The 72,089-nt window shown below is 38.8% G+C and overlaps 1 long non-coding RNA gene across 2 annotated transcripts; it reads right to left on the bottom strand.

The window, feature by feature from the left end:
- Window positions 1–24,558: 24,558 nt before the first annotated feature.
- On the bottom strand, window positions 24,559–57,852 carry LOC134483003 (uncharacterized). 2 transcript variants are annotated; one of them, XR_010059790.1, is made up of 2 exons: window positions 57,730–57,852; window positions 24,559–24,819 (listed from the first exon to the last, which is right to left on the bottom strand). It is a non-coding gene; the product is annotated as an uncharacterized LOC134483003 (long non-coding RNA). The 2 variants fall into 2 exon arrangements; XR_010059791.1 differs by lacking the exon at window positions 24,559–24,819 and adding an exon at window positions 54,750–56,008 and having other exon boundaries at window positions 57,730–57,847.
- Window positions 57,853–72,089: the final 14,237 nt, after the last annotated feature.

The raw sequence follows: 72,089 nt of genomic DNA, 5'->3' as shown, positions 1-72,089 counted from the left end.
AAAATAACACTAATCGTGTTAGAGGTTAGTACTTAAACATGGGATGGGTCTTAAGTTGGACCAGTTGTTCATTACCTGTTCCCTCCATTTCTGCTCCATCCCCAATCCCTGCATTTCCTGTAGATGGGATAAAATTTTGGGTTGAAGTTTTTGTAAAAGAATTCTCTTAATTGAGGTTGCCTCCTTTCTTATGACTCTAGCTTTTGTCAAGTTTACATAAAACTAAAAACACATAAAGTCTACATAAAACAAACCCACAAGTCTAAATAAAGAAATTCAGCTATGTGCAGCTTGGGGACTATGTGTGTGTGAGGGTGGAGGACATACCATAGCTCCTTTGTGGAGGTATGAGCACATTTCTGTTTCTGGAGTCATTATGCCTTTGTTGAGATGGGTTTTGTCTTACTGTTTCTATCACTTACTTCAGTGTATCTGAAGCATATATATATATATATATATATATATATATATATATATATATATATATATATATATATGCTTTCCATCCCCAAATGCCACATCCCCTCCTGGTTCTCCCACACTCTATTTCCACTCCCCTTCATCTCTGGGAGGGCAGTACCCCCCACCACAACCTGGTGCATCAGGTATGTGTGCAGGATTAGGCTCATCTGCTTGCTCCCACTGAGGTCAAACCAGACAGCTCTCTACTACATAGGTGATGAGGTGGGGGTAGGGAGGTCTCAGACCAGCCTGTGTATTCTTGGTGGCTCAGCCTGTGGGAACTCCCTGGAGTTAGTTGACACTGTCTTTCTGTAGGGTTGCCATCCTCTTCAGAACCTTCAACCCTTCCCCTAACTCTTCCATAGTGGTCTCCAACCTTTGGTCCATGTTTGGCTATGGGCTCTGCATCTGGCTCAGTCAGCCGGCAAGCACTTTGATCAGTTAAGACATCTTGGCAGCCTGGAACTATTGCTTGTTGAATGGCTCAACTTGAAGTATAGAAGTTTTTTTTTTCCAGATAGTACTATTACATTGTGTGAAATCTTAAAGGATAAAATAGGTTTTCCTTTGTCTTTTTCTTTCTTTCTTTTTTTTTTTGATTGTTTGCTTCTTTCTGGTTGAAACAGTTTTTGTTTGCTAGTGTGAAAAATTTGTATTGTAATCCTTTATCTGGAAGCTAATTGTTTCTCCATTATCTTACAGTGTAAATAGCATTGTTGCCTCCTAGTCTCTCTCTCTCTCTCTCTCTCTCTCTCTCTCTCTCTCTCTCTCTCTCTCCCTTTGTACCTCCCTCCCTCCCCCACCTCTCCTCTATAAGATACTCAAAGAAGTTTTCTTTTCCCTCTAATTCATTCACTTCATGTGGACTGTTATCTGCTCAGAGATTTGTTACCAATAAATTTGGAATAAATTATATTTTTGTAAAATATTAAGGTGGGTATTTTAAAATATGAAAGCCTTAACACTTAAACCAATGTTATTACTGCCTAATATATATATATATATATTAGCATAACACAATATCGTGTCTTCTTATTAAAAGTAACATCCATCTCTTTACAAATATTGCACATGATAGTAAATCCCAAGTTCTGGTTTAATAATATAAAGTACTGAGACCTAACACAAATTGTATGGTTTATTCACTTTTTGCTTCATTTCTGTGGGGAGCATTAAGACCTAGATTACAATGTTATTAAGATCAAAGCGTATGTACCGGTGGGTAGGTATATACAGGGAATTATTTTAGAAGATTTTTCATTTTGTATTATTTGAACTATTTCATATAGGCACCCATTCAACTACAACTTGTACTGTTGTCATTAAAACATGTATTGGAGAACTCCTAGGAAGGTTTCCTCATTCTGGATGGCAAACCAATATTCCACATAGATTTGTGGATTGAGTCACTTTTCATAATACAGAAATACGTGGTGCTGGGTATTGTAAGCTTCCCTATTCATATTTTATCCTTGAGACACAAGAAGAGGAACATGTGAGGAGAGCTGACTTGTCCATATTATTTATTGATATGTGTGTGACTCTCTCATATTCACCAAGGGACCAAGGTATTGGGTTTATTTTTATAAATGAATTTGATAAATAATTGAACATGGACATGGTCCAGGCATTATGTTCTTGCATTTGCAGGTCATTAAGAATTCATGCCTCCATTGACCTGCCAGCTTCTACTTCTATTCCAGAGCACTGGGAGAGAGCTAAAGGAGAATTGGGCTCTATCTGAATTGTTCTTCTACTGTGTAAATGTTGACCTGGGGAAGCCTCTGGACTCATTTTCATTAGCAATCTAAACACATTTGAAAAGTGGAATAGGGACTGGGCAGAAGACACATGCTCAGCATGGGTCAGCCCCATTCTGGTTCATGGTTTACTGGCTGAGAAATAATCAGCCTCCTGAAGAAGGCCTTGATCTGCATGCACTAGGCTGATCCATGCTGTTTTCAGATTCCTAGTGATCACCAGTTAGGAGCAACTCCGTGCTGATTAATCACCTAGGAATGAGCTAGGCTGCTTGTTACCACTTTCTGCCCCTTCTCCATTTATTTTGTTCTATATTTCAGCCCACAGATTGGGTCATGTGTAGATAAGAACACAAGCTAACTTTGATAACAGTGAACCCAACCTTGCTTTTAGTTACTTAACTGATGCTTTATATTTAATTACCCAGAAACTAAAATTGAAAAGTTTAACATGTTAAAAATGGAAAGTCAGTTTTTCCACAGAGTACTCAGAAATAAATTTTCTTCGTCCTAGGGGCAGGCTACAGGCTCAGGCAGGCTGGTGCTCCTTAGGAATGAAAGCCGTTGGCATAATATCTTGAGTAATGTCTGAACATCTCATACACTTCTATAGTGCATGTTGATCTTATTCATTCCCACTGTCCTTTCACCTCTCCCACACTGCAGCTTTATCCTTCTTCTTCCTAACAATCTACACTACTGTGTGTGTGTGTGTGTGTGTGTGTGTGTTATGTATATTTCTCTCTCTCACTCTGAGTGTTTGTGGTTCATGATTGTTTTGCATGAGAATGATGGATCTTACTACTAAAACATGGGCTACTTATCAATGGTTACTTGACTAAATATTGATCTCCCCAAGCTCAGTAACTGATATTATTCTATAGCTACTTCTTTGACTTGTAAAATAGAGGAAGCCTGCAGAAGAGGATAGGATATAATATGTGCTACAAGTATGAAGAAGATCAGCATTGGGGTTACTCTGTGAGTGTCAGTATTACCCTGGACATCACTAATGGTACAGGGAGAAAGCAGTATCATATTCAGGGCTTTTCACATTATTTACTAAAAGCAGAGAAACTTACCTCACTTCCCAGATAAGAAAGAGGTCAGTCCTTTCTCTTTAGATATGTCTCTTATTCCCTCCCATGTTCTCCATAAAATTTTCAACTGATTTCTTTTTTTAAAAAAGGAATGAAATCTTTCTATATTTAATTGAATGTCAATTCTAACAATTCTCAAGTCATTTCTGTGGCCATGGGGAGTAGGTTGATGCCTTAGAAAGGAATAGTCAATAGTGACAGGGGTTAAATATTCTATCCTTCTATCTCTGCAGAAATGTTCGCTGGTCCTTTGCCTTCCATTTGCCTTTGCTACTGTCTAAGCCTGAGTATTTCCACAAATTCTCTGGTTCTATCTTTTTATTATTTTATTAGTAATCCAGGAAAGAAGATCACATTTTTCCTGTAAATATCACGTATTTTGATGGAAATTAAAGAGAGGTTTCATGTTGCTAAATTCAGCAGATCTCCTCAGGTCAATCAACAAGGCTACAGATGAAGGCACTGTGGTCAAAGGTTCAACATCATCGGGTTTGGCAATGGTGTAAAACACCAGATCAAAGTTTCTATATGAAAAAAATAGATTTGTTTATTAATTATTATGTTCTTACTTTTTCCATGTCACTGACCAATATATCTGCCAAAAAAGTGATTAGATAAGGAAAGGTTTATTTTGGCTCACAGTTTAAAGTGATAAAGTTCATCATGGACCCAAAGTAGTGGTGATGGTAGCAGAACAAGAGCCAGTTGGCCACATTCCATCCTCTCTCAGGCATTTGGAAGGAGGGAATCCTCAACACCTGCACTCCGCTTTGCTTACATCTTGGGATTCGCTTGATACCTCAAGCTCGGAGAGTGCTATAGCCTACATTCAGAATATGTCTTCCTACTTCTGTTAGCCTAATCTCGAAAACCTCTTTCACCGACATGCTGACAGACTTGTTTTCATGAAAACCATCAAGGTTATTATACATGTTTAAATATACTGCATGATGTTCAGATGAACACTTTCACTGTGAGAACATCAAGCATGCTAGCACATTTTTACCTTGTGTGTGAAAGTACAATTTATCCCAGCAGGATGATGTCATGTGATACAGTAACACCAGCTAGATCCTATCCCTAAGATCAGGTCTCTTGACTTACCCATTGGTAACTGAAAACATGAACATTTGACATGCATTTCTCTTTTCTTCCCCTTCCTTTTACCTTTTGAACTTGGGGTTCTATGCTCTACATTGCGTAACTTACTTCTTTAGATTTCCCAGAAATGTGATATCATGGAATATTTTTCTTTCTGTTGTTTGGCTTATTCCTTTCCGTACATGGTCCCCCAGGTTTATTCACACCACTGCAAATAATAAGGGCTTTCTTTTCAAGGATGAGTAACGTCATGCCAGAAACAGGAAATTGAAAAGTAAAGAGGGAAAAAAAATCAGTGTTCACACTGTTTCAACACTCTCCACCTGTCGATGGACATAGCTTTCTGTTCATGATTAATGCTTAATGTACTTCGGGACATGCTTGTTTTATCCTATTTCAACATAGCAAAAGCAGAGGTTACTAGAGCATGTGGCTAGGATAAGAGGTACTTTCTTGAGCACTTTGACTCTGGCTATCAAACCACTTGCAAAAACTAAATTTCTCCTCTTGATATGCTAAGAATTCTTTCTCTCCACAACTGCCCAGCACTTGCCATCTATTACCTTTTTCAGAGTGGCAGTTCAAGTGCCTGTGAGGAAGTAGATAACTTTATCTCTCTGGTGATCATCTCAGCCTTCCTTTATCATTCTATCTGGAGTGCTTGGGTGTGCATTTTCTTGTATGTGCACATAAGTGCAATTACATGTTAAGCCATTTCTTTAGTCACAGGATACTGAACATTTTTATGTAAACCTAATTAAAATCTGAATATCATGACTGGTAAAATGTCAATTTGGTTCTTTGCTCATTTTTAATTAGGTTATTATTATTTACTCTTGAGTGACATGGGTCCTGCATCTACTTTAGAAATTGGACCTTATCATTGGTATGACTCACAATCTTTTGACAGCAGGGAAGTTCCGTTTTCTTTCCAGTGACTGCTTGACTGTGTAGAAGGTTTCATGTTTCTTTAAACTCCTCGTTATTTTTTGTCTCCATTGGTTGTTATTTGTGTCTGATAGCCAAAAGTTTGTTGCCCTGGCCAGTGGCCAAGAGATTATTTCCCATTCCTTTTAAGAGTTCCCTGAGATTTACAGACCAAACCTGGTTCTCGCATTTTGTTTTTACAGTGACTAATTCTTTCAGGATACTAAAAGATTATTTAACTTTTTTGTGGCGTTTACTATGCACAGTACTCTAGAGAGTCAGGTTATCATTATTAACTGCGTATATCAGGTGCAGAGCCTCAGGTGGAGAAGTTTAGAGCACTTGCCCAAGGTTACAGAGTGATTTCACAGCAGGGCTGGGATGAAAACCCAAGTCCACCTGAGTCAAACCATCACTCCCTACTGGATCCTGCTGGTTCCTGGGCTGAGGTGATGCCAAGCTGCTTGCCAGTGTGCCTGGCTTCCTATTTCTTTGGCATCCTCCCCTCACCTCTCTGCATCCTTTGAGCTTCCATCAGGTCTAAGACTCCATAAAATTTTGGGCTTTCTCCCAAACAATATGGATGGGGTTAAAAGAAAAATTGAAAACACATTTCCTGCTTTCCAGGATTTTGAGTTTTAGTGGCAAAGCTCAGCGACAGACACAATAGTATTTATAAATAACAAAGGACACTACAGCTAAATGCAATAGGAGTAGCTTGGTCATATAATAAGTAAAATTCTATGTTTTCTTAAAATTAATATTAATGTTGTGAAGATACTTCCTCACTCTCACAGCACTAGTATGGGGCAGTGTAAGGAACATGTGTTCTTGATTCTGATTATTATACACAAAATGAGAAATACCTTAATGTTATGAGGCATGTACTAATTGACAGACTCTCTTGGGAGAGTGACTTCAGCACCATTAAGCAACTCAAAGTACAGCAGTTCAGGTGGACCCCCTGTTAAAGAAACTGTCACTTAGGTAAGCTAAGTGTACCATGAGAACAAGTACATAAGACACAACTAACATGTTTATCCACGCATCACTCAGGGACTCGGCATCTGTGCTGTAAACTAGTATGTTAGAATTCAAATAACTCAAAACTCTAACACAGTCTGAAAGATACTTAAAATAAAAGTGACTGTAATATAAATTTAAAGTTGAGTTAGGAAAAAAGAGAAATACTAAGTAAGCTGACATGAGCAAGGAGCAATGGCTTTCCTGACATGTTGATGTCACAAAAGCCTGTGTAAGATACAGAACGTAGAGACCAGCTTTGGTGACCCTCTTCATGTGTGTAAAAAAAGAAACAACACCAAACAAAAACAAAAAAAGCAAAACCCAAAAAATTAAAAATTAAAAAATTAAAAAAAAAACCAACACCTACAAAAAACAAAGACCTTCCCATTCATTGTAGTTGTATAACATTTCCTGACTTTAACAGGTATTCCAGCATTCTTAATCTGGTATTTGTATGATGTATTTTATATCATAATTATGTGTTGTAATCACTAAAGTATATAGAAATTTGTAAAACTTACCAGAAATAAAGAAATACTGATTTTAAAATTTGGATTTGAAGAAAAAAATAAAATGTCATCTGTAAGTGTTAAAAGTTCACATTGACAGTGTATGATAATTAACTGCATTTCTATGAAATGCCAACATTTATATGGCATTAAGAGCAATCAGTTTTAATGCTTCTATATGTGTTTAACTAATTAGTGACGTAGGCTTATGGTAGCCTGACTGTTTCTAGCAAACAGAACCGTATTCAAGTAGAAATTATGCTTATGGGGTCTCTTTAAAGTGTGTAGTGTTTGGAAATCAATTGATAGGCAAAGAACAAGAAAACAAATGAGTACTTTAGACCTAGAAACAGTAGGTCTAATGGGTAAATCTGATAATTTGTCATAAACTGGAATTTTATATCTTAAGGACTTAAAGTTAAACAACTGAATTAAGATTTGAAATATAAAATTCCCCCTAACTTCCCCTCACACCATAGTTTGAATTTAACATAACTGTGAATAATAGGTCTAAATCTAAAAATGAAATTACACTAGTGTTAGAGAGTAATGGGAGAATTATATAATAATTTATGACAGACAAAAACATGAACCCAAAGGCCCTGGGTTCGGTCCCCAGCTCTGGAAAAAAAAACATGAACCCAAAAAGAACGAAGATGGAGAAAGCACTGTACACTTTTTTTCAAAACAAAATAATTTCATGAACTAAAATAGTACTTTTCAAATCTCAAGAAGGAAGGAAGAAAAATAGAGCGAAGGATGTTTATCACTTACAGAGTATAAGTTGTGGGAGATACCACCAATGAGAAAGAATAATAAACCATAGAGAGCAACTTTTCCACATGACATTTTGCCTTTGAGAAGATGAACAAAGTCATTGTCCGTTCAACTATTTATATGAAGAGAATAAAAGAAGATTTGAATTGAGTGGACTGGGAATGAAAGCAACCACTTCATTAAGAATTCAAAGGAGGGCTGGAGAGATGGCTCAGCGGTTAAGAGCACCCGACTGCTCTTCCAGAGGTCCTGAGTTCAATTCCCAGCAACCACATGGTGGCTCACAACCATCTGTAAAGAGATCCGATGCCCTCTTCTGGTGTGTCTGAAGACAGCTACAGTGTACTTATATATAATAAATAAATAAATCTTTAAAAAAAAGAATTCAAAGGAAACTAAACAGATTAGAAGATGTTCAGTAACTAGGAGAACTCACAATTCGGATCAAATGAACCAATGTCCAAGAAAGGCCTACATCAACAACAACAACAGCAACAACAAAACAAAATATATGGGATAATTCGAAAAGATGAACATATTTGATATAACATAGGGCACTCCATATATGAAGACAAGAGAAAAGAATCCTCTAGGAACAGGGTTGGTAACAAAATGATAAGCCAGGGCATTTTGAGACTAATGATTATTTTATGATTATAAAATACACTTGAGTTGTAAATACATTCAATTGATTATATGGTTCTCAAATTATTTCTTATAAAATGACTTGATTTAAATATGACAAAATACTTGATATATATATATATATATATATATGCTGGAAATCTTGGCTCATTAGTTAAAAGCATTCATGTTCATATGGAGGATCTGAATTCAATTACTCGAATGTGCATCAGGTGACTAACCTATAACTCCAGCCCTGGGCGATCTTATGGCCTCTTCTGGTTCCTATGGACAATTTTACTCATAGGCATGCACATAGTAACATAGACACATATACAGATAAAGCATGGATAGAAATGTTTGACTACAATATAATTTGATACTCTTCTACATTACTAAAGTACATTATGAGTATAATGTGAAAAGTAATCATTCTAAGGTCTACTTCGGTCTGAGCACAGATAAATGAAGATTCTGAAAACTTGTATTCCTCATTTACACTTCTATAAGCAGTTAACACAGTCAGAACGCATGTGCAGACCTTTTTATAATCATTTATTTTCCACTAGAGTAAATGTTATTTAGGAACAATTGTTATTTAGAAATTGTATATTAGAAACTGCATAAGCACCAGAGAATATTGTATTCTGTTATACCTTTTCCCATTTGCATATGTTGATCTGATCCATAAAAGTAGCTGACTAAAGTAAATGGTTCACAGGAGCCTAGAAGAATAAACTCAAGCATTTGCTATGAAAATGCAATGCTTAAGAACAACTTTAACGCAAAATAGTTAATGCCATGAAAAGTTGGGATATGGAAAGTGCTGGAAGAAATCTATCCTAGCTATGTTCTCATCACTGTCCTCAGAGTCCTGACAGGAGAAATCCAGATAGGGTTACTTAGCTTACTGCTCTAGAAGGGTACAGGCCATCACGGTGGGGAAGACAGGACAGGAGGCAGGCTAGGCGTAGTAGCATGAGCAGGGACAGTTGGTCATGGTCCATGTTTCCACTCAGGAAGCCTAGACAGAACAGAAAGTGGTATTAGGCTTGCTGGTTTGTAAAACCACCCCACATGATCTTCTTTCCCAGGTAAGGCTTCACTACCTAATGGTTTCCCAAACATCACCACAGTCTGAGAAAAAAACTCATACACCTACAGGGGATAGTTGGCTTTCAAATCACAACAATGACCTTTGTTTTACTTTGTTTTTCTGTTTTGTTGTTTGTTTTGTTCTTGGTTTTTTTAATTTTACTAAAGGAAAGCTGTAGTTCATAAAAGATTTTTAGCATAGTTTAAGCATGGGAATTAAGCATAAAAAGGAGAAAGGAAGCAAAACAGAACAAAACAAAGCAAAACAAAACCCGTAGTAACACAAGACATGGCTGTAAGCTATAAGGGAGAGGGAGACTTGAAATTCATCTCAGTAGCATACTTTATTTAGTTTTCCTTTTGGTGCCAGGATCACATTACTTCATCTAAGTATTGGTTCAGTGCTGTAGTTTCATAAAAGTTATTTAGGAATACATGACTTAAAGTTTGTAGTAATTATTTTTAGAGAATATCTAATCTTGCCCTTAAATGTCAATATAGATCTGTGTGTGTGCATGTTTCTCTCTCTCTCTCTTTCTCTCTCTCTCTCTCTCTCTCTCTCTCTCTCTCTCTCTCTCTCTCTGTGTGTGTGTGTGTGTGTGTGTGTGTGTGTGCTTCTTTTTTTCATTCTACCAGCACAATTTCTGAGCTGTCTAAAGACAGGAACCTTTTAAGATTTGGCCATTTGCAGATGTCTTAAGATCACAGATTTGTTCAAATGTTAGAAACAAAAGGGATTTCAGTAGCCATCAAACTATCAATATAGGTGGAATGTTGTTGATGTGTCATTTCTTTTTTTAAATATGGAAAAGTGTATTGCCTGTTTGTTTTTACTGTGTTGTTCTGCATCCCAGGGATTCTCTGCTTGGTTGTAGGATGGGAATCTTAGGAAAAAAACCACTAACAAATTCCTATCCCATGAGTTTTATGACCAATTTTTTCCTAACTTTATAAAAGTATTGCTTACCAAATTCCAAGGTACACACTAGTCTTTAAAAAGTAAAGGGTGAGACTTAGCAAAGACAATAACATCCCTTTTAACACCTAAGGAATGATTTCTCCCTATATCTCGCCCTTAGAGCTTGTCAAGAGGAAGAAGACAGCTGTCCTAGCTATGGGAACAGATCACCATTTTATAACTTCCATGCTCTCCAGGGGAAAGCAAAACAACAAAGTGACAGGAAACCAAGCATGGACATAAAAATCAAATGAGCTTAATTCACTGGAATGTGGATAATTGAAAGGAGTGGCCTGAACTTGAGAGAAGAGACTGCAGCTTGTTTAGTGTAGGCCATTGTTGGCTGGGCACAGTGCTGTTATCTATGAAGCTTTATTGTGTTGGGTCTGAAGTTATTAGGGGATGGGATGAGGCCAGAGTGCCCTGCAAGGACAGCCAAATTCCCTGCGGCCTGCTGACTTTCACATCTCTTCTTAAACTGTGTATATGCATATGCATTACACAGTAGGCTGCATGGCGGATTTCACACAGCTTATAAACTGTGACTACCAGTTACAGCTTCTTAGTAGCCTGGAAATCTTATCTCTGTGATTTAAGTTCTGTCCTAGTCACAGTTTATTGAAGCTGGAGGGCATTGTTTGACATCTCTGCACACATAGGGCATTATGACACTGACTCCCCATTACATGGTAAATAAATCTTAAATATTGGGAAGGTTTAGCACACAGTAACTTTGAAGAGAAAATACTTTTTAAAAATACTTTGGATATCTGCTGAATTTTAATTATACTTGGCAAAAGGAAAAAAATCCTCCCGTATTCTGGAATTAAGATTGGGTTGTATTTTAACTAATTTGGGGAGGAAGTAACACTTATAAATTTAAAATTTGAGGAATCAGTGTTCTTCGTTTTATTTAATTTATCTATCGTTCACAAGAGTTTAGTTATAATGCCAGCACTACAATTTTCTTTACCTCACTTTAAAGGCAGTCCTGGACATATTCTATTTCCATAAATAAATTCAAGGTCCTCAGTGATTCTAATACTTCAGTCAGCAGATGCTGCCACCCACCTGGATATTCTGCATCCTAATAAACCTTTAGGAAGCTGAAAACTCTTAAGTTGAAAGCACATTAAAAACCCCTAAGTGAGACACTAAGTCCAGTGTAACTTGGGAACTCTGTCATCTTAGGAAGAGTAACAACTATGTGCCTTGACCAACCTTACAGAAACGGTATCTGAGGACAAAGTCAGAGTTCAAAACAGAAAGTACTGTTTCTCCTGAGGACAACCAAACCTTCACGAATTCACAAATTCCTAACAAGTCCAGAAACTATGCCTTTGACAGAGGGGAACAGTTACAAATAACCAGGTCAGGGGCATTGTGATCTTTTTGTTTTGTTTGTTTTGTTTTGTTTTCTTTTTTAAAATTTCTTTAATCTTTTTTTTACAGTCCAGTCTTTATCCCCTTCCCCATCTACCCTCTGACTGTTCCATATACCATACCTACCCCTCTTCCCAATCCCCAGCCCCCCAGGCTCCAAGAGAATGTACCCAACCTCACAACTCCCACCCCCACCCCACCTGTGGTTGAATTAGGGGAAAGGTAGAAGGAGCTGAGGAGGAGGTGACCCTGTACAAAGACCAGCAGTCTCAACTGACCTGCACCCCTGCGATTGCTTAGACACTAAGTCACTAACCAGGCAGCATACACAGCTGATATGAGGCCCCAAGCACATATATAGCAGAGGACAGCTGGGTCTTGACTCAGTGAAAGAAGATGCGCCTAACCCTCAAGAGACTTGAGGTCACAGGAAGTAGGTCACTGGAATCTTAAGATACATACAGTACAAATACAAACTTTTTAAGTTGCCTCATTTTATTAAGATTTTATTTTTCTTGTACGTTCAATTATATATGTATATATATATATATATTGTATGCACATACCCGTTAGGTACATATACACATGTATGTATATACATACATGTATATATTGTACATATATACATTTATGAATATTTTGTGTGTACATATATACACACATATGTATACACATATATACATATATATATATACACACACAGGCACACATGTATACACACACATTGTATGGTGGGGTAGGGAGGAAGTTATGTGAGTGCAGAAGAGGACATTGGGGCAACTGAAACCAGAGTTATAGATGATCCTGAGCCATCCTATGTGGGTACTGAGAATTAAAATTGTGTCCTTTATAAGAGCAGTGCATGTGTGTGAGTGTGGATGTGCGTGTGCTTGTGAGTGTGCATGTTTGTTTGTGTTCTTAACTACTGAGCCTTCTCTTCAGTCCACAGATCACCTTTTAAAAAGTCGAAGTATTTTGATAATAAGGACCGTTTCAATGATTCAACATGTTTCTTTAGAGACCTTAATAGGACAACTCTCAAATTTATATGGAATAATATCCAGAATAGCTAAAATAATTTTACACAATAAAAGAACTTATGATTGCATCATTATTCCTGATTTCAAGCTGTACTACAGAGCAATGTAATTAAAAACTGCAAGGTACTAGAATAAAACTAGACATGTTGATCAACAGAATTGAATTGAAGAACCAGAAGTAAATTTCTACATTTCATAATTGACAAACAAGTCAAACACTATACACTGGAAAGAAAACAAAGAATCTTCACCAAGTGGTGCTTATCTAATTGATGTGTGTACATAGAAGAGTGCAAATAGATCCATATCTATCACACTGCACAAAACTCAAGTCCAAGTGGATGAATGACTTCAACATAAAAGTGGATATGCTACATTTGATAGAAAAGTAAGTGGTGTCCCATTTGTTGAATGTTGATCTTAGAGTATGACCCATTGTTCAGGAAATGTTCCTCTGTGTCCATGTCTTCAAGGCTTTCTCTTTCTATTCTATTAATTTGAGTGTATCTGGATTTATGTGAAAGTCCTCAATTACTTGGACTTGAGCTTTGTACAAGGAGATAAGAATGGACTGATTTGCATTCTTCTACATGCTGACTGCCAGAAAGCCAGGTCAGGGAGGCAGGAATGGGTGTGTGAAGGGGGAAGGGGGATGGGATAGGACTTTTTCGAGGGAAACTGGGAAAGTGATAACATTTGAAATGTAATAAAATTCATAATCCAATACTAAATACTTCAAAAAGAAAGGAAGGAAGGAAGGAAGAGAGAGAGAGAGAGAGAGAGAGAGAGAGAGAGAGAGAGAAAGAAAGAAAGAAAGAAAGAAAGAAAGAAAGAAAGAAAGAAAGAAAGAAAGAGGGAAATAGCCTTGAACACACTGGCACAGGAGACAAGTTCTGAACACCCTCAGTTCTGATACTAGGATCAACAATTAATAAATGGAATCTCATAGCATGGAAAAGATTTGTAAGGCAGACAAGACCATCAAAGAAAATAAGGCAGACTACAAAAGCGGAATGGTTTTCACTGAGTGCTTTTATATTAATCTTATGAACATATTGCTTTAGACCTTTATTCAAACTATGTACCGGATTATTTTTTCCTAACTTGATACCAGGTAGAGTTATCTGGGAAGAGAGAATATTAACTGAGGGACTGATTCCTTTGATTGGACTATAGACAAATCTTTGGAGGAATATTCTTGATTAATGATTCGTGTAGGAGGGCCCAGCCCTTTATGGGCAGTAAGCTTCTAGGTTGTATGACTGAGCAAGTCATGACTAGCATGCCAGTTAACAGCATTCCTCCCTGGCTTCTGCTTTTGTTCCTGCTTCCAGGTTCCTACCCAGACTTGCCACCAGGATGGACTTATAAATCATAATATTAAATAACTGTTTCCTCCCCAGGTTGTTTTAGGTCATGGCATTTATCACAGTAATATATAACAGAACTTACGCTCACTTCAGTCACAATATCTCCCTTTGTCATCTATCATAAAGGAAATCCCACAAAGCCAATGCTAGGAATATTCTCTATCTCGCATCTGAAGGTTGCCTGGCCCACTGTCCATATCAGTAATCTACACAGGCACCATGTATGAATTGGAATTCTCTGACCTCAGTCTCAGAAAGCAGCTTGGGTAATGAGAAGAGATAAATGCAAATGCTGGCCAAGCCCAAAAGGCCACAAAGTGCCCTACACTGATCAACAAAACAGTAAAAGTCTGTTCGAGGGAGAGAGGTCAGTGTTCTGTTGATCTTTGCAGCCTTTGGCTTCTATCCCAAGCTTGGCTTGATAGGTAAACACTATTACTCAATATAAAATTGCCCAACCTTTCTTCAGTGTAGCCCTATAGTGTTTGACTCTATGACCTGTTCTTAAAATGACTCTTAGGGGTTGTCCACATGCTGTATGCAGAGAATATTATTTTCCTTTATTTGTTAAACTTATTTAGGTCATTAACCTTTTTCATAACCCTTTGATCTTCCCCACCACTGGCTTCAGTATCAGAGACAAAAATAATTGACCCATTGTTCAGAACCATCCTAATAAGAAATTCCATAGCTCTCTTGGAAGCGGTCTCCCTAGTTCCGTGTTAGCTACCTCGATCAAATGCTTTCTTAATGTCCTACCCCATAAAGGCAAATCCAAGCACACAAACTGCCCAACTACTGTACAAGCTTTCTGAACATTTTCTACAGCAGAGAAAATCAGACATTAAGAATCCTGAACTAAACTGCTGACCAAGCTTTCTGTATTCAAGAAGGCAATAATTTAAAAACAATGTCATCTATGGCTTTCAAGATTCCTGTCTGAAGTAGTGGCTGAACTGAAAAGAAATAAACACTGTGCAGAGCCAGTGGTAGAACTTGTGATGTCTGTAGTCTGCCAGATCAACAGCGGGAGGCCAGATAACTCTAGTTCATAGCGGATGCCTCTTTCCTTTTTAAACTCTAAAGATATGCAAAATTACTTTCAAAGTGTTCACACAAAGGAGTTAGCGAAAGCATCGTATCTTCTTAAATGTTCTGAGTCTGTCCACTGCATTCTGCATGGGCAGTGCAAGTGAAGTCCTTTGCCATTCCAGAGTGGTGCACAAATGTTTGCTCTGTAAACACATTTGTGTCTTTCTAGAGAGTTTGCACCATTGCAAGATCCAGTGCATTCATTTCACAAATTTTAAAAATGTACGAAATTCTGTCTTACCACACAGAATTATCATGTTGATCACCATTAAGCATGTTTCAAAATCACCCCAGGAATGGAGAGATAGTTTAATTAGTAATGGTTTTGCCTGCAAAAGTATCTCTGAAAACCTGAACCCATGAAAGAAAAGTTAGAGGTCATAACACATTTCTGCAGTCCTAGTGCCGAGAAGTCATAGATAGAAGGAACCCTTGAGTTTCCTAACAAGCCATCCCACTTCATATTCATGCCAATGAAAGACCTTGCCTCAAAATAGAAAGATGCATAGCACCTAAATAGCAACAGCTGAGATTGTCCTTCTGGCTCCTTGGTGAATTCCCCAAGCACACATACCTATAGCAGTTGCTGCCATCTGACCAGTTAAGGCAGAAACACTGGGGCTGCTCTTTTATAACCTTAGCTCAGAATCCAATCTGCTTCTGCAAAACATTACAATCTACCTTCCTTTGTCTGCCTACCGTGTTGACACTTTGGGTAACTTCCAAGTTGAGAAGAACTTCAAAATACTGTTCCTGTCCACCCAGCACTACCAGATGTTCCTTATCCCAAGAGAAACCAGGGTAAAGGTGTTTGTAAGTAAGGTATGTATGTTGCATGAGGCCTTTCTGTGTTTCTATAGCCATGGTGACATTGAATTTATTACACTGAATATACTACACGTAATTAGAATTCAGCTATTCTGATTTTTTATGAATTTAGCCCTCAACCAATTTGAATTTTAAAAGTCTACATTTTTACCTATTTTTTTGAGTTCCTAGATAATGACTAGACATTGGGCTCTGAGGCTCACCAAGACACTTCTTACTTACTCTGGGGTTCTATAAACCATCTGGCATTACTGAACTAGTGAGGCAGAATCTCACAGCTACCTTTAAGGGCACTTCAGGGTGGCTGATGCACTTGAGCTGTCCGTAGGCCATGAACAGCCCCATCCTTTTGTCTGGGGACAGTTTTTATGTGCCTGGCTCCATTCAGATTGCTGCTTGATAATAGCTTCAGAGATCCTAGAAATTGGCAGCTGAAGAAAGGTAGAAAGGAACCAGGAGCTTTTCACAGATCTATTATCTGCTCACCTTCATGAAGGAAGAAGGGATATCTAGCTATTTCAAAGTTACAAAAGTTCACTTTCCAATGCCAAGGTGGAGTATATGTGTACTCATTTGTTTCTCGCAAAAATAAAAAGAAAAAATAACCACAAACCTGTAGTTTAAAAGACTCTAGTGGTGTTGGGAATTTAGCTCAGTGGTAGAGCCCTTGCCTAGCAAGCGCAAGGCCCTGGGTTCGGTCCCCAGCTCCAAAAAAAAAAAAAAAAAAAAGACTCTAGTAAGAGAGGGTAATGAACTACACATGCCACAAAGGTAGAAGGAGAATGCATTGTCACAGGGAAGGAAGGTGGCATCCAGACGGAGCAGGCCTGAAATGGTTGCAAGGAATGGGTGTGTTGGAATATAGCAAGATGAGATGACATATTTATATACATTTAACACAACTTTTAAAGGGAGTGCTTAGTTCTCTGCCGAGTGCTAGTTCACCATGCTCTTCACCTCTCATGCTCTCTTACAAAGCCACATGGACCTATGAAAGGCCCTGCTTTTCCAGTTCTTTTACTTCAACTGTAGCATAGTTAGTTCGGGATTCTCTCTCACTTCTTCTCAGATGGAGAAGTGTTTTCCTTTGTTCCCATAGCCATTTTGTTAACCTTTCATACATTAAGACATATGTACACTTATAGGATCCACTTATTATGGCAATAGTCTGCAAATATGGGGCTATCCAGAGAACTAGTCACAGTGTCTGATTGTCGCTGCAGGGGTTCTTCTTCAAGAAGGTGACCTTTGACCTGGGATCTGAGGACTGAGAACAAGTCAGCTGTGCAGGAAAGACCCCATGATAATAGTCCGCAAATATGGGGCTATCCAGAGAACTAGAGTGCCTGATAATCATTGCATGGTTAATCCTATTCCAAGCAAAGATTACTTCTCTTTCCAGAAGGTGACCTTTGTCCTAGGATGTGATCACTGAGAAAGTGTCAGCTGTAGGGACAGATGGAGTCAAACACTAAGAGTGAGGTCAGAACTCTGGGGCAGCAAGTCAAGTAAGAGAGGGCGTGTGTTTCACCGCAGAGAGGAAACAGCACAGAGAGCTGTGGATGGAGGTTCCAATTGCAGGCCAGAGTCCAGCGTGCTAATCTCCCAGGATGTGCTTGAGGAAACTGCCAGAGTGCTTAAAGCTCTGGCACAGTTGGATTGAAAGGTTCTTTGAACTTCTGGCAAAAGATGGGCAGAAGCTTGAGACCAGTTAGAAGTTTGAAACAAGAGCGCAGATGAATCAAAAAGTGCCACAAACTTAGCTGGGCAGAGCTCTGGGAGCAGTGGAGATGTTTATTCCCTTCATATCAGAAACTGGCTCTAGAAACCTGGGCGATGGGTTCACTGATCTACAGTAAAACGGGTGGGTGAGTTATGTTCCCATAGAATTAGCTGTTTAGAGGAAGACTCTTTACCACTGAACTGTCTGAACTCAGCTGGACGCATTGCTAATGGTGCAATTCTATTTAGGGCACATTAGGACAGGTGTCCTTCATAATCCCTCAAATAACAACTCAGCGTGGACCACGGCACCATTAAATGCTCAGTAACTCACTTAACCAAATGCAGACTGTTCCTCTTCTGTGTGCGGCAGACAGAGGCTAATTATGCTCGTGGATGACTGCTTATTCACTGAGAAATAAATAGCAGAATGCCAGATTACAAAAACGATGGGACAGAGAGAGCTTTTCAAAATCACGCTATAAAACCAGGGACAAATTTTGTTTTGCGTTTTGTTTGGTACACAAGGCTAGTGCTAGTACAAACTCTTGTTGGCCTTATGGGTCTTTCTTTCCTCCTCCTCCACTGTGACCAGCCTATGACCATGGATGTAACCAGTCGGCCATCAACTTGCCCAGAAAGAATCAAACCTTGTTAACTTCAGTTGACCTTCATCACTTTCGAAATCACCACAGTGACAACAGCAGTTGCAGTAACTATAGCTATAAACGTCCCCCACCCCGGCCTGCCTTCCCTCCCTTTTATTTCACTCCCCTCTGATGGCAGTGAGCGCAGCGGACAAGTCTGTCATTAACTATTTGCAAATGATCGCTTACTCACTGCAGCTGTTTGCTAGCCCGATGGCCAGGCCAAGCACAACTGCTCAGATGCACCAGGCCAGCCTAGCTGGGCAGCTCCCCACACATCTGCAACTTCCCCAATTGCCTCAGGAAGAACCAGGCTACCGAACCCCGAACTAGCAGAATATGTGTGGCTTTCCACAACTGCCAGCTTCCCACATCTCCGCTTCTCCTGCTTTTAGCATCACATGGGGAGATAGGCTGACAGGTTGACAGGTGCTACACCAGTAGCCTTCCCTCCTGTAGATGCCGCTGCACGAAGGACAGAGGGTAGAGAACCCTGGCGAGCCTTCCGACTAGTCGCTGAGAAAATCAACACAACTACAACCGCTGCCTGGGTCCTCTGCATTTTAAAAGCAGCAACCTGCTTTGTGCTTCCGCTTATTAATTTTCGCCAGCTTCTAAAGGTCAATGACCTGGCAAGGCGAGATTCACAAATAACAGGTGCAGAGCTTCCACTGTCTGCCTCCATGGGACATCTCTCTGTCACTTTTATTTACTGAATCAATCCACCAGTGTCCAGCAGGAGAACAACAGCTAAATGGCCATTAATTGTGGGCTGATGTGCAGATGAAACAAACCTCCAAAGGGACTGTAAACCTTTGTTCCTTCCCTGCCTCCTGCTCTCACTGCGGGATTAGCAGTAAATCATATTGAAACTCATCCCCTTATTAAAAACTTACCCTGAGGGCCGTCTCAGGAGAGCTACACTAACCTCTCCCCATCCTTTCCCTCCTGATCCTCTCTTCCCCCCACCTGTCCCTTTTTCCCTTCCTTTCTTTGTTTCATTTTGATGAATATTTTTCATCTTTCCTTTTGTGGTTTTTCTGTCTCTATTTGTTCTCACTCATCTATGTGGGTTTATCCCCAGAGATAATGGCCTTTGATTAGTTATGTCAGGTCCGAGGCAACATTATTTCCTGTTCTCTTTTGGCCATGCATATATAGGTATGAATATACCTACAGCTGATAATAGCATGCAAGACAAAAATAAACAAAGAAAGAAAATTCTCCCCAAAAGGAATAATTCCCCCCTTTCCCCTTTTCTTTCATTATTCTCCAGTAAAGCTCTTTAACTCCTTAGAGTGCAAAAGGAGCTTAATTAAAGTGTAAAAGGGAATTTTTAAAATAAGCAATAGACAAAGAAGAAATCCAATGGAAATGTGCTTTACAGAAAGCACCAGGGAACATAATGTGACTCTGGTATTGTCTATAGGATATGCAGTCAATGCTACTGGCAGCTAGTCATTGATATGGTTTGGCTCAGGGGCCACAAAGGAGGCAGCCACCCACTTACAATTAAGACCCTCAACTGGTCTCTACAAGATTCCAGTCCATAGTAGATTGTAATAATTTTTATATTAAGTATAATCTTTTCTCCTTTGCAAATGGTACATCTTAAGGTTAATTATTCATCTACCTTTTTACATAGGTTATACTTTTCTGTTGTCTTGGGAGGACTGGATTTGGAGAAGAACTCGGTTTGATTGAATGGGACAGATGAAGTTAAATATATCATCATTTATGATCTTTCCTCAATAGGCAATGATGAAGAGGAAACGGAAAGGTGGACATAAGAAAATCTTTCATATTCTACAGCTAGCCTAAGGAAGTCTTCCTACAACCTATATGCAGAGTTGAGGACAACATTATACAAGCCATATTTGCTCTGACAGCGTCCCCACTGACTTCCTAGGAATTGTCATCATTGTGGAGTCAGGACACAGTAAGAAGTGATCTACATGGATGCAGCTACACTTACTTGCAGAATGCTTGTGAAATATTGATGACTGAGAATATTCACAGGTGAGAGTTATTTGTCATTCAAAATTCCAGGATACTAGAAAAATGGCCAGATTTTATAAAGGAATATCAGAAATATATAACGCTTCCCTCATAATATGTTTGAAATATTTTGGAGGAAAAATGATTTAGTTTTTGGAATACAATCTTTAAATCTAAATAACACATGACTCATAATCAAGTCTGGCATGCTGATGAGACTCTGGGTTTGTTAAGCTTTCATTAATTTATTCAAGAAATACAAACGCGGAGTTGGGGATTTAGCTCAGTGGTAGAGCACTTGCCTAGCAAGCGCAAGGCCCTGAGTTCGGTCTTCAGGTCTGAGAAAAATAATACAAACGCTATATGGTTTGTAGGGTTACAGCAGAAGACAGGGACTAACATGGTCTCTCCCTCCAGAAGACAGGGACTAACATGGTCTCTCCCTCCATCAATCTGAGTAGGATCTTCAAAAGTGAAACAATCTCTACAAATGCTGAAAATACCAAAGTTTCAGACAGGATAACTGGGTTTGAGCTTCTGGAGAGGAGTTTGTGGTCTCCAATATTGCTTCCCTATGTGGGCTGTGGCCTACCACAGCCTTATGGCTGTAACCACAACATTCTACTTCCCTCTCTTAGTAGTTGAATAAGGATTTTGCTTGTTATAGCCAGAAAACTACCCTGTTAGAAGCAGCATCATTTCATTCCAGCAGACCTCTTGTCCTCATGATGTTAAAAATTTGCAATCAAAAAGGTTAAGAGCTATAAAGTATGATGTTATACTAAAGTCTATGTCATGTGTCTGCTGTAAGGAGGTGAGAACAAGAAATATGCTCACGTAGTGGTTTGAGGTTTTCCACGGAGTATGAAACGCCAGCTATAGGGAAGGAACTGCAGAGCAGAGAGAAGTAGAACAGGAAAAAGAAGGAAGAAGGCGACATTCTGAAGACACAGGCGCTGTAGAGACCACATTAAAGACATCTCAGTTCATCAGAAAACATTTTAACAAGGACAGGCATGGAGGCCTTTGAGTCACTTTGGCATTCTTATAATCTCTGGATGCCATGGAAGATGGCGTCTGTGCCCTTATCATCTCAGTTACAAGATCACCCTGTGAACTTTAGTAAATCAGGTAACAACTTTAGTTCTCACGTTCCTCGTCTCCAGCATAAGACATTCTATATTAAATTTCCCCTCAGTTATTTCCATGTTACCTTTCTGATTATCTAAGTGAATGTTAAAGTTACAAAGTCAGTGTTGATCTCCATTGTTGACTAGATTTGGAGTCATCTAGTTTATTCACTTCTGGGTATTGCCTGAATGAGAGCCTCACCTTGGATGCGGGTTGGAGTTCCAGACAAAATGGGAAACAGGGAGACAGCAAGCTGAGCATGAGCGCCTACCTCACTCTACCTTCCAACAGCAGATTCAGTGTGACCAACTTCTCTTGTTCCTGACATCATGCCTCCTCCACTGGGAAGGACTGCATCTGATCACTTTCAACAACATACCCATCTTGTATTTGAGTTACTAGGTCATATATTTCATCATAATAGTGAGAAAATGAGGTGTGCACGGAACTGGGTTCAGTGGCATGACGTAGGATACAGTATCACTGACTTGATGGCTAGGGTTTCTTTTTGTTTGTTTTTCTTTCTTAAATCAATGCTGGCAAATTAAATTTCTCCATGTGGCATTAAAGAAGAACTGTAGTAAACTAGAATCCAAGTGATGGTAATTCCCACAGTAGCTTACTCATCCATACAATATCTGTAAATTTTTAAATACAATTTTACAAAAAAAGAAAAAATTACCCAGCAGTGGTTCCTTTCAGCAATTCTTTTTAGTGTTCAAATCATGTGTTTGACACTACAGATAAACTCAGACCTGCAGGGGAGTGAAAGGCTGGAGACAGAATGCCAGGTTTAAGGGTTTAGGGTAGTTCAGATGGACAACTGGGCTTTTGGAATGTCTCTTTTAAGTAGCAGAGCTGGCTTCCTTCCAGTGGTGGTTGATATTTCATCATCAGTGGGATAGTAATGAAGTTAAATATATTTCCAGCAAATATCATTATAGTGAACTAGTCATGAAGAAACCATTAGTGACTAAAAAATGAAGTATGGCAAAGAGACCCCACAGATCATATTCATGTTGATTATGATAGGTCAGAAATAAAGACATTTCCTTGTCGCTTACTGAGTAGGCCATCTTCTAATTCCTCTCTACATTTTGTGGAATTTTCCTTTAAGATGTAGAAGTTTCATTTCATTATACAGAAGCAAGGACCTGTTTTATCATCCTAAATGAAAACTAGACACCTAGAATTGTGCTTGCTGTCTCTAGTCACACTGGAAGCAGGTTGACAACTGAAGAATTCATAAGATTTCTACAAGTTAATTCGGTAGTCCATCTGTTAAATTAAATAAACTATTAATATATTCATGTACCGTGTCCGGTACTGGTTCCTGACAAGACAAAGAAAGTGTCAACCGGTACAAGCTTTACACATCACCAAGCAGCCTAGGTAAGATCGCATAGATGAGACCACTGTTCTCTGAAGACAGAAAGCAATTGACAAGTATTGTTCATGAGGAAACCTAAAATAAAGGTCCAGGATTACTGCCTGAAAACTGTGCAAATCTTAACCTTTCTTTAGGAACATCATTCAAGAGGCAAGCATTACCAAATTTTGACAGAAAGGTTTTTCTTCATAGCACTTTCTTAAAAAAAGAATTCTAGCACCATTATGGGACAGGACATGACTATTCCTTGATCCTTTGAACATTTCATGGGGCTACAATGGGAAGGAGAAGTGTTTCATGTTGGAAAAGCGTATGTCACTGTTCAAAGTAATACATAATGTATCTGTCAATTCACAGGACAAAGCTCCGCCATCTACTATAAAATTCAGACCTCAAGGGTATATCCCGTGACATGTAACCCTGGATATGTGTAACTATGGAGATTTTTTGAGGAAAAAGTGCCATGAGCTTTATTGATTTATCAGGTAACCATCTTCAGAGATGGGAAAAGAGTCATTAATTAATTAGATATTAAATAAGAAATGTACTTTTCTTCTTACAAAAGAAAGACCCTAGGCCCAGAGGAGTTGTGGGTGTGTATTTTCTGCTCACAGAGCAGTGTTTGGTTCTTTAAAAACGATTCTATCATGTTCAAGGCTTAGTTTGCTTCTCCTAAAATCACCATGGACTTTCTCTTCATACTGGCCAGACTTGTAATCCAAAGGGACTGTCCAGAATCCAGGAGAGAATGGGCATCATTTCTCCTTAGTAAATCTTACTGAAGTACTTAAGGTAGTTAGAACATGACTCTGGATTGCTCAATGGTACATATATGAAAAAAATCTCTGGATCAGGGCAGAAAAACAAAATATTCATTTTGTAAGATGTGAAATACACAGAAAAATTTTTATTTGAAAAAACATATTTTATTTTGGAGGGTATTGTTTACACCAGTAGAGAAAGCAGTGGTACACAGATTTAGGATACAGAGAATCCTGCAAAGGCAATAACATATAAAATGTTTGTTGGGGATTAGGTATGGCAAGGGGTTTACAATGCCCTTGGGAGGGAGAAGGAACCCACTCGCAGTTCCAGAAGAACGGTAACCATGCTCCTATTTTTATTTTCCTGACAATGATGATATCTGAACAGACTCCATTGTGATGGGCCTGGGCACACTTACATGTTATTAATATCAATGAAATCTTTATGTTGATTGGATTTTCATAAGAGCTCCGAAGCCTATAAAAACCTCACATAATGACAAATGTAGTTATAACAAAAACGGTTTTAGAGTGAGGCAGATTTAATCTCTAGCCACTGTGACAAACCAATCGAAACTCGAAGAGCCATGCAACCCTGAATTTTGGCCTCAATTCTAAAGCCACGTTACTCTAGATTGCTCTCTTGGTAACGTCATCCATTGTTTTCTGTCTCTGCAAGCATCCTGCCCCACTTTCTGTTCGATGGTCCCATTCGAATAAATCTTTCGAGCCATTTTCAAGTACTTGTGCTTTCAAACTTCTGTGCAGTTGTGTGCCTTTCCCCAGTGATTTCTAAAGCAGCATCCATTCACACCAGATGAAAAGGGCATTGATAAAGAAAAGTTTCCAACCAAGTCCAGCCAGGTGAAGTAATGTGTTTATTGGGGTTACATACAGGACCATGTGAGGGAAAGGCAGCTACACCATCCAGAACTCCACTTCTGTCCAAGGTCAATTTATATAATCTCTGGGGAGGGAGGGATTTGTGCTGTTCTATTGGAGCTGTCCTGAATCTTGTGAGTCTCATCTCCCTCTCGCTTTCCCTCAGTGATTAATGAAGCATCTTCTCAACCTGCAATGCCTCTAGAGGGCAAACATTTCCTTCAGATGGGCCACTATGAGAAAACATAGATATTTCCATTACAACTCTTAACAGTAGCAAAACTAGTTTTGAAGTAGCAACAACGTAGTTTTGTTTGGGGGTCACCATTATCATGAGGAACTAACTGTAGTAAAGGGTTGCCGAATTAGGAAGTTGGAGAACCATGGCAGTAAGAGGTGTCAGAGCTGGTTTTCTTTAGGTCACAGGTTCATATCCACACTGAGGACATCTCTGTACGTTACCTTCATGTGTGATGTTTTGGTTCCTGATCCTTTCTTTTTCCCACTTCCTTATCTGTTGCCTAAATCTCCCACCTATCGGGATTCCGGTCAAACAAAAATAAGTTCTGCCTCACATAGTGTTCCTGTCTCTTTTAAGTCAGTTTACCACAAAAATGTTCCCCTGGATGCCCCACTTGAATGTTTGACTAACAAGTGTTCGGTGAGCAAGTGTTAGACCACTAGGCACTGTAGGTCTTTATAGTTTAACACATCATGTAGAACCCGTTTAAGACTGATTTATTTTCTTATAACATTTTCTTACTACACAGTGGACCCCTAAGTAAAGGCTTCTACTTTATGAGTCTAAGGAACTCTCAAAGTTTCATGATTTGGTGACTCATTTGCTATCTCCCTTAATTACAAGTTATTTTAACTGGTTTATTTTTAGAGCCTTAATTCTGAGCACAGTGATCTCATCTTCCTTCTAAGAGCAAACCACTCTCTTTTTACACACTTTCACTGAGTTACTAATCATTCATTCATTCATTTGTTCATCTGTTCATTCATTTGTACATTTGTTCATTTGTGCCTTCAATGGACTGTCTTAATTTTAAGTACATAAACAAACTTTCAATCCTTTGCCTTCCTTATTACATCTTGTTTATTTCTTGTCCTCTAGACCATTTCCTTGTGATTCAAGCAAACACATTTGATTTTTTTCTTTTCATTGACAGGAAAATGAATATAAATAAGACCTTAAAAAAGATTTTTGTAGATCACATATGTGCTATGGATGATATCAGGGTGGGAAATGATATCATAATTAGTCTCTGTTTCATTTTGGCCTTGTTAAACTCATATGTTTGGAACATGTAGCTTTGAGCTATTCTACAATTAGTCTAATATACCTCTACCCTCTACAAGGTTGGCCAGTATTCTATGAATGTCTTCCAAACTGGAGGTCACACCGTGTCTGTGAAATTCACACTATGTTTACTATCTCTAGAGTTTCTTTTACACTTTTGTTGCTTTTGTTATATTCATTTAAAGAAAGCCTTTCTATCACATTCTGGTACTAGAAAGTCAGTAGAGTAAGAAATAGTAAACATGTAACAAGTTGTAAAATCTTTTACAAAAACATAACTCTTCCTAGATCAAGGACGTGAAGGTGAGATGTGAGGCCGGCTCTCCAAGCTGTCGCTGCCCTAATTTTGCATCGATTAGGATAAGGTAATGGACACTAATAATGCCTGAAAGACTCAGACATTCTTCTGGCTTTTGCTTTAACTCATACCCTTGGGTAATTAGCATGCCTCTTGGATCTTGGCCACCATTGACACATTTTCCTGTCCTGGTTGCTGTTGGTTAATCAACACTTAGAGAGTACCTGCTGTGACAGACCGTGTTCTAGCCTCAATGGAAACATTAACTAATGGTATCCATGACAAAAAACAAAACAAAACAAAACAAAACAAACAAACAAACAAAAAAACTAAGCAATGTCTATTCCAGTGTTTATTGTTAAAGAAAGCACAAGGAAGAATATGGAAGGAATACAATACTCATTTTTTTTCACTCTGTGGATTTCTTCTAAAAGTTTCTGTGGGCAAATAACAGCAGCACTATGATTTTTCATTGACTGCAAACATGCAGGATGGAATATCATAACTATAAAGAGCTCTGACAATCTGATGGTGGTTAGGAGCCTCCAACCCCAGTCCCCATCATGGGCTTTTTCAGTTTTGCTTTTCTTGTTGCCTATTTGTTTTCTCTTTACCTAAGTACAAAACAAACAAAGAAAAGTCCACGTGAGAGTAAATATTTACATTTCTGTGAAGATATCTGAGAAAGTAAAAGTGGAAGAGTTGAGATTTTCAAAACATAAATAAATATCAAGTTCAGGTTAGATCTTTCCATATGTGTCCAAAAGAATATAACTGTAGGCTATTAGAAGAAAATCACTAAATACCACAAAAGAGGGGCAGTTGTACTTATATAGGGACAAAGTGATTTGACACTCAATGATTTGCCATGTAGACTTTTGCTTTTCCCCTGGATTAGATTTCTCCCCCATCTGGAGTGTCAGTTGCTCCAGAGAGAAAAACAATGTGTACCCATTGCTTCCTTTTCTTTCTTATCTTTAATATATATTTCAGTTTTTTTCAAATTAATATATAATTACACCTTTCCCTCTTTCCTTTCCTCCTTCTCTCCGTTACATGTACACTCTCCCTCCTCCTTTTCAAGTTCATGGCCTCCTTTCCTGACTATTTACAGATATACACACACATATATATATGTGTGTGTGTGTGTGTATTCATACATATATAATATGTGTATTCATACATATATAATATATAGTATATATGAATACATCCTGTATATATAATTAATATTTAAACATTTTTCAGTCTCTATAATTTTACTTATATGTATATAATTTTAGGGCTGGCCACTTGGTATTGGACAACCAATAGTGAATTGTTGTTGTAAAGTTATAAAAAATAAAAATGCTGTCTTTTATCTCCCACTAGGTCTACACGGCAGTGCCCCAAGATAGCTTCTAGATATCTTAATTCTCACTCAGCAAAGCCTCTCACTCTCTTTGCTCCATCCCCTATCACACTGCCGAAGGCCTCTGTCTGAGCCTGGCAGCAATCTCTGTACCTCTCTAGTTCCCAAGGCAGGTTTCCACGCCAGAAACCCACATCCCAATTCCATGGTGGCCCAATGTCTCCAGCCTCCACTCACTTTCCTACACTATAACATAAAAGAGCACACAACTCAATAACCTTTGACCCAATTGATAAGATATAATTGCCCACCTAAATATACAAAGCCCTGTACGCATCCATCTCTTAAGAACATTTATAACAACCTGTAAATACACAGAGTGAAATCTTAACATCAGCTTGCATTTTCTCTCTGCCGTGACTACCCTCTCTGTCCCTCCTGTCTCTCCTCCTTTCCACTTCAGTCTCCTCCTCTTCCTTCAAACTTTTCTCCCACCCATCCTTCCTTCTGTCCAATTACAGGCCTCCTTCTATCCTGTACCTGCCCTCACCTGTATTTTACAAATTACAGAAGGTTCTGGTAAAGTCATCTGAGTTTTGAGTACAGACTAGGCAGCTGTCCTTGGGGCAGTGGAATTAGCATCAAAATGCAGATAACTCCAGGGCAAACCACAATGGTGAAGATCTTCTCTGAGTGTGATTGTTTTTCCTCTCTTCCTGTTCCTAAGATAAATTTAGCTCTCAGCCCTTATCAAAGGAACTCTTATTTTCAAAAAAAAAAAAAAAAAAAAAGAGGAAGATATTATCACAGCAAGCAACACATTAAAATCAGAAAACAAATGATCTTTTGATGCCCAGCCACAAATGATACATTTTTGGCCAAGCCCATGCACTAAAAGTAATAGACAAAGAAATGAGAATATTTTAACTAGAGGAATAACCTGTCCGCTGTGATATAATATCTTCTTGAGATGACAGAGTGGTTACAAACATAAAGTAACAATAACCTGGCTGGATAAACAAGACCTGAACAAGGATGACACCAACATACATGTTAACATAAAGGAAGAATATTAGGGTCTCTATTCTAGACTAAGAACTAAAAGTAAGTTCCTTAAGGTTTCAAGATGAGCACAATGAGGCAAGAAAGAAGACAGAGGGTGAGAACAAAGAGAGGGACAGAGTAGGATAAAGAGAGAGTGAGTGAGCAAGTGAGTGTGAGAGTGAGCGAGCGAGCGAATGTGTGAGGGAGTAAGCATAAGAGATGAAGAGAGGGGTTTTCAGGCTGTGCACTCCAACACGTGTGTCCTAAGGACCAAGGAATCAGATGGATCTTTCGTGAAATCAGAGGAGAGTAATGCCCTGCTGGCAGCCTCTGTCCTAGAAGACGACAATGACAATCAATGGGGTTTTCCTTAGAGAATGAGTGGAAGAAGAGCAGCCTTCAAATGTAGTTTTGAGGGCAGAAGATAGAAGAGGTAAAAAATGGCAGAATCCCTGAAGTTGTTTTGTTTTGTTGTTTTGTTGTTTTTTTTCTGAGTAGTAAGTCATAGCTAAAGAAAGGAAAAGCAGAAGAAACAGTATCATTATCATTAGGGATACATGGGGATTGTACAAGGTTTGTCAACTTACAACAAATGCAAATAGTATATAGAAGATGAAATGCAAAATGGTAGATAGAATCACTGAATACAGATACAGAGACTTCATCTAGCCATGGCATCCAGTAAAGGGACCTGTGAACTCCGATGCAGGATACATAGGAAAGCACAGCTGCTCAGATGCTGAACAGCCTCCTAATCTTCTGGAAGACAACTGTTGGCATCATCATCTTCACCTTTCCCATCCTCACCATCTTCCAAACAGTAACCCAACCAGTGGTACGTTGTTCGTATCTTTCAATGACTTAATGTACAACATTAATTCCTCTTTCACTATATTCTTTTCAGACTGTCAATCGCATGCTGTACATGACAGGAAAGAAAAGAGATCAAACCTATGAGCCCATCTGATGATTCTCAACAGTGTCTTAACATATATTTGTGTACTTTTCCAATAAAAGCAAACCTATCTATATCTGTTGTCCACGCATCTCCTGTTTTGTCTTCCAACCAATTGTTGAACCTTAAAACCTGTACATATTGATATGATTAGAAAAACATGGTAGAATGATAGAAGACATTGCAAAGTTTAAAATTATACTTCATTTTCATGATGCTTTGGATACTCTGCTCCCTGCAGAAATTATTTTATTTTTGCAGAAATCAATAGATATTATGTAAGCAGTCCTTATTATAATTTGAGCATTTAAGAGTATAGAATAAAGTAGCTAATTGCAATGTCACTCTACTGTAACAGAAGTGTAGAGTAGGACAGGGAAACCACTAATGACAATAAATTAATTTCCAAAAATTCCATGGAGACTTTAAAAGGGGGAGGGGTATATTTGGGGCATGGTTGAGGACCAGTGATTAATTGAACAAGAGGGATGAAATGGAAGAGCTGTACATGGGCAAAGTAAGTCTGTGCATGCTGTTGCATTGATATATGGCTACCTATCTTTTAAGAAAGGGGTCAGTGATGTGTATTCTGCAGCTATTCAACCAGTCGGTATTGTTCATTGTAGGAGAAATTATTTGGAAAGAGTATGAAACTTGTCGGAGCAATGCCCAATTACATGTTCCTTCCTCGGCATTAATTATGCACAGAACCTTTATTTTATTTTTTATCACATTGTTTTTAAAATCTTGCCTTATAATTTTAATTGAGTAAAAAAAAAAGAATGTTCATCTATGTTCTCATATATCTCTTAATATCAGTATCTAACCTTCTAATCCGCAGAAGCTGTTTTCTTCTCTGGATACTAAGGGTGACTACATGATCGCTCAGTCCAGGTGTTGGAATAATTGTGATAAATTAAATGAATACTGAATGCGCCATGGCCTCCAGCTGTGTGCCAGGCTGCCTTTCTCATAGAGGTTGAAGAAATAACCCATCCACTGTCCAATTTCCATTGCTGTAGGTCTTTCCGACAAGAATGTTTTATCAAACTTTAAAGGCAAATAAATTATCAATTTAGAAACTGATTTCTGTCTTCTGGTGGAAAAGTGATATTTTAAAGCACAATCAGGACTTTCTGCAATGGTACATAGAAGAACATTGGAGAATTTCTTTGACTTTGTTTCTTATGCTCCCTATTTAAAATATAGCCCAGTTCAAGGTATCTCAAGAAAAAGAATTCAAATTATTTTTGTTAATAGAACGATAAGTAAATGATTAAGGAACTCATGTAGATTGCATGAAGGATTGCCAGTATACTTTTTTCTCATCATGTCAATGTGTTTCTTTTCTAATATATATTTTCTCCTCTTTTTCTTATATGCTTGTTTTTCTTTTTCCATTCTGTCTTACAAATGTATATTTTTAATGACTGTCAAGACATATGAGTGAAATATTACATCAAATATCTTAGTTCAAGGCCATGCCATCTGAGGGACATTGTCTTCTCCCATAATTCAATAGTCTGAGTTAATCTATGATATACATAGGTTTCACTTCATCTTATTGAGACAATCATTTTTTTTTTTTTGGAGCTGGGGACCGAACCCAGGGCCTTGCGCTTCCTAGGCAAGCGCTCTACCACTGAGCTAAATCCCCAACCCCCTCATCTTATTTTTCTTTTCAAGAAATAGCTACTGGGGTACTTGGCAGTCCTTTTGTACACAGTCAATCATATAATGTAATTTATGGAGACATTTCTTGATGTGCTGTCACAGGGTAAATGGGTCATCAGGCTCTGATGCAAAGTTAACTGGAGAAGGGCAGAGTCCAAAAGGTAAACAAAACAAAATGAAACAAAACAAAAAAATGTAATCAATGAAGATGACGAACAGTGTCCAATAGCTAGGAAAAATGACAAGCCAAGCATCTATTCAGCACAAAATTTAGTAGTAGAGAATCATTGCATCAAAAGACCACATGAAATATTGAGAGAGGTCCTTTGAGTAGCTTATTAATTGATATGAGTATCATGGTCCTACTTGTCTCTGTTCCAGTAATAGTGTGAAAATAGATAACAAAATTTATTCACCAATGTGGCTGTTATTTGTTGAGAGGTTAATATCAAACTCATCATTTCCTATCACCGTTTATTTCTCAGTTGAGTTTATCCAGGAAAAATAGCTGAGCCCATGGGGAGTCTTTTGCTCATGATAGAATGATATTGTGATTGAGGAAGAGCAAGAAAAGAAAAATCTTATTTCGAACTGTATCCTCTCTCATTCTTCTCTTGCATTTTTCCTTTTAACCATTACTGGTACCAGTATCACCTCTGGACTCTGGACGCAATTAGGAACCAGTCTCCCAGAAAAGAAAAAAACAAAACAAAACCAATTCCAATCCCAAACCCAAGCACTAGTATGTCTGTTGCTGTCTGTGGTTGGGCCTCTGCATTTTCTCACTAAGAGCCTATCTTTGGTAAAACTAGAACAACTTAAAGGTGGACGTGTAAATAAGAACATGCTTTTGAGTTTACTCTTTACAATTCCAACCAAAAGATAGATCTGCATTTGAAATTGTATCATTGAATTGGAAGAAAATTACATACAAACTTACATTACTTTTATTTTCTGCTGATGCAATGGAAATCCTGAATAAATAAACAAACAACTTATAGGAGAAAGGATTTATACAACTCACTATCATAGGTTATAATCCTTCAGGGTAGAAAATCAAGGCATCAGAAAATGTAAACAGCCAGTCACACAAAACCTACAGTCAAAAACAGAGAGTAGTGATTTGATGCATTCATATTAAGACTCTTCTCATTTTCTCTACTCTTATATAGTACAGAATCCCCTTCCTAAGGAATGGTATCTTTTACAATAAGCTTGTTTTCATATCTCAATTCATAGCAATAATGTGTTCCCCTTAGGTACAACCACAGGCCAATCTGGGTATGACAATTCCTCATTGACATTCTCTAACAAATGACTCTAGATTGTTCCAAGTTAACAGTTAACACTTACCTTCAAAATATTTATGGGGGAAACACTACAAATGTAAAGAGTGAGTTTACTAGTGGATGTATATATTGTTATATGTCCCTGTAACTGCTGAAAAGGCTTTTTTGACAAAAAAAAAGCTTCTTTTCTAGTTGGTAGATGGACGAGATTTTGAGAGCTATTGACTGTTGTACAGAGTCCTGAAGAATGAATAAGAATTAGATCGTCATAGAGTAGGTGACCAAGTATACTAAGCAGAATGAATGACAAGAGAGAGGCAAAGAGTAGTGAGTGTCTTGAAAGGTTTGTGGCACATCAACGACAGTTAAGCTTAACTAAATGAAGATTATATTAATGGGGAGTCAAAGTTCAGTTATTGGAGCCTGTGATATTTCCGAGTTAGAAAGAACAATGCTATTATTTTCAATATCAAGGAGGATACAGGGGCAATGTGTAAGGTGAACATCGCTGGGCAGTGACCAGAAGTAGATAAAGTAAGGAAACCAGGGGAGAGATGCGTAGACAGAAATGATAAATGTTATTCAAAGAAGTAAAGAAGAACATACACGCTCATACAGCATTTCTTTTTATTTGTGAGGCCCTAAGCTAAATCAACATGGTGGACAAGGAAAAGGGAGAGAGTGACATAAAGAGAAATTGGGTTTGAATCTGATATCCTGCAAGGAGTGGTGTGTTTTACTTTAACAAGGGGAAGTCAAGGAAAGAAGGGGTTGTAGAAGAAAATTCCACATTCACTTTTAAGTAAAATGGAAAAGTATGTAAAACACTTCATTTAAGATCTCTTACAAGATGTGAGAAAAGTAGAAATGTAGTTAAAGAGTGCAGGTAATTTAATATATTTTCCTTCAGATGTGAGTTCTAGTATACGAGTGAATTGTATTTTTGTGTAGTTATGAAGCATGGAGTGAAATGGGAGTATTCATATCTAAGAAACAAACACCTTATATTCCAGGAAGATTAAGAGAAGAAAAGGGAGCCAGAGAAAAGAACTCAGAGCATTGGAGAAATGGATAAAAATTGATGATAATGATTAGAGACAGATATAAAATAGATGATAAATTGATAGAGAGTAATTGATAAATAATAAATGGCAAAAGAATATATAGATATTAGAAAACAGAATAGATAGATCATTGATAGATGATGGATGGACATATGTAGATAGATGTTAGATAGGTGGAACATAGATTAGTAATAGAAGAAAAATTATGGACATTGACAGATTGATACATGTGAAGACAATAGTTGACTGATGAAATACATAGATGGATGGAGGGAGAGAAATATGGGTAGGAGAAAAAAATGAATTAATAGATGAAATGAAAATAGGTAGATGTAAGACTGGACAAATAGATATGTGGAGTAATTGGTAGATGATAAATGGGTAGATTGATGGATAACAGACAGAGGATAAGCAGGGGGATATAGAATATGAATGGAGGATAGGTAATGAATCAATGTTGGCTATCATAGAATCAGAAAAGAATAGATGTATTTTTACATCTGTAATACCCTTCTGAAATATAACCTGTGTGAATAGAATCATAGGAGCAGAAGTTGCATAGTGAGATTGAGGAAGTTATGACCAAATAACCGCAGTGGCATTGCATCTGGACAGGAAAAACAGTGTGGAGACTGGAAAGTGCAGGGACAGAGAACATGGGATCCCCACTGCACAGGAAAGATGGTGTGGAGACAGGAAAGTCAAGGGACATAGGACATGTTGATCCACTAGCTCAATGTGGTTCCATTGATTTCATGCTCCCATTCTCTTTTACTCAAAAGTATGAGATGAGAATAACATGTGCAAACAAACCATGTATGGTGCACTATGAATGGTATTTCAAATGTTACTTAATAGCTGTATTAGTTATTAATATGACTTGTCCCAATATTTGAGGCAAAGTCATACACATTTTTAAGTCAGCTGAGCAAATTAGTTCATCTATTTTTCTTCTTTCTTTTTTTTTTTAATTTTTTTCTCCATCTTTATTAACGTGGGTATTTCTTATTTACATTTCAATTGTTACTCCCTTTCCCGGTTTCCAAGCCAACATCCCCCTCCCCTTCTAGATGGGTGTTCCCCTCCCAATCCTTCCCCCATTACTGCCCTCCCCTCAACAATCCTAAGTAAGGTCCACTGGGGGTCCAGCCTTGACAAGACCAAGGGCTTCCCCTTCAACTGGTGCTCTTATTAGACTATTCATTGCTACTATTCATTCATTAGACTATTCATATGCAGTTGGAGCCCGGGGTCAGTCCATGTATACTCTTTGGGTAGTGGCTTAGTCCCTGGAAGCTCTGGTTGGTTGGCATTGTTGTACATATGGGATCTCAAGCCCCTTCAAGCTCTTTCAGTCCTTTCTCTGATTCCTTCAACAGGGGTCCCGTTCTCAGTTCAGTGGTTTAATGCTGGCATTCGCCTATGTATTTGCTGTATTCTGGCTGTGTCTCTCAGGAGAGATCTACATCCAGTTCCTGTCTGCCTGCACTTCTTTGCTTCATCCATCTCATCTAGTTTGGTGGCTGTATATGTATGGGCCACATGTGGGGCAGGCTCTGAATGGGCGTTCCTTTTGCCTCTGTTCTAAACTTTGCCTCCCTAGTCCCTCCCAAGGGTATTCTTGTTCCCCTTTTAAGGAAGGAGTGAAGCATTTGCATTTTGGTCATCCTTCTTGAGTTTTATGTGTTCTGTGCATCTAGGGTTATTCAAGCATTTGGGCTAATATCCACTTATCAATGAGTGCATACCATGTGTGTTTTTCTGTGATTGGGTTAGCTCACTCAGGATGATATTTTCCAGTTCCATCCATTTGCCTATAAATTTCATAAAATCATTGTTTTTGATAGCGGAGTAGTATTCCATTCTGTAGATGTACCACATTTTCTGTATCCTTTCCTCTGTTGAAGGGCACCTGGGTTCTTTCCAGCTTCTGGTTATTATAAATAAGGCTGCTATGAACATAGTGGAGCACGTGTCTTTGTTATATTTTGGGGCATCTTTTGGGTATATGCCCAAGAGAAGTATAGCTGGGTCCTCAGGTAGTTTAATGTCCAGTTTTCTGAGGAACCTCCAGACTGATTTCCAGAGTGGTTGTACCAGTCTGCAATCCCACCAACAATGGAGGAGTGTTCCTCTTTCTCCACATCCTAGCCAGCATTTGCTGTCACCTGAGTTTTTGATCTTAGCCATTCTGACTGGTGTGAGGTGGAATCTCAGGGTCGTTTTGCTTTGCATTTCCCTTATGACTAAAGATGTTGAACATTTTTTTAGGTGTTTCTCAGCCATTCGGCATTCCTCAGCTATGAATTCTTTGTTTAGCTCCAAACCCCATTTTTTTAAGACCTTACATATTTAATACAGTGTGTTACCCCTGTACAAATGGAAAAAACTTAAGTTCAACATTTCAAGACCAATATGGCTGTTAATTTCTGTACAGTGCCAACTCAACACAGTAAATGGGGATACTTTTTTCCAAAGTTGACAGCACAGCTAAAGTTTCCAAAAATTCAAATTATATATCTGTATATATATTTATATTTATATAAAAAGACCAATAATAGCAGTGTGTTATGCATCAACAGCAGCAACAGCTTTTCCAGGTTCTGCAGTCATCTGAACAAAACTGTAGAGACATCCAGCACACTCCATTAAAAAAAAAAAAGTAAAAAAACAAAACCTGAGAAAACAGCACAGTTCTGTTACTCTTGTGGTACCTGGCACCATTTTTTTTTAAATTAGCTTCTCAATCATCATCTGGAAAGAAAACATTCTGAGCAACATCATTAAAAACAGCTCTGATAAAGCACGGTCACTACTACGTATCATAAAGCAGGTACAAGCTATTTTACATCCACAGAGGTATGATACAGTACTGTCCTACATCTATAATACTAGAGGATACAATTTAAAAGGCATTATTTGAGACTTGATTCTACTTTTCCAGCAGAGGGCCCAAAGGATGGTGTGACACAGCTTTGTAAAGAAACATACTCTAGACAGGATTTCCTTTCACTAGTGGCACAGTTCTAAGGATTCATTCTCTCCATGAATGTCAGCTAAAACCGTTATTAAAAAAATGAAATATCCCTAAAACAAAACCGTATAACCACCGGATTCACATGAAGATGACCTAGTGGAGACAAGCTGGACCTCACCTTACCAACAAGCTCTCAAATCTGTTATGTTTAAACAGTGAGACCTACAAGGAAGGAGATGCCAAGTAGTGCTTCAAAGCTTCGGACCACAATCAAACACAGCATCCTTTTCAACAGAAGCAGAAGCTCATCTGAATATGCTCAAGGATGCTGACATCAACATTTAATCATCTCCTCGCTCATCCAGGAAGAAGGGGAGATCAGTTACTACTGTACTTTATTATGTTCAACCAAATCACCATGTTACAAAAATAGCAAGCTGCCATAATAAAAAATAAGGCTCCTCTATCCAGCACCAGATAGCATCATTTTACTTTCAAGCCTAGAAATTGCACACTTGTATATAAACCAACCGAAGATGAGGATTGATAGTTCATCTTGGTGGATTTTTCCTTTGATGAATATGAAGTGTCCTTCCTTATCTTTTTTGATGACTTTTAATTGAAAATTGATTTTATTTGATATTAGAATGGCGACTCCAGCTTGCTTCTTCTGACCCTTTGCTTGGAAAGTTGTTTTCCAGCCTTTCACTCTGAGGTAGTGTCTGTCTTTGTCTCTGAGGTGTGTTTCCTGTAGGCAGCAGAATACAGGGTCCTCATTGCGTATCCAGTTTGTTAATCTATGTCTTTTTATTGGGGAGTTGAGGCCATTGATGTTGAGAGATATTAAGGAATAGTGATTATTGCTTCCTGTTATATTCATATTTGGATGTGAGTTTATGTTTGTGTGCTTTTCTTCTCTTTGTTTTGTTGCCAAGACGATTAGTTTCTTGCTTCTTCTAGGGTATAGCTTGCCTCCTTATGTTGGGCTTTACCCTTTATTATCCTTTGTAGTGCTGGATTTGTAGAAAGATATTGTTTAAATTTGGTTTTGTCATGGAATATCTTGGTTTCTCCATCTATGTTAATTGAGAGTTTTGCAGGATACAGTAACCTGGGCTGGCATTTGTGTTCTCTTAGGGTCTGTATGACATCTGTCCAGGATCTTCTGGCCTTCATAGTTTCTGGCGAAAAGTCTGGTGTGATTCTGATAGGTCTGCCTTTATATGTTACTTGACCTTTTTCCCTTACTGCTTTTAATATTCTTTCTTTATTTTGTGCGTTTGGTGTTTTGACAATTATGTGACGGGAGGTGTTTCTTTTCTGGTCCAATCTATTTGGAGTTCTGTAGGCTTCTTGTATGCCTATGGGTATCTCTTTTTTTAGGTTAGGGAAGTTTTCTTCTATGATTTTGTTGAAGATATTTACTGGTCCTTTGAGCTGGGAGTCTTCACTCTCTTCTATACCTATTATCCTTAGGTTTGATCTTCTCATTGAGTCCTGGATTTCCTGTATGTTTTGGACCAGTAGCTTTTTCTGCTTTACATTATCTTTGACAGTTGAGTCAATGATATCTATGGAATCTTCTGCTCCTGAGATTCTCTCTTCCATCTCCTGTATTCTGTTGGTGAAGCTTGTATCTACAGCTCCTTGTCTTTTCTTTTGATTTTCTATGCCCAGGGTTGTTTCCATGTGTTCTTTCTTGATTGCTTCTGTTTCCATTTTTAATTCCTTCAACTGTTTGATTATGTTTTCCTGGAATTCTTTCAGGCATTTTTGCGATTCCTCTCTGTAGGCTTCTACTTGTTCTCTAAGGGAGTTCTCCACGTCTTTCTTGAAGTCCTCCAGCATCATGATCAAATACGATTTTGAAACTAGATCTTGCTTTTCTGGTGTGTTTGGATATTCCATGTTTATTTTGGTGGGAGAATTGGGCTCCGATGATGCCATGTACTCTTGGTTTCTGTTGCTTGGGTTCCTTCGCTTGCCTCTCGCCATCAGATTATCTCTAGTGTTACTTTGTTCTGCTATTTCTGACAGTGGCTAGACTGTCCTATAAGCCTGTGTGTCAGGAGTGCTGTAGACCTGTTTTCCTGTTTTCTTTCAGCCAGTTATGGGGACAGAGTGTTCTGCTTTCGGGCGTGTAGTTTTTCCTCTCTACAGGTCTTCAGCTGTTCCTGTGGGCCTGTGTCTTGAGTTCACCAGGCAGGTTTCTTGCAGGGGAAAAGTTGGTCCTACCTGTGGTTCCAAGGCTCAAGTTTGCTCGTGGGGTACTGCCTAAGTCCTCTCCTCGGCGGCAGCAACCGGGAAGATCTGCGCCGCTCTTTCCGGGAGCCTCAGTGCACCAGGGTTCCAGATGGCGTTTGGTGTTTTCCTCTGGCGTCTGGACGTGCGCAGAGTGCAGTCTCTTCTGGTTTCCCAGGCGTGTCTGCCTCTCTGAAGGTTCAGCTCTCCCTCCCATGGGATTTGGGTGCGGAGAACTGTTTATCTGGTCTGTTTCCTTCAGGTTCCGGCGGTGTCTCAGGCTCAGGGGACCTGCCGCTCCTGGGCCCTCCCCTACGGGAACCCAGAGGCCTTATACAGTTGCCTCTTGGGCCAGGGATGTGGGCAGGGGTGGGCAGTGTTGGTGGTCTCCTCTGCTCTGCAGCCTCAGGAGTGCCCACCTGACCAGGCGGTGAGGTCTCTCTCCCACGGGGTTTGGGAGCAGAGAGCTGCTGCGGTCCGGGATCCGCGGGTGTGGGACTTCCGGTAAACACAGGAAGTGCCCGGTCCTAGAGGAATTTTACCTCTGTGTGTCCAGAGTTCACCAGGCAGGTTTCTTGCAGGGGAAAAGTTGGTCCTACCTGTGGTTCCAAGGCTCAAGTTTGCTCATGGGGTACTGCCTAAGTCCTCTCCGCGGCGGCAGCAACCGGGAAGATCTGCGCCGCTCTTTCCGGGAGCCTCCGTGCACCGGGGTTCCAGATGGCGTTTGGTGTTTTCCTCTGGCGTCTGGACATGCGCAGAGTGCAGTCTCTTCTGGCCTCCCAGGCGCGCCCGCCTCTCTGAAGGTTCACCTCTCCCTCCCACGGGATTTGGGTGCAGAGAACTGTTTATCTGGTCTGTTTCCTTCAGGTTCCGGCGGTGTCTCCTCATCTATTTTTCTATACACTATATTGTTAAATCCCCAGCTGCGCTCACCAAGTACTTGATAACTGCATTTCACCTGGGTCATTTCTGCTCCATCAGTCTGTCCTTAAAGGGTATTTCACTTAGCCACGTGCTCCTGGTGCATCTGCTTCAGTACCAATACAAATCTAGCATTTGTATACAAAGCACCAGAACAAAACCCATAGAGGATGTTTTAGCAATTAGTCTAATTGAATTGCAGCCTGGGCAGGGCATGGAATGCAGAACAGTAGTGAAGACAATGGTGAGAAGCTGGTAACCTTGGCAGATCCCCTATCTGCTCCTCTACCAGACATAGAGGGTATTAAACTTATATATCTTATTTACTTTGAGAAGAGGAAGGATACTATATCATTTCAAGAAAACCTGTACTTGGTAGATAGATTTCCCTTTGAGTTCATTAGCTTGAAAACAAGCATGACACTGCAGTAGTACTGTATAGCTGTTCCCATGCTCAAAGCTCTCAGCAAATATTAGCTAATAAGTTTTTCAAACATGGTAGTTTTCTAAGTATGTATTATTGTTCATATCACCATGTCAAGAACGGAGGCCAGCCAACTGTGTAACTTGTTAAGAAAGTAGAGTACATCTCTGTTCTTTAAATATCTACTTCTGTCTTGTCATTTGCTCCAGGACCATGTGTCTACCCTTTTACAAGAAGCATGAGGTATGATACAAGAAGTTAACCAGATGTTAGAAAATGTCTATACTCTAATGATGTGGCCTTGATTTACTGAGTCCCTCTCTCTTCTTCTATAACAACATAATTAGGTTCAGATAAAAAAATATCCATGTTGTGGTCCCTAAAATGGCCTTCTAAGACTCTCCCATTACTGACTAGGTCTTGCCTCCACCACTTTTACCCCAAAGTTGGGTTCAATAAAGATTCAGTGAGGTAAATTTTTCTAAGAAAGAAGCTGCATGTCCAATCTAGTAAGTCCCCTTCACTCTAGACTGCCATATCTTATATATAATCCTCAGTAAAATTTTACATAGAGCATTCAGGAGGTATTCGTGCATCTTTCGGAGCATGATTAACTGTCTTTGTAAATCTTTACAAATTGGCTACAAGTTTTCTATTCTCATGTTCCTGTAGCGATGACGAATTATAAGCAGTGAGTAGAATATAAGATGACTACAAAGTAAATAAATATTCAAAGGCACCTCTACCACTACTACCAGCAAAGCCATGCAACCACAAACACAGGGGCCACTATTCCAGCAAATTACCTCTAAGTTAACCCACAACACTCAGCACTTATGTGACTTCTCTAGCATTACAAAAAGTTGCAAGAGATAGCTCTTACTCTTATATTTTCAAGTAGCTATATTTCCCTACCATTCCTGTTATAATTTATACTTTTGGAGTTCCTCATATTGACTGAACTTCTTTGGATGATTTCATTTTGTTTGGATTTTTTGTTAATTTTTTTCTTACTTATTTCAACAACTGTTTGGTTATCTTCAGGTCTAACAAGTCTTTTTCCTCTATAAGACCATGGCTGATCAGAGTCATAAAAAAAAGAAAAAGAAAAAAAACTGAATCTCTTCTACCTGCAGCTCCAATTGGGATGGAGTGTTAGTAATTCTAACACCAATTCCCAACTCTGCTCTTCACTGAGCCAACCGTGTGCTCACATCAAAAGATGACATTCCTTGCACCTTTGAATTTTTGATACATCCCTTTGATCAGCAACCCTTTGTGGATGGTCTGTAGAGAAACACACCCATTCTGTTGGTGGACATTATCTGAGCAGGCTGATCATACCATTCTCTCATTAGCCTGATAGTTATGTGCATGTTTTTCAGTCTACAGTGCAGCCTGTGACCTTTCCTGTAATTCAGTTCTCTTTTGTTTATCCTGGAGGCATTGTAGTGTGTGTTGCTCAAGGAGACATGTTTGTGCAGACTTCGATTATATGCATCCTTGGGGTGGGGGGTTTGCCCAAAGTGTGAATGAGTGGGCAATCTACTGTGTACTGTGAAAGCTCAGTCTTTGTTTCTTATGCCCTTCGCTGGGAATTTAGTAAATAAAAAATATAGAAATATATTTATATTTAGAGAATTGCTTGGAGAAAAGACACATATGTATTAGATAATACTTGGAAATTCTTTAAAATAACTTGATACATACATGGCAATTTGAATCTGAAACCTCAATGATGTGACAGTGAACAGAGATTAGTGTATGCCGTTTTGAAGAACCATAAACAGAGGAAAATTAATCAAGATCCACAACATTTCAAATTTAGTCTATGGTCTAGACTAGTCTCAGACCGTAGACTTCCCCTCCCTGTGATTGTTCTAATTTTATAATACTCTATGTTTATTTAAGCTGAGCAGACGAGTAACTTTCAGATATTCTATTGTACTGCTGCGATACATATTTAAGTGTACTTATGAGCAAACAGGAAAATCTACTTATTTCCTAACACTAACCTGGAGGCACTGAGAGTCGCTTCTATGGCATGCTGCTCTTGTGCCAGGGACGGTAGCATGGACAAAGATTGTACAGCTGTCTCAATAGCATGGCTGTTAGTACTTCCTACTACACCGACTTAATGCCATTTAACTTTAGTATCAACTATATTCCATGGATTAGAATAAGCAGCAATAGTACAGCACTGCCTTAAGCTTGATAAGCAGTCAGGGACTCACTAAGACAAGCCACACTGCCTTAAGTGGAGTAGACTACAGGCCATAGCTTTCTGTCTCTCTGTCTCTCTGTCTCTCCATCTCTCTGTCTCTCTGTCTGCCTGTCTGCCTGTCTGCCTGTTTCTCTCTCTCTCTCTCTCTCTCTCTCTCTCTCTCTCTCTCTCTCTCTCTCTCGGAGGGGCGTTTGCTGCTGGTGGGTAAGGAAACATAGCATTTCCTATCTTTTAATCTTGAGATCAGATTGATGATAAATATCTTTTCTTTCTTTGATTTTTACAAGAGAAAAGGAACAATTCAGAGAGGGAACTTGGCATATTTACACTTCCTATGATGTGGGTAATGCGCACGGAAGCTGTGTTTGTAAGGCTGATTGACTCAGCACTGGTGACAGAGTCCAGATCAGTATTACGCTTCCTATCTGCCGTGTACACAGGTGCTGGGTTCATCTATGGAAGGGTAACACATACTTATGGGACTTGGATCTCCTTGTACTGTTCCACCCCCAAGATCTCCTCCAGGTTTCCCTTTCATAAATAAGACTTGGTCCCTCCTTTCATCTTCACATATTTTAGTTCTTCAGACATACTTCAAATTGCCCATTCTCTCTGAAGGAAGCCTCACCCAGCCTGGCTCAGGCTTTGCCTCCCTTTGAACTGCTGTCTATTATTCTCAATACCTCATGTAGACGCTGAAACTTATTATGCCAGGTTGACTTATTTATAGCTCAAGATGCAGACCTGACCTTGTTATATTTTACTTGTTTTTATTTCCATTTCTCTTTTCTCTTTCATCTTCCCCATAATTACCCAATGTTATGCTCTGCATGGCCCTATAGACGTAAAATGTATGCATCTGCTAAATTATAAAATGTTATCTGTAGATATATGAGATTTATTTTTAGTTGCATAAAATATTGCACAATACTTCATAGTATATTTCCTACCCAATACCGCACATTAAGCAATTAGAAAAATATACACTGTATCCCAACTATGAGTGAAGAAACCATATCAGCAAACTGTGATCCCCAGATTCATTTTTAAAGCTGCAGTTGAGCCAGCATGGGAGAAGAAATCAATTAATCCAAGAAGTCTCTTTCAGATGTGCAGTTCTCATCTTAAACTTCAAACAGACAAATAGTAAATAGATAACCTTTGTCTAAAAAGGTCATTGAGTTAAAACTGTCATGAAGCACTGAGCATGCTATTCTGCTATTCTTTGGAACCACTCTTAGTAATGATGAGCATCACTGCCAGCACAGAACCTTCTCCTCTGTGCTTTCATGCAGACAGGCATGTGTTTGATTATTCTTCATAGAGAGATGAGACTGTTCATTTCTGAAGAGCCCCACTCCACTTGGCTAAAACAAACACCACAGATCTGTTAATATCAGAGTGAAATTGCTTTAAGTAAATGCATTTTTCTCACCTCAGTTTGCAACAAAGAACTATCCCTATGACTTTTCTGTCCCTTAGGACCTTTTTCTCTGAATCAGCTTCTTCTCTGATTAAATAATGACTAGCCTACCATATGCATTGTACTTTCCCTGTCTACGGCAATAGGCAATGTAATGTAATCTAGTCTGGATACTTTATAATATATGTATTATGGTTACAAACTTGTGATTTTATAAAAACAATAAAATATTTTTCCTGGTAAGAATGTTGTCAGTGTTCTGTCCCCCCACTACTTTGATTACCAGGTCAGCAAGGTTAGGGGGAGAGGTCGGTGAGCCATTTATAGACATAAACAGCACCTATTATTTGTACTAATAACATAAAGTTTGTGAAATACTTAGGTATTATCCCATTCAGTACTATTTAAAATCTTACTTAATAGAGATGCACAACACTATGCTTAGAGACTGAGATTATAACCCTACCACCTGGGGTACTGACGTAGCTGTACAGGAATGGCTTGATGTGACCAGAAATCAGTCTCTTATTTGGAAATCCACTTGTTTTATCCCATTTTTAGATCAGTGTTAGGTTCAGGCTTGTTTCTGTTTAATGTTTGACTATCTCAGTGTACCACCATGAAGAAAAAAAATCAATTATTTTGATTAGAAACGAGCTATTTCTCTTGCACATGCAGACATTTTAATAAACACAAGTATCATGTTGAATAAATGAAAAGCAATCACAACTAAAAGAGTGTTAACCATTTTTTCCTGAATATCTCATTTAAATTTCATTTCTCTATCACTGTCCCCCCCCCCACACACACACACAAACGAAAAAATGGAAGCAAAACTTCTGAAAAAAAAACCCTTCATGATTCTAAGAAACATTCATCAATGGAAAAAAAAATATCACAAGTCATTTGAAGCTGGGAAAATTCTGTGTTTGACTTGTAAACATGTTGCATCTTTAGATAAACCTTGTTTTTGTAAACTATCTGAACTCTTTGTGTTTCATTTCTGAGTTCAACATGGACGACAGCAGGCTCACTCATCCAGGAGTGTGTAAACGTGAAAAGCTTCCCGCTGTCATTGCTGAGGAACGGCGTGGAGCAGAGCCGGTGGCCTCTGCCACACAGCACTGTTCATCTGTCAAACTCTTTCATTTGAAAATAATGAGCAGTGAAGAGTTTGAAAAACTAAATCTATTAAAGATATTTATGCAGGAGAGCTATCACTAAACACCTCCATTCACTCATATAATGAGATTGGCATCCTGATAAAATTCTTGTCTTGTAAGATAATGATCTTATGGCTTTTTCTGGCTCTTAAAACAAAGATAATTGGGTTAATCTCTGCAGGAAGTCCATCTGTTACCAGTAAGCCATTTTCATTGTGGATGACTTTATTTTAGAAACATGGAAAAGGGCCTTGCCACTTGCTTCTTGGTCCTGGGAATTGGAAGCATGGAAGTCAAAATCTAAAAGGTAGATGAGTGGAAAATATGACTCCCGTGGTGAGTTCCCTATGTGCAAAGAGAGATACTGGCAAGAGTTAAGCTTCATGTTTGTAGAAAGCTTTTCATTAAGAATTCAAATATGAAGTTTCTGGCACTATTCATCAGTAATAAGCATGTTTCTGAGACAAACAGAAAATTATTAATATTGTACAGTAGTGTGGTACTTTATATAGACAAAGCCATACAATTAGGAATGCAAAGTTTGCACAGGCAGCTTCAGCTTATATTGATATGTGTGTTGACTCCATCACATGCAGGGCCATGCTGTGCATGTGCGTGTCTTGATTACGTCCTGTGCAAGACTCCAATCTGCTGACTTAATTCTGCATATCTGCTGAAGGTAAATTTAAGCCTCCTCTTTTACAGTCCACATTTAGAATCTACATTGCATATTGGCTGCTTAATATTTTTAATTATATTTTTATGAAAAACGGGTCACTTAGCATTTATTTTAGATCAGAAATAGTATCTTTGGCTAGGGAGTTAACTCAGTACCCCCAAGCCCCGTGGAAACACTGACGTGGTAGTGAATACATTTGCAACTCTAGTGTGGCTAAGCCTAGACAGGAGGTGGGGGAAGGATGCTCCTTGGGAGCTCTTGGACTAGCTAGCCTGGTGTATACAGTGATCACCAACAAGAAGTCTTGCTTCCCCTGAAGATAGAGGGTAATGATTGATATTCAGGTTGGCCTCAGACCTGTAAACACGTATTTGGCATGAGTATGCCTGCATATTCATACACAAGATGGTTCTCGTAAATATATTGAACACACATGTCATGAACATGTACGTCATAAGCATGCCTATATGTCACTGATTCATATCAAATACTTACACATATGCACTTCATATATGCATACAAATACACTCAAAGATTTTTTTTTTAATGAAAGGACTACTTTAAGAATCTAAAGGTTGTCCAAGTCGATTTAGGAAAAATGTCACAGATACATCCTCATTTTCTTCCCGTGTACTTTTTCCATTCTGAATATATGTCTTTACTGATGTGTTCAATCCCACATATCTTCTGACAGCATCAAGAAAGTTCTAATCACATGTATTTTGTGTTTCAGAGAGTGACAGTCTGGTCATTCGTCATAGCATAATAGTGACCAAAGAGATCACTATGCCTCTAAACTTTGCCTCCCTATACTCTCCCAAGGGTATTCTTGTTCCCCTTTTAAAGAAGGAGTGAAGCATTCGCATTTTGGCCATCCTTCTTGAGTTTCATTTGTTCTGTGCATCTAGGATAATTCAAGCATTTGGGCTAATAGCCACTTATCAATGACTGCATACCATGTGTGTTTTTCTGTGATTGGGTTAGCTCACTCAGGATGATATTTTCCAGTTCCATCCATTTGCCTATGAATTTCATAAAGTCGTTGTTTTTGATAGCTGAGTAATATTCCATTGTGTAGATGAATCACATTTTCTGTATCCATTCCTCTGTTGAAGGACATCTGGGTTCTTTCCAGCTTCTGGCTATTATAAATAAGGCTGCTATGAACATAGTGGAGCACATGTTGGGGCATCATTTGGGTATATGCACAAGAGAGGTATACCTGGGTCCTCTGGTAGTTCAATGTCCAATTTTGAGGAACCTCCAGACTGATTTCTGGAATGGTTGTACCAGTCTGCAATCCCACCAACAAAGGAGGGGTGTTCCTCTTTCTCCACATCCTCGCCAGCACTTACTGTCACCTGCGTTTTTGATCTTAGCCGCTCTTATTGGTGTGAGGTGAAATCTCAGGGTTGTTTTGATTTGCATTTCCCTTATGACTAAAGATGTTGAACATTTCTTTAGGTGTTTCTCAGCCATTTGGCATTCCTCAGCTGTAAATTCTTTGTTTAGCTCTGAACCCCATTTTTAAATAGGGTTATTTGTCTCCATGCGGTCTCACTTCTTGAGTTCTTTGTATACTTTGGATATAAGCCCTCTATCAGTTGTAGGATTGGTGAAGATCTTTTCCTAATCTGTTGGTTGTCACTTTGTCCTAACAACAGTGTCCTTTGCCTTACAGAAGCTTTGCAGTTTTATGAGATCCCATTTGTCAATTCTTGATCTTAGAGCATAAGCCATTGGTGTTTTGTTCAGGAAATTTTCTTCAGTGTCCATGTGTTCAAGACACTTCCCCACTTTTTCTTCTATTAGTTTGAGTGTATGTGGTTTGATGTGGAGGTCCTTGATCCACTTGGACTTAAGCTTTGTACAGGGTGATAAGCATGGATTGATCTGCATTCTTCAACATATTGACCTCCAGTTGAACCAACACCATTTGCTGAAAATGCTATCTTTTTTCCATTGGATGGTTTTGGTTCCTTTGTCAAAAATCAAGTGACCATAGGTATGTGGGTTCATTTCTGGGTCTTCAATTCTATTCCATTGGTCTATCTGTCTGTCTCTCTACGAATACCATGCAGTTTTTATCACTATTGCTCTGTAATACTGCTTGAGTTCAGGGATAGTGATTCCCCCTGAAGTCCTTTTATTGTTGAGGATAGTTTTAGCTATCCTGGGTTTTTTTTTATTCCAGATGAATTTGAAAATTGTTCTGTCTAACTGTCTGAAGAACTGGATTGGTATTTTAATGGGGATTGCATTGAATCTGTAGATCACTTTTGGTAAAATGACCATTTTTACTATATTTATCCTGCCAATCCATGAGCATGGGAGATCTTTCCATGTTCTGAGGTGTTCTTCAATTTCTTTCTTCAGAGGCTTGAAGTTCTTATTGTACAGATCTTTTACTTGCTTGGTTACAAGGAAGTAAGACCACCTTAATTTAAGTGATGATAACCATGAGTTTCTCTTGGAATTATGCAATTCTACTAGGGAAGTCCTGCATAGAAATGTTAAATGAAGCTCCCTGAAAGGAATGTTGGCAGTCACAACACAAAATGTGTGTCTTTACATATAGTGCCCCCCATTATTTTTCAGAAAAATTAACAAGTTTAAAAGGGTAGTGGTCAAGTAAGCTTGATTATTTGGGCAGGAAGGAGTTAAAAGTCGAACATTGCTGGTCACTTGGATAGTTGTTTGTTATGAGTACACAGAGTCTAAAGATGGGAAAAGAATATAGTTAGAGATATCATCCAATAACTGGAATGCAGAGCACATCCAGACTATGCCTCTCTCAGTAGAACTTGAACTAAGACTTATTAGCCTTACTGAATGCTGCTTATGAGGTCAGGATTCCATATCAAAGGAATTCCATATCTAAGGTTGAAAATGAGAGTCAGAAAAAGTCTATTGACTAAGAGAACTCTCCAGAACTAAAGGACAAAAAGATCTCTGAGCTATATGCCATGCTTCCAAGAACAGGAAATACAAAATCCTAGGTGAAGTGCCAAGGCCAGAAAAATTCAGTGATATCAGAAAGGGGGTTAGGACATAGTTAGATATAACTATCACATACATGTCCAGTCTTAATTTGTGTCAGTAGAAACTAGCTTCTAAATTCAGCTTTCCCACCCCTCTTTGTGACATTGTTGGCCATTAGTTAAGCACAGATTTAATTGAAGATGTTGAGTCCACAGAAATAGATATGGGAAACAAAAGCTAGTAAAAATCTTTCCTAGAGACAGATTTTAGTGCCACAGTACTGAGGATTCTGGGGAATCAAATTTATTCTCCCCCCTAACTACACCTCCATATTTCTTCAGAGATTTAGAGCAAAGCCTGATTAATCTTTCCTAAACCATGGTTTCCTAAACCTTGGACTTGAGATGACATCATACTATTTTTTTTAATTATGCTGGTGATTCAAAGTGTACACAAAGAATCTAGGTTCATATTCTCTACCAGGAACTTTTCTCATCCTTCTTACACTGAAATTGGTCAGGAAGGCTATTACTCAGGATCCGAGGAGAGCACAGAAATCTATATTTCTGAAAAGTACTCTGTTCTGAAAACTACTGAAGGTGGACATGAATTTCATAGGTGGTACTCAGTCAGGTAAGGGATTTTAAGGTATTTATCCACAAAATAACATGCTTTCCAAATTACTTATTTGATAGAGTGCTAGCCTAGAGTGCACAGCACACTAGATTTAATCCCCAGTACTGTATAAGCTACACTTGTTGTGTGTGGAAATAAAGGCAGGAGGATCACAAGATCCTCACAGGAGGATCTTCAGTTTGAGACCAGTCTATTTCAAAAGTAACCAAAAAATGTGAAAAATAAACATGTTATCATAAAGCTGTACTCTGTAAACCTGTGATGGTAACACTAGGTATGGAGGTCATGTCCTTAGCAAAGTCTGATTTCCTTAGTTACAAAAAATTTTTCCTAATGCTGCAGTATCTTTAATACATAATGAATAAATTCTCTGTCAGACACATAGTGTAAGACTCTCAGAGAGAATCTTCCCTCAGGAGGGAGATCCTCAAGCCCCAATGACCAGTCCGAGTCCACAGGCTGCAATCTGCAAGAGGATTTTTATTGATCAGGAAGCACAGGTATCTGTGGGCGTCCCAGTCAATTCGGAAGACTGGCGTGCCTAGCAGAACCAGGGATGGGTTTTTATAGTGTATTGGAGAGCAGAAGCAGACTTACAGAAGCAGATGCATGGTTACAGGGATATGATTGGTGGAGTAAATGAGGCATACGTGTACATTACCTATTTTGGCTATAATCATAACAGTGAGTTCAGCAAAAAGTACATGGTGATCAGGTCTCCCGGGGGGTCAGGGACTTTTTCTTTTTCCCTGCCAGGTGGCCCACGGAGCAATGCCCATAATTGAGTCTTGTTTCTGCATTTTGTTTTCTTTTCTGGGCTATTTTGTCTAAATGTTGGGTCAGCTTGTCCCACAAGTCTTGTGACACATTTGAACTTCCTGAACTTTCTCATAAGGCTTATTTTAGTTCCAAGCCTGTGTATTTAAAACTTATTTTTCATTTCTATGTTTGCGGGCCTAGGGCTTGTATAATTCTCTTTCTGGAAGGGGGTCTTTCAATAGTACCTGTGTCTCCAAGCTTAGAGCTGTGTCTGCTCCACTGTAACTTACAAATGTGTGTTTTGTAGAGCCTAGATGTAGCTCTTGGAGAATGACTAGCACATACCATGTGTATGAAACACAATGGTGTCCTAAAATATATTAGTCATACTGAAAAATAAAGCCCTAATCAGTAAATATGAAAATATAACATTTCTATCTTTCTGTTTTCCCATTTCAGATATAGAAACGAATGTTAAGAAACTTGCTTATCGTTGGGGATTTAGCTCAGTGGTAGAGCACTTGCCTAGCAAGCGCAAGGCCCTGGGTTCGGTCCCCAGCTCCGAAAAAAGAAAAGAAAAGAAAAGAAAAGAAAAGAAAAGAAAAGAAAAGAAAAGAAAAGAAAAGAAACTTGCTCATCCCACTATTATATTCATTTTGCATGAACCATACTTGACCTCTCACTTGGTTAAACATCCTCTCACCTATGGAACTCATATAACTGCGGTGACACACTGACCTTTCTCCTGGTCTCTGTGAGATTGCTCAGACGATAAAGACACCTGCTGCCAAGTCTGATTATCTGAGTTTGTATCCCTGAATCCACACGATGGAAGGAGACAAGAGATTCCAGTAAGTGGTCCTTTGACCTCAATCCTCACACTGGGGCACACACACATCTCTTCATCTCCCCATCACACAGTAAAGAAAGATATTGTAGTAACATTTAAAGCTGTATATTTTTCTTTATAAAAATAAAACATAATGTGTGGCTAATCTACTCAGCTAACTTGATGCCTTAATATTACTGTGGAAAAGAGTATCCAAAAAAAGCATTAGTTGTTTGAGTTTCAGAGCATATTGAAAGCATGTCAGTTTTCTCGTATTTATGTGCACATGTAACTTACCCTTGTTTAATGAAGATTTCCTTTAAATAGTTTTTGAATATTTTTATCTATTGGTTCACTTTTATCACACCATAAATCGAAGTACTCCTTGCCTTATCTTTATTTTACATCATTGTGTTCTTGCTTGTACTTTTTAGCATGCTTCAATCACTTGATCCTCCCTACAGGGTCTGTAAACAATCACTTACATTCATGAAGCCACATAATGATCTAATATTTTATATTTACTACCCACTAGAATCTAAACCATAATCATCATCATTAACCAACTGCTCAAAGTCTGAACTAGTCCAGTGCAGACAATGAACCGTGAATAGCTGCCAGTCATGGGTGGTGGCCAGTAGCCAGATGAGCTCCACAAAAAGAAGGGCAAGACAGCTGTGAGCCAAGACGGGGAGGCATCTGTGTCTTTAGTTTGTACTCCTAAGGACTTGACACAGATTTAAGAATATTATCTACCCAAACTTTGTGTTAGTTAATTGTGAGAAAATATCAATCATTTGAGGTTGATTTATCTGTCCTAGGATAGTTGTAGTATGCCAAGAAATACACCAATCAAATGAGTTCTTACTTCTTAAATAAAGAAGGTACACCTCTTCATTGCTCAATGTATTTTTTGTTCCTCCTTTATTGAAAATAGTTTTAAAATTACATAATATATCCTAATTATATCCACTCCCTCTTCTTCCAGTATCTGCTCAACTCCCCTCTCATTTGGACTCATCACTAGGAAACAGCCTCTTAAGTGATGATAACAAAGACAAAGATAAAAGTAAAAATAAGACAAAACAAACAAAAGAAAAAAAACCTATGAAGAGATACAAGATCCAGATATACACTGAGAACTCACTCAATTGTATACCCAAGAAATCCCTAAAACTACTAAACTGGAAGTCATAATATGTAGAAAAAGGTCCTGTAAGGTCAAAGGAGAGAAGAAGACATATATAAATAAAATTAAATTTAAATTGAAGTGAGATTTTTTAAAGGAAAATCCCTGACATGGCATTGTAAATTTCCAAAGATGCCCTTGATTCCATTTTCTGTTGGTCATCTCCTTGTGGGATGCATATTTTGAGGATATGCCTAAGAGAAGGTTGGCTGGACCTTCAGGTAGATTGATTCCCATCTTTCTACGGTTTTCTTAGTGGCCGCATGAGTTTGCAGCCCCATCATCAATGAACAAATGTTTCCCTACCCCACAAGAACTGCTACTTATTTTATTGTATGTAGACATTTTCATGGCTGTAAGATAAAAACCCAAAGTAGTTTTTATTTGCATTTCACTGATAACTAAATATGTTTAACACTGAGATAATCATGCGGTTTTGGTCTTTCAGTTTGCTTTTAGGATAAATTACATTTATTAATTTATGTATAATGAATCATCTCTGCATTCCTGGGATGATGCAAACTTGGTCATGGTAAATAATCTTTTTGATATATTTTTAAACTTTGTTTTCAAGTACTTTATTGACAATTTTGGCATCTATGTTCACAAGGGAAATTGCTCTGTGATGCTCTTTCTTTGTGGAATCTTTATGTGATTTAGGTATTAAGGTAACTGTGGCTTTATAATATGAATTAAGTATCCATTGCTCAGTTTAAATTGTATTCATAAAGATATCTGCAATGTCCAGGATCACAAATGCCTGTGTGCTTTGCAATAGTGGTTTGTTTGTTGTTTAAGCTTTGGCTTAGAGGGTACTAGTTCTTGAAGAAAATCATTCATAGACATAACTAAAGAGGAAATAGTTTGGTAAAATCTGATGGGAAATAAAGATGCCCATCTTTATTCTTCTCTCTCTATTTCCATCTGCATCGTTCTTACTCAGTCAGTGGCATTTGGTTTTGAAACAGGATCTCTCCTCTTGTCCCTTCTATTTTCTTCCTCTTTCCCGACTCTTTTCTTCACTCTGTTCCATTTCTCTCTACTTTCCACTTTTGTCTTCTCCACCTTCTCCCTTTTTCTCCCAGTTCTCTTTTCTTTCCCTCCTTCCCCTCTCCTGCCATGTCCATTTTCTCTGCAGACTTAGATTGTCCAATCAATCCAAGTAGACTTTTCAAACATAAAACCAAGGCCTACTATGTTCCCAATTTAGCAATAGGGAAGTTTATGACTTGGTAAGACTGTAGTTGATCCATCCCGAACTCAGGTTGGCATTTCATTTTGTTAGAGAAAATTGAAAATAAGAACTTCTTCATTGTGGAGAGAAGGTGAGAGTCTCTTTGTATTGAAAGAAGTTTTAAGGTTGCCCCCCTAGACAAAAGTTTAGAGCAGAAAAAAGAAACTGGTCGGGCCCTGGAACTGCAATTATACCAGCTGGTTCGGCAACTCTCTCCCAGGAACTAACTGACCATAAAGTTAGATTAAAATCTTAAAAAACAATCTTGAGAAACAGGAAGCTACTCCCAGGAACTGGCTGGCCATAAAGTTAAACAATCTTGAGAAACAGGAATCTTCTCCTTGTGATTTTTTTCACTGGTATTATCGACATTTTCCAATGACACCCTCCCTACCCCCTTGGGCTGTTGTTTTTTTTCTTTAAATACCTCTTCTCTCAGCCACTCAGGATCGAACTCCTCTGCCTCTGTGTGGGATATGAGTCTCGACCCCAGTGCACTGGTTCCTATCAAAAAATCTCATGTTTTTACAGCAAGGATGGTCTTACGTGAGTTCTTGGGGGGCGTTGCGTCATCCCGAGCCTTGAGTAAGGCTCTCCCCACTCCTGGGGTCTTTCGGTATGGCACAGTAGACAACTGGTTAGATGACCTACTCTCAACCTGATGAGTTTTCAGTGTTAATACTGAGGTCTTTGGGCTGTCAGGCGGAGGTTTATTTTATATGGGAAGGTTTCTGTGAAAAAGTAGATGTTCCAAGCTAGTGGGAAAGCTGACTGGGTGAACAACAGAAAAAAGGGTGAATTTTAGCAATCAAGTAGCTGGGAAGACCCCCACATAGAGGTAGCAGTTTGGACGGCTTAAATCTCTCCTGTGTCAACAGAGAGAACACCAAGTCATGCTTATCAGTTTACCCAGATGTAGGATCGAAGAAAGAAGAAAGAGGCTGAGGTTTAAAAGCTGTCATTAGTCAACGATCAAAAAACAAAATTAAGCTATTTATTACACACTATTGAATTCTTTTTTCCAAAAGCATTAAAGTATAATTGTCACTATAAATCACAGCCAAAAGTTTAAAATAAACAGAAACAAATATATAGTGCAGTAGTCAAATTTGACTAATTATCAAACTGTGTTTCAGATAATAGGTTTTACAGAGACTTTCAACACAGCCAAATTGTGGACCATTATGGTTAGAAAATAATTCAAGAAAGCAGGTGTATTAAATCTGGAAATACTGCCCAGAAGAGTGTGTGTGTGTGTGTGTGTGTGTGTGTGTGTGTGTGTGTGTGTGTGTGTGTGTGTGCACATTTAGGCAGAATGCCCTTCTTAATTCCTGATGAAAAATATGTCCATTACTCTTTCTAGCTTTTCTTTTTTTCTTTGTTTTAAGATGAAATTATCTACAGTGGCCACACATAAAAACCAGCTTAAAATAAAGTTTAGGGTAGAGTTTATGACACAGTATGTGTAGAATGTTCCAATAGAGACAAAGAAAAATCCATCTTCACTTGTGAATGAGTAATTTATTTTTTTTCCTGACTGTCTTCTTTTCTCCACTCATTTCTCTGCACTGTCACTTGGAGGATCTCACAGATGGGTAGGAAGGCATAGATGTCCAAACATAAAGCAGCTTTCCCTGGGGTCAAAGAAAATCACTGCATAAATCAACATAGATGAGGACTTCTGAGGGCTGCCACACGGCAGCTTCTCAAGTCCCCTTTGTGTAATTTGCAGGGAGTTCAGCTTTGCTCCCTCACTACTTCCCACAGAAACGTTAGCGAACTTCAGACAGCAGCTTTCGCCTTTGAAACTTTGGGATATTTTTCTACCCACATCTTTGTATTTGAACCTTCAATGCCACAAGCAGCCTCATAAGCATGGATTGCCAGAGCCCGGGGACTGAATGCCCTCCCTTAGTCACATAGGAAAGAAATGTCTCCAGGTTGCCTTCTGTGCCCCACAATGAAAATTTGGAGAGGACTCCAAAGTCCCCCTCTTCTATCAAAAATTAGGCCCACAGGGCCTGGAACAATTTGTAAAACACAACAAAAAGAAGCAAGATAAAAATTCTCTGTACCCTCCGGCAGGGTTTTGTGCATTCAGACTGAACAGCAGCGGGCACTCCATTGTGTTATGGGGAGACTGAGCTACAAAGAGACTCTTTCCTCGAATATTTATTTACTTATTTATTTATCATAAGCAACCCTGCATTTCATGCACTAAGTTAAGAACTTTCATTTTCAAATATCCCACTTTTGTCTAGTTTAGCTTGGATGGCCAGTAAGTCCCTGGGATAAAAGGGGCCAACAGGGTTCCAGACGATGATGAGCTTGGAGTCCTGCTGATTTGAAAGGGCTCTGTTTCTGAATAGGAAGCTCTTACTTGGGAGTCCTGAAATATTACAAAATCTTTTTTCCTTCCTCGGAGAAGGAACAAAAATAGGAACGTTGACACATGTACGGTTATCGGCATTTTGCATTCATTAGTTAATCTTCATATAAAATTGCATGTGACATGATTTTAGTTTCAGTTTATAGGACGACATCCATGTAGTGTGAAAAATCACTTCAGAGATGACCATTTGGTGTTGGATAACCAGATTAGTGTGCTCCTCCCTAGAGAAGATAATTTCTTCATCTCGCAGCACTCCAAGGCTGTTGGCTGTTCTTTGTGTAAGCTCGAGGGCTTGTGGTCCTTCCCCCACAACTTTGGTACATCCTCTGCTGTTCAAGTTCAGCTCATGCTCTGGTAGTCGGGTTACACTTAGGAATATAAATGGAGTGATTATACTAGAAGCATAAAAGTAATCAGAAAAAACACAGTAAAAATGACACTATCATTAGATAATTATAAATAGTTTTATAGGTACAGTGAGAAATCTGAGGTATGCGGAGGTGCAGAAAGGAAGCTTTCTAAGAACATTTGTCCACATGATTTCTGACTTACCTTGGTCATCAATGAGGCTACTGGCAAAGAACTTCACTTGGGGAAATGAGAGATTTCCTTGTATTTGACAGAGTATAGAGCTATGTGTAAGCACACACACATACGTACATAAATGTACACGTAGAGCATCATGATACACATCTGTAGTATTTTTATATGTTTCACATTTATTTATTTTGTGTACTTGCATATATGAGGTTTCAAGAAGGCACATGAAGACCAAAGGACAATTTTCAGAGGAGTCAGTTCTTTGTTTCTAACATGTAGACTATAGACATCCAGATCAGGTTGTCAGACGTGACAATGGTCACATTTAACAGCTAAAACACACTACTGGCCCATATGTTTGCAATAGTTTTTGAAAGTAACCAACTAGTATGCATAAAAACAATTATAACTGTATCTGGGATGGTGGTGCATATGACAATCACGGAATTCACAGGGACGATCATAAGTTTGAAGTTAGCATGTGATGTCTTCTGAACTTCTGTGATTCAAAGCAAGCAGATAAGGAAAGAATGGAAGGAAAAAAGGAAAGAAGAAAAAGAAGGGAAGGAGAAAGCAAGGGAGGGACAGAGAGAGGACAGAATGAAGGGGGAAGGCAGAAATGAAGCAAGATAGAAAGAAGAAGAAATCATGTCAAAATATATAGTACACACTGATAGCATATCAGTCTACCAGCTTTCTATGCTATTATCTCTCTCGAACACTAAATATAATGCCTGTAGTTATTGATATTTTCACTTCACAAGAAACAGTTTAGCAGATGCAATTGCAAATCACATTAAGGTAGAAACTTTTATTTCCATATTTCTTAATTCCAGGCCACGACTATTGAGTAAAGAAAGTTTGACTTTAAGCAGGAATGACTTCCTGAGGGAGAATTCAAAGTTCTGAGTAGAAAATAGCTGTGTGAACAGAACCGGTGTGAAGAGATACAATTTGAATAATTAATACCAGCACCTGGAGGCAGAGGCAGGTGAAGTAAATCTCTGAGTTTGGGCCAGCCTGGTCTATAGAAGGAATTCTAGGACAATCAAGATATATGCAGAGAAGCCTGTCTTGAAATAAACCAACAGAAAATTCCAAGAAATTCAAATAATTGACTAAAGAAAGTATGGGAGGCATGAAGATAAAACCCTCATAGTTCATTTCCACTCAAGGAAGAAGATGTAATGATGTAATGACCAATAAAACATGGGAAGAACAAGGTATAGCCTGGTGTATTCTTGGAAGGTGACCAAAGAAAGATATAGAAATAGAGAAAAGAGGCCAATGAGGAGGAAGGAAAGTATCAAAGAAGAGGAAATCGGAAGGGGTAACTACCTATATTAATGAAGAGAATAGTGTTGATCACGATACATGCATAACAAATATTTGAAGGAGAAGGTGTGGTCCTTCTTGTTTGCTAACTTTTGTCCTTAATAATTTGTCTCAAATATTGAACTTCCTGCAAACAAACCATTTTTCCTATGTTAGGAATATCAGATAGCAGAGATAAAGATCAGGATTCAGAATAATGTGTAGCTAATGTTACCTGATGACTCTGTAATGAGAACAGCTCCTATACCCTCTCTTCACGGTACCAAGAGTAAGTGGTGGTAAAACAGCCCAGGTTTAGAAATGAAATGAGAAATCCATAGAGGAAATGTGGTAGCAACCCGGAAGTAATACCATGGTAACCATCACAGACATTCCCATGTGATGTAAAGGAAAATTCCATTCCAAAAGGCCACTAAAACTAACCTGCACACCACAATGCCTTTCACTGTGCTACATATCAGAAGTTCACGCCCTTCTTGGTTTCGGTTTCTCTCCACCATTCAACCAATTGTCTATATCTTAAAAAGCAAGCAGTTGTGGTTTAAAAGCAATTTGATGGATGTTATTATCATTGTCAAATGTCACAGTTATCTCAATAACAGCCTAAAGTGAGAACCAGTGCTATAATGAGAAGCAGAAGAGAGGGAGGAAGAGGGTGTGTTTCTGGGTTGATCGTATTTGCAATAAATATTTGGAAAACATGAAGCCATTAAAATCTCACAATTAAGAATGTCTGTGACATTATTTCCTTACAGGTTTCCTCATATTCCCCACGAATTTTACACCAATACTTCAACCCAAGACATGGATCAACTGGTGTGATCTCTTCCCTGCAGCCCTCAAGCCTGGATCTTATTCCTTTCCATGCATGGCGATTCTCCTCCTTTCCTAGGTCCCCTTACCCTTTGAATCCTAAAGTTCTGCCTCTGTTTCCCTGTCAGCCATTGGCTGCTGGCAATGTTATTTACCAATTAAAGCCAATTGGGAGAAGGGACCTTCCCTGTTTGACATACAGAATCTTCTGCAAGTTTGGGAACCCGATTAACATAATACAAGTCTTAAACCCAACCCACAACAGTATACTATCTCAGTTAATTCCATTAGTGCATTAGCCCATTGAAAGACTATATTTATTTGTATATCATGTCATTCTAGAAAGTCAAATCTTTATGGACAATTTCTTTTCACTTAGGCAAATCCAGAATGTTACATTTTATCAGATTCAATATATTTAGTCAGTTTCAATTCATGATGAATAAATGGTATTTTCTATTCCCTTCTTATAAATCTTCTCGTGATGAGTACTTTTATAATATGCCTGTCATCTTTAAAAATCCAGCTTTCTAAGAGCATAAAGGGAAGTGAGGCACTTATCTTTCAGGCACTTCGAAGTTGTTCTCTTTCCTTGTGCTGCAGGGCCAGAAGCGGTCCAGACTAATGGTTTTTCTGAGCAAGAAGTTGACCATTATGATCAGAGGTGAGAAATGAAATCAATATGGAGAGAAAGAAGCCTGCAGATGCCAAGATGTGCGCCAGTCTCCATGGTGATCTGCAAACTGGTCCTTTCTGTGGCTCTTGCAAGGCCTGCGCTGATCACTCTACACACTGAATTCATGGGCTTTTGTTTAAATCACTCAATGATCTCCACTGCCTGAGTATAGTCCTGTTTTGAGTTTCATGCGCCACTGATCCAAAAGTAAAATTAATAAATGAAAAGAAAGAACAGCCAAAGCCTCTTGTCTCTCATTCCATTTCTGGATTAAACTTGGGAACTTACAACAGAAACGGTCTTAAAATGGCGGAATACTCCGCATTGCTGGGCATCTTTGTCAAAGCCAAAAGGCTTTTCATTTGAGCCAATGGCTTGTTTGATATCAAAGCAAAGACCCCAGATATACACGAGGTTATAATCACCAGGTTGAGGGCTTTTCAGCAAACACCGTGCAGTGTGCTAACTGTGACGCACATTAGCCATGCCACTGGAGCAGAAAATCAATAAAACAGGGCTCCAAAAATAAAATACTCCTTTGGAATGTTGCACTGAACTAATTAGCAAGGACTCATTTAAAAGGACTTACCTGTCATTAAGGGAAAAGAGGTATTTATGAAAATTAGTTTCCAGACAAAATATTTTTTGAGATGGAGAGAAAAGATTAAAAATTGACTCACAAAATGACTTATTTTGATGATAAATAAAACAGAAGTCCATTGTGAAATGAGAGCCTTAGTCATTTTTTTCTGTCATGTTATCTGTCAAAATACAAAGCATAAACATGACAACTCATGAACAAATAGTAAGTCTACTGCTTTTGCTCTTTAAAAGTTTTTGTTAAAAATTGTGATTTTTAGACCATCTGTCAAACATGAAAGACACTGGTCTTGGTTACTAGCTTTCAAGTTTATTTGAAATAAATTTTTTTTAAAAAATTTCAAACTCTGTCAAGTGAAAAAAGTCATCCCAATTATCATATAATTTTCTTTATTATTAAAATTAACATCCAATCACAGAGAAACACACATGGTATGCACTCATTGATAAGTGGCTATTAGCCCAAATGCTTGAATTACCCTAGATGCACAGAACACATGAAACTCAAGACGGATGATCAAAATGTGAATGCTTCACTCCTTCTTTAAAAGGAGAACAAGAATACCCTTAGGAGGGGATAGGGAGACAATGTTTAGAACAGAGACTGAAGGAACACCCATTCAGAGCCTGCCCCACATGTGGCCCATACATATACAGCCACCCAATTAGACAAGATGGATGAAGCAAAGAAGTGCAGGCTGACAGGAGCCGGATGTAGACCTCTCCTGAGAGACACAGCCAGAATACAGCAAACACAGAGGCGAATGCCAGCAGCAAGCCACTGAACTGAGAATAGGACCCCCGTTGAAGGAATCAGAGAAAGAACTGGAAGAGCTTGAAGGGGCTTGAGACCCCTTATGAACAACAATGCTAAGCAATCAGAGCTTCCAAGGACTAAGCCACTACCTAAAGACTATACATGGACTGACCCTGGACTCTGACCTCATAGGTAGCAATGAATATCCTAGTAAGAGCACCAGTGGAAGGGGAAGCCCTGGGTCCTGCTAAGACTGAACGTGATTGTTGGGGGGAGGGCGGCAGTGGGGGGAGGATGGGGAGGGGAACATCCATAATGAAGGGGAGGGGGAAGGATTAGGAAACCGGGAAAGGGAATAACACTCGAAATGTAAATAAGAAATAGTCAAGTTAAAAAAATAAAATTAAATTAAAAAAATTAATATCATAAATATATAATTTTCTCACAGAGCAAGAAACTTAAAATACACATGGATATACACCACATAGGCATGCATGCATAGATAAGCTTTTATGTTTCATAGTTAATAAGTGACCTGGATTCAACATTTCATTCTGTTTTAAGTAAATTGAGGTCATGAAAACATTTTTAACTTAGTTTATTTTTCAATCAATTTCAGAAAATATGGAACTTACATAGGGTTTATGAATAATAGACAGGTACAAGATAAAACTTGAGGACCACAGATGAGAAAGTTTACATTGTTATAGTTAATATTTTGGTTTTAAACTGCTTGGGTGGTCAAAAATCTGGGACAAAATAGGCCAGGGACCTAAGAGAAAACCGAATTAGCATGCTTCTGAGGGAATGCAGCAATACGTGATTCCTGGTGACTTCCTGCTCTATGCATCAGTGGCTTGCTCAGCATTGGAGGTTTGCCTTTAGTTGTTGGAAGCTCAGACAGAGATTTGCAATTGACCTGTGTTCAGAGAGTGAGAAACTTCAGAGTAGTCAACGCTAGCAGGGAGGTTTCTGTCAAGTCCCCCCTCAAGACTCAGCCCACTTTGGAAAAAGGCAGAAATATTGTAAGATCCGTGGTATGGAAGCTAACAGGGAAACCACGCCTTCCACACACAACAGTACAGACACACATATGACCTCCTGAAACTATGGCAGCATTCACGGAGCCTGCACAGGTTGAAGCCAGAGGTGGTCCCACCGCTGAAGTGGGCATAGGCCCTGAACCCCTAATGAAAAAGCTATCGACGATAGACAACCATTCACAAAGGAGAAATTAATTTTCCTTAGTCGAGTCGTGGAGTCTTACTGGGTGTACAGATCACACTTAAAAGTAGGCCTCACACCTAACAGTGAATGGCCAATACAGAATGAACTTGATTGTGTTTTTGGATATGTTTTATTTTTGCATGATGCTTTGACTGGAATTTTTCTTTTCTGAATTTTTGTTACATATTTTGGTTTCCAACATGAGTCATTTATGGGGTTTCTGAGTGTCTGCTTCTCACACTCTTTCTCTTTCACACACCAACTTTGTTTCCTTGTGTATTTCATTCTATTCTTGTTGTTTAGTTGTTTGTTTGTTTTTCTAAAGAAAGCTAGAAGTAAGGTGGGAGCTGGTGGGGTGGGTAAGAAGAGAGGATCTGAAAGGAGATAGGGGGTGGAAAGCCCTTATATATAGAATGAAAAACAACTGTCTTAAATAAAAAATAGTTTGATTTACAGCTGAACTTATCACCTTTTCTTCAAATCATAGCAATGCTCTCACTGCTTAGAATTTTCAAGTTTTCAAAATAAAGCCACACGTGAATACATATGCAAATCTATTTGCTCAAGGAAAGAGTGTTCAGTTTTGTTGCGGTCCCTTTCAACTGCCTGGGTTGAGAGACGCTGGTAAACAGTGGGTACTCTGGATGTTTCAGAGGGAAAGAGCATTCACAAGCTTGTGTGGGGTTCAGTGGTGGGGAGATGAGGACAACTTCAATTGTAAACAGCATATTCCAGGTGGCAGAGGAGCAGAATGTGAAGGAAGAGGGGAGCATCCATGCCCACATACTTGAGTCTTACCAAAGATCTATGTTCAACCACCTCACGACTTGAGATTGGCATGGACTTGCACCACCCTTATCCAGGGCAGGGAGGAAGCTTTATCTTTGTACTGGAACTGAAGAGCTAAGTCTGTCATGTACTGAGACTTTTAGGATTTTAAAGTACTTAGCTAACAGTTTCCCTGACTCGCTAGCCTAAATATTCCCATTGTGAAACTATTCAGTCTCTGACATTATAGGCTGACCTTAAAAATTCCCTGTCATAGCAACCTATATGTTATGTTGTTCCTGTTTCTCTAGAGAAAGCTAATTTGAAAAACCATATTATTTTTATAATCAGTTATTCAACACCTTTGGTAATCCATAAAACATTAATTTATGAAAAAAATGAAAATCCTTTGTATTTCCTTGCATCTGCTTACCTACTTTCCCACTTTTTCTGATGACATATTAATACTTTTCTTTATGAATAGGATTGTGGTCTGATTTATTATTCTACGCATGTGATGTATGAATTATTAACATCAACACTTGTAGACTTAGAATTTTCAAAATCTACTTTAATAAGGGTTTCAAACACACTGAACCCCTCTCTAGCCCACAGTACCAAGGTAGGGGAGAAAATATTGTAAATAGGACAAGAGGATGTGAACCTGTTTAGAATTAGTTCTTTGGGGAGAATCCAATTTCTGTTATCAGATTCCAGCAGTCCAGCTCAGTCCTGTCAGGCTACCAAACAGTAGTCAATAGTGGTGGCACAATCCAGCAGAAACCACTAGGCCTCTGCCCAGTAGGGAAGAGTTAGCACAAATTCCAGGACAAGCTTGGACTCCAGGAAACGTTCTCTGCTGAGCCTCTCTCAGGGAAGAGAAGAAGAACAAAGCCTTGACATCAGTGAAGTGTTGCGCAGACACTTATGCAAGCATCCCATCACTGTCTCTTGAGTCCTACTCATACTCTCCACACATCACGTGAATCTGCCTTAGCAAAACACCACATGAAACGGCATCACACGACACCACCAGAAACTTCCACTTCAAACACTCCCACACTCAGTATCTCCCACGCGAACTCCACATAGATGTACACACGAGCAATACTTTACCCCGCTACCAGAGACTCAGCAGAGCTTGCACACCCTAATGCTAAGGGAAGAAGTGACACAATTCCAGGACAGTCAGAATCAAGGTTTTTCGAGAGGAGAATCAATTGAAACACAGAGAACAGGAAACAGAGGTGAATTAGGGGTGGGTACGCAGGGCAGGGTATGTAACGCAGAACAGTGCAGATCACTGTGCAAACTTACAGATTCTGGCTCAGTTTCTAATAAAGTAATTCTGACATCAACGTTAGGGAGCAAGAGCTGCTTAACAGCTATCACACCTGAGCAACTGGCGGAAAATTTTATTCACTGTTCATAATTATTTAGCTCAACAAATAGGTGGGGAAATAGAGTACATTAAACACATCTACTCTGAATTTACAGTGTACATATGCATGAACACTGCTCAAAGACATGTAGGCCCGTGGATGAATGGCCAACTTTGTCTTTGATGCCTTTTAAATGTATAATTAACCCCCACAATAAGGACTCTCGATTTCTTTGTATCTAGGATGGGAAGGCTTTTGAGAATTTTTATAAAAGACATATTAAAAGTAGCCACGAGGTTTATGGGTCCCGAAAGATAATTTACTATAGATGTAAGAAAGAAGACTTCCAGTACAGAGTATTTGACACTCATGGTCTATATCAGTTCAAGTGAGTTCTCACAGGCCAGTAGCTCACCATTCTCTGTAACTGTCACTCCAGAAGATCTGAAGCCCAGTTCTGGCCTCCGCCAGTAGTGGTAGCCATATACACATACACAGGCGTACATCAACACAAATAAAATGAGTCTCTAAAATGAATTTGCTTTCTAATTTAACTCAACACCGTGAGGCAAAGGGTCAGGATGAACGGTACAGAGAAAAGTACGCTGTTGTAAGGAGGGGCAGTGAATCTATAGAGGATAAGTTGTGTTAGTTAAATGGCTTCAAAATGAACTGATGCAAGTGAAAACCTGTGAACACTATTTTTTTTATTTTTATTGGTTATTTTATTTATTTACATTTCAAATGCCATTCCCCCTTCCTAGTTTCCTCTCTGCGAACTCCCTATCGCCTCCCCCTGCCGCTATGAGCCTGCTACCCCGCCTGCCCACCCACTCCTGCCTCAGCGCCCTAGCATTCCTCTACCCTGGGTCATTGAGTCTCCACAGCACTGAGGGACTCCTCTCCCAGTAATGCCCGATAAGGCCATCCTCTGCTGCATATCCAGCTAGAGCCATGGGTCCCCGCAATCTGTACTCTTTGTTGGTGGTTTAGTCCCTGGGAGGTCTGAGGAGTCTGGCTCATTGATACTGTTATTCTTTTTCTTTTTCTTTCTTTTTTTTTTTTTCTTTTTGAGCTGAGGACCGAACCCAGGGCCTTGAGCTTGCTAGGCAAGCGCTCTACCACTGAGCTAAATCCCCAACCCTACTGTTATTCTTCTTATGGGGTTGCAACCCGCTCCAACTCCTATAGTCCTTCCCCTAACTCCTGCATTGGGGTCCCTGTGCTCAGTCTGATTCTTGACTGTGAGCATCTGCCTCTGTATTCGTCAGGCTCTGGCAGAGCATCTTATGGAACATCTACCAGGCTCCTGTCAGCTAGCACTTCTTGGCATCAGCAGTAGTATCTGGGTTTGGTGTATGCAGATGTGATGGATTCCTAGGTGGGGCAGTCTATTGATGGCCTTTCCATTGGTCTCTGCTCCATTTTGACCCTATATTACCTTTGGACCGGAGGAATTCTGATTAATATTTTTGAAGTGGGTGGATGGCCTCATCCATCAACGGCCGTGCCTATCCACTGGTTATGGTCTCTATGGGTTCTATCTCCCATTTGTTGGGTATTTTAGCTAATGTCCTGCCTGTTGGGTCTTGAGAACCTCTTGGGTCCCTGGCATCTGGGACTTTCTAGTGGCTACCACCAGTTCCCTTTCCCGACTGCTACATGCCTCCTTTCAAAATACTGATCATCTGTACTTCTCCCCATCTCCTCCTGTGTCTGAGCTGGACCCCTTTTTTCCTTCCCCTTCCTCTCTTCCTCTTCTTCCCAGGATTATTTTCTTCCCCGTTCTGAGTAGGACTGTAGCACCCACATTTTGGTGCGATCTTCTTTCTTCTTTGGTTTTATACGGTCTGTGAGTTGTATCGTGGTTATTTTAAGCTTTTGGAGGGGGGGTTAATATCCACTTACCAGTGAGTGCATACCATGTGTGTTCTTTTGTGACTGGGCTACCTCACTGAGCATGATAATTTCCATCCTTTTGCCTGCAAATTTCTTGAAGTCAGTGTTTTTAATAGCTGAATAGTACTCTATTGTTTAAATGCACCATATTTTCTGTGTCCAGTCCTCTGTTGAGGGACATCTAGCTTGATTCCAGCTTCTGGCTGCTACAAACAAGGCTGCTATGAACAGAGTGGAGCATGCCACTGTGTGATATAGGGTTTTATACAGGTTTTTTTTCAAATTAGTCTAAAATTATTTAGAACTTTTACGAGTCAGTTTCTACTAAAATTGAATAAAGATTGACTACAATTAATAATATTTGCATTTAGGAGAAATGACAGTGCAAAACTGTGCCCGATTTAATATTTTATGAATCAGAAATACACAAGATTGCAGATCACATTAATTTGGGGGTGATTATAATCCTTTAGGAAATAAATAAATCTGCTTGCAAATTGAACTTTCTTGAGAGCTTGTTTTCTTAGATAACAGTTTTACCCTGCCAAGCTGTGGCCAAATAAATGTGGACAGAGAAAACTTTAGAGCAAAGGACCTCAGAAGACTGGTTAAAACCTGGAACTTGTCAGACTCATGTATGGAGCATCCACTTGTGGTAATGAATCATTTGTGTCAATATGTTCTCATATAACATATAGTAAACTGCATATCTATACGTTTTATTATTGTTGTAAAGCAAGTGTGGAAATGACCAGTTTCTCTTGTGCAAAGCACATCTAGAGAATTCTGAGCAGGCTATTCTATACATGTTTATTTTCCCCTAATTTAATATATGTGGTCCAAAATGCTGCTCATTCTGGAGGGGAATGTAAGTTCAGTGGACTTGTGTGACTTTAGTGACAAAAGTTAACTTGTGAGAAATCAATTCTCCCAATTTCCACTCCATGCTGTTCAAACCCCTCCACTCAGTTTCTGAGTCTTGTTTTCAGTTTCTTCTAAGAAATTGTCTTTTGCATAAAACTTATGGTGGACAAAATATTATGTTCTCTCCACCTCAATTAATTTTAAAAATACATATGTGATTTATAAACCAATTCATCATATTCTAAGCCATATCTTCAAAATATTGTTAACTGAGATATCAAAAATGTCATTGCTGAATTCCTACCTTACACCATATTTTTCTTCAGAAAAATACATTCTAATGCTTTTGTCATAAGTTTTCTTTGCATTCATTTTATATTCATAACCAGCAGTAAACAACAACAGCACTAAGCCACTTATATATTGGAAATGTTTCAATGTATTGCACTAGTTATATTTGTAAATCTCTGTTTTCTTGTATGATTTCCCTTCTTAACACTGATGATTTTTGTAGACCAATAAAGTCACATCAAAAATGTTCAAATATGAGCTTACCACGAACAACACCATAGTCAAACCAAAGTCAGTGAGGACATGTCAATAGGCCTCAATGTTAGACAAAAGTACTCTAGGTAACTGAGAAAAGATGGGATCCAGAGAGATGGGCTTCTCCAGGGAAGAATGCATGAACTGCTTGTCCCATACCAAGTGATTAGCCATGAGAACATACATATGTGTAACATTATATGAACAGAGCAAACTATATTTAGGATTACATGTATAAATGCAAACGCACACACACACATGATAAAACAAGTAGAGTAAAAGAGGCAGTAAATTTGAAGATAGCAGGGAAAGGTATATTGGACAGACTGGAGGGAAAAAATCAATTATATTATAATCTAAAAAATAAATATTTTCCATTGTTAAAAGAAAAACCAAGTCATGAATTAGTTGATATTGTCTAGTTAGTTGATAATAGTTCTTCCTAGCCCCTTCAGCTCCTTCAGTCCTTCCCCTAACTCTTCCATTGGGCTCCCTAGTCTCAGTCCGATGGTTGACTGTAAGTATCTGCATCTGTCTTAGTCACGTGCTGGCAGAGACTCTCAGGGGACAGCCATACCAGGTTCTTATTAGCAAGTGCTTCTTGGTATCAGTGATAGTGTAGGGCTTTGGTGTCTGCAGATGGGATGGGTCCCTAGGTGGGGTGGTCTCTGGATGGCCTTTCCTTCAGTCTCTGTTTCACTTGTTGTTCTTTTATTGTTGTTGTTGTTGTTGTTGTTGTTGTTAGCCAGAAACCATTCTCTGTTAAAAATTTTGAGAAGGTGGGTGGCCCCATCCCCCAACTTGGGTGAGGGCCTATCTACTGGAGATGATCTCTACAGGTTCTATTTTGCCTTTTTTTGGGTATTTCAGGTAATGTGATCCCTGTTGGGTCCTGGGAGCTTCTTGCTTCCTATTTCTAGAAGCTTCTAGTGGCTACTCCCAGTTATATGCCGTTCCTGACCCTCTGAACTTCTTTCCTATCCCTTTCCATATCTGATCTGCCCCTCTTTTCTCCCCTGCCAGGTTTTTCCCTCCCTCTACCTCCTGTGAATATTTTGTTCCCCATTCTATGTAGGATTGAAGCACCTATACCTTGGTCTCCCTTCTTAAGCTTCATACGGTTGGTGAATTGTGTTGTGGGTATTCTGAGCTTTAAGGCTAATATCCCCTGATCAGTGACTATATACCACGTGTGTTCTTTTGTGTCTGGGTCACCTCACTCAGAATGATATTTTCTAGTTCCAGTCATTTGCCTGTGAATTGGTAGGTGCTTCTCCTAATTGCTAAAGTGCTATGTACCATAGTGGAAAGGAATCTTTGTGGTTTATTTCCCTTCATTATTCAAACAATGTATTTAAATTGCCAGATCAAAAAAGCTGAATTATATATAATCTCTCTCCACTTGTTTTCTGAAGTCCTGAATTTAGAAAAATTCATAAAACTCATGAGGCCTCTTTCCGTACCTGGGGAATAACTAAAGTTATAAAATACAACTTTTGTATACTTTTCTTTCCTTTCTTTAATTATGATTCAATGATGTGTGTGTGTGTGCGCGTGTGTGTGCGTGCATGCGTGTGTGTCCGTGGTGCACATGCAGGCACTACCCTGAGTGTGCATGAGGGAGCCAGATGGCTGCTATCCCCCTCTATTGTTCTCCATCTTAGTTTTTGGAAATAAGATCTTCCTTATTCTCTGGGAGCCACATGAATACACTCTCCCAACAATGGGATCTCAGGAATGTGCTCACAACCTGGTTGTTTGCTTGTTTCTTTGTTTCTTTGTTTTTGCAGAGTGTTGGACATTGAACACAGACTATCATGTTTGGTCATTCAGCTCTTTACTTTCTGAGACATCTTCCCATTTGTTGTTTCTAATATGTTCTGAGGAAATGGCTTGGTCATTGTTTTTAAAGCACTAATATTTTTCTTATAACTTGATTTCTGAATATGTTACTTCTAGTAACAAATATTTCAAAAGAAATTTTATATCCTTTATTAGTATTTTTCCGTATCTAAGGCAATCTAATTCAATTTACTTGTAAAAACATATAAATAATGAGTCCTTTTACTTATGTAGTAGTCTGAAAGTTCAAACTGGCCTGTAATCTAATTAAAGAAAGCAAACCAAATGTCACTTGTAAAAAACCAGACAATGAAAAATAGGAGTGTGCTTTCAAGATTGGGAGATTAAACTTCATAGAATTGTTTTGTTTAGTTTCCATAAAGCCATTAACTTCTGGAATGCTAACTTCATTACCATAATTATTTTACTATAAATGGACTCTAATAAATTAGGTTGTTGGAGCTATCCATATCTTCATCGTATAGAAATGCCATCTGCCTAAAAACAGGTAAAAATTAGGTCAGTAGGGCAGATGTCATAGACATCATAAATTGAGATGAAGGGATTATTCTAACCTTGACTTGCTCAGGCTGGCTGGCCTCAGAGATCTTGGCTTGCTCAGCGATCTGTCCCTTTGTGTCTCCCTAGTGCTGAGGTTAAAGGTGTGCCACCACTACCCAGTTCAGCTGTTTATTTTATCCATTCATAAACAAAACACATGCCCTATGCATTTAAGTGGGTTTGACTGCGTTTCTAGGGGTAGAGATGTCTTACTCAGTGTTCTATTGCTGTGAAGAGACACCATGACCATACCAACTCATAAAATGAAGCAGTTAATTGGAGTTTGCTTACAGTTTCAGAAGTTTATTCCTGTAACATCACACAGTGTGAAGCATGGTGACTTACAGGCAGACACGACACTAGAGACGTAGCTGAGATTTCAAAATCCAGAATCATAGGCAGCAGGAAGAAGAAAGAGAAACCGGGCCTGGCTCGAGCTTTTGAAACCTCAAAGCTCATTCCCAGTGACATATTTCCTTCAACAAACCCACACATACTCGAACAAGACCATACCTTCTAATCCTTCTCAAGGAATGACACTTCCTGATGTCTAAGCACTCAAATATTTTGGACTACTGGGACACTCTTCTTCAAAGCCATAGGAGCCATATTCAGCTATATAATGGAAGGAGGGTGTGTGTCCAGATACCTTAGATCTTTCTGAGGAGAAAAGAGATCCTGACACATTACCAAAGGACCAGCATTTCCATGAGATCCATACAGGGAAAAAATTAAAGCTGTCACACTTTGAAAAGTGTCAGTTTTACTTAGTCTGACTTTAATTAGAATTAAATACACCACCAAACTAGATGATATATTCAAACACGTGACATTCACTATCATAGGGAAGACTCCGCATGGTCACAGATAAAGGTCTGGTGATTATTATATATGCTCCTTATAGCATGGGAAAAATATCCTATTCAGCTTTTGTTTCTTTGTTTTTATTTTTGTGAATTTAGACTAGAAGTCCAAGTACATACACATTCTAAAATTTGACATCAATTGACTCATTTTAACAGTGTTACTTGACTGTGCAGGTTAAAAATATTAGACATCCCATATCCTTTTGAACCTTGCAGAACATGCTTAACACATTAGCAAACATCTTTGTCTCTATCTGAACAATGTATCTGAAGGCTGTCCAAGAAAAAACTCTTAGGTAAATCTCCATGAGTGTGGCTGGATTTAGCATCAGTTGAACTTTGTGTGCCATAAGTTCTGTGTTGAGTTGAAAGGGCTAATGGGATGGGTGGGGTAGGGATATTCTCATGGAGACAGGGCGGGATGTGGAACACTCGGAGGGTAGACCAGGAGGGGAATACAATCTGGAGTGTAAAAATAAATAAATACATGAAATGTAAAGATTTTGCTTTGCCACTCGTAGACTATTTATTTCTGATTCATTAAGTATGTCATTTTCACTTTGAGAATCTCAATCATTTCCTAATTATTATTAAATAAAAAGTAGTAATCTTCTACATGGCCTCTGGAACCCTCCATGGGGCCTCTGGTTCTACTCATTTCCTGTGCTTTCAGAGCTTTCTGGTCATCACACGTTTCTTTCTTTATTTTTCTTTGTTTTTTTATATTTTTCTCTGTATGACTACAGTTTCCTTATCATCATTAACACTATTACATTGTTCAGGCTTATATAGCGAAATATTTTTCCATAGATTTTGATCCTGTTTTTCCAATTCATTTTCCAATTCATCTCAGATTCTTCTTACGTCTCTACTGTCCCAACTTTAGGTTCTTTCTCTCTTTAAAACAAACAAAGAAGCAAACAAAAGTGAAAAAGTATGGATTTGTTTGCTTTTAGGGATGAGGGAGTAAGGACAACTTTCCTGGCTAGAACTAAGAATAGCCTGTGGGAAGTCTGGGGACCAGGGAGTGCTAAGTGAAGGGGTAGAAGTCCTACAGAAGGGACCTGTTGGTGGTAGCAGGTCCTGGTATAAATTCTTCATTCCATAAAGGTTAACCCTGACATAGATTTCCTTGTTGCATGTACAAAACTATGGCTTAACTACAGAACTGTGCTGAGTTTTAATGTTTTCCATTTATACTCACCTAAAATTTATTATTTCTTTTGTGACTTAAAATATATATACTTGATTCAACTTACAAGATATAATTTGGGGAGTTACCCAGGGAGCTACAATCAGAGTTGACTTGCATTTATGAGGAAATTACTCTTAGTTTGAAATAGAAGTAAAGCAGATAATTATTCTAGATTGAGTCAATTTTAAAAGTTTTATGGTTACTTTTAACTTATGATATGCCTATTCATTCACACTTACATAGTCTGCATCAAACACTTTTGATTATTCCTGTGGATACATATGCAAGTGAAGGCCAGAGGTCAACCTTAGTTCTCCCTACTTAGTATCTGTGAAACAGAGTCTGTCACTGGACTGGAGTTAGCTGATGAATCTAGGTTGCTACTCAAGGAACTTCAGAGATCCTCTTATCTCTGCTCCTCTATGCTGATATAACAATCATACTATACTGCAACATTTCTTATATCTGTCTTCCATATGTAAGAACATCATTTTCTCATGGTTAAGTTGCAACTGTTTTGTTGATGGATCTATTCTCTACACTCAAGGGAATAAAAAGGTGTAGGCACAAGGATTTTG

This window comes from Rattus norvegicus, chromosome 18 (assembly GCF_036323735.1).
Source record: "Rattus norvegicus strain BN/NHsdMcwi chromosome 18, GRCr8, whole genome shotgun sequence".
Classification (NCBI taxonomy): domain Eukaryota; kingdom Metazoa; phylum Chordata; class Mammalia; order Rodentia; family Muridae; genus Rattus; species Rattus norvegicus.
The sequence above is the reverse complement of the archived record's forward strand: the minus strand, read 5'-3'. Positions and strand labels throughout refer to the sequence as shown.